This window comes from Alosa alosa, chromosome 7, assembly GCF_017589495.1.
Source record: "Alosa alosa isolate M-15738 ecotype Scorff River chromosome 7, AALO_Geno_1.1, whole genome shotgun sequence".
In the NCBI taxonomy this organism is placed as follows: domain Eukaryota; kingdom Metazoa; phylum Chordata; class Actinopteri; order Clupeiformes; family Clupeidae; genus Alosa; species Alosa alosa.
In genome coordinates this window covers 12,395,015-12,467,103 of record NC_063195.1, presented here as the reverse complement: position 1 = coordinate 12,467,103, position 72,089 = coordinate 12,395,015, and the positions used below count along the sequence as shown (strand labels likewise).

The 72,089-nt window shown below is 42.0% G+C and overlaps 2 protein-coding genes across 2 annotated transcripts; one reads left to right on the top strand and one right to left on the bottom strand.

The window, feature by feature from the left end:
• Nucleotides 1–32,466: 32,466 nt before the first annotated feature.
• LOC125298458 lies at nt 32,467–33,910 on the bottom strand. Its single transcript, XM_048249207.1, has 2 exons — nt 33,594–33,910; nt 32,467–33,429 (listed from the first exon to the last, which is right to left on the bottom strand). Exons 1-2 carry the CDS (start codon nt 33,785–33,787, stop codon nt 32,562–32,564), a joined length of 1,062 nt encoding a protein of 353 aa, XP_048105164.1. The 5' UTR covers nt 33,788–33,910; the 3' UTR covers nt 32,467–32,561.
• Nucleotides 33,911–54,648: 20,738 nt separating this feature from the next.
• Nucleotides 54,649–56,831, top strand: LOC125298457 (B-cell receptor CD22-like). Its single transcript, XM_048249206.1, has 6 exons — nt 54,649–55,016; nt 55,114–55,350; nt 55,473–55,739; nt 55,821–55,911; nt 56,045–56,105; nt 56,374–56,831. The coding sequence occupies exons 1-6, from the start codon at nt 54,755–54,757 to the stop codon at nt 56,518–56,520; spliced, it is 1,065 nt and encodes a 354-aa protein (XP_048105163.1). The 5' UTR covers nt 54,649–54,754; the 3' UTR covers nt 56,521–56,831.
• Nucleotides 56,832–72,089: the final 15,258 nt, after the last annotated feature.

The following is a 72,089-nucleotide window of genomic DNA, read 5'->3' as shown; positions in this document are numbered from 1 at the left end:
ACACTCAATTCTGACAGTTAATCCTTACCCAGTCTGTCTTACTCTACAAAATGAAATGACAGAAACACAACAAAAACTTTCTCATAGAGTTCAACACAACACAATGTGCATATGTGTGCTTTCTACTACAATTGATGCTAACAGCTAACCCTTTACCCTGCATGTGTTTGCCTACAACAAATTTAGATCTACAACCTGCTATTAGAGTTCAACCCAACTCGTTGCATGTGTGCATGGGTGTCTTACCTATGGCCAGGTAGCAGGCGGTGGCGAGGACCAGGTGGTGCTTCATTCCAAAACTCCCACGTCTCTTTGTTCTAGTTGGTCAGTCTGGTACTATTGTTCCTCAATCAGGGTCTTTAGCTCGTGGTGCCGACCAGATGCTGTTGACCAGGCATGCAGTGTCTCACTGTGGGAAATGCCCCTCTGAGCTGGTCTCTCTTTAAGAAACATCGAGGTGTAATGTGGCCCAGCCTATATTTGTGTACTTCTGCTTTCAGGCTGGCCATCCTGTCGGCTAGTTGTGAAATGTGTTTTATAAAACCGTCTGACCCTCTTTCACTTCCTCGGGCTCTGTGACTCTTTGTCTCTGTGTCTTTCTAATGTTATCAATGCTATTTATCACTCTGCCACAATGCTGCTGCTACTACTACTCTGTCAGAAGGTTACGCTAGGACTATGTAAATATACAACACAACTACCTCTATTTTTTACTATTTTTACATATGTTCTATATTTCTATATTTTGATATATGTTCTATATTTCAGTCTCGCACTTTAATGTCTGTATGTGGTATGTCTGTATATTTTTATTTTTGTATTGTCTATGGCTATGTCTATGTCTAAAGTATGTATATGTCTGTATTTAAAGTATGTCTATGTCTGCATGGGAAAGTAAGAAACAAAATGCATGTAAAGAAGTGCATGTAAAGAAATTGACAATAAAGCCGACTTGACTTGACTAATGTGCTGAGGTAGAAGAGGGAAAGGAGAGACATGACATAGCCAATGGATTGGCGCGTCGGGGGCCTGTTTGCCCTGTCGGGGGGTGACCATGCATCAGACCTTTGACGAGTAGGGAGTGAGACTGGGTTGGTCTATCTGACGGACCCCCACGTCGGAAAACAACGCAGAAGGTACACCTTTCTCGTTGGAATTTGACACCAAGGACCCTTGACCATGCGTCAGACCTTTGACGAGTAGAGAGTGAGACTGGGTTGTGTCGGGGCTTATTTTCCGATAATGACCGGCATTCTATACATTATCCCCTACATACTGATGTTGTCATGTTGTGTCAAGCAGATAATCATCCACAACACCTCAATCCTGGGCATTAGGGACTTAAAGTATTGATTGTGCTGGAGGCAGGAACAGATGTCCACACATTTAGCTATGCAGTGTTGACATTGTGAATATAAACTTCCTTCTTACAACTATTGGTCCAGTTGATACAGCTTTTATACCCATTTAAAGTAAACTTATAAGGTCCAATAACCTTCACCTTATAAGGTGAAGATCAAATCCATCCCAGGAAGAAATACACATAATGCAAGTAAGCATTGAGTGCCCAACTTTGTGGGCAGGTTAATTCTAACAGAAAGTAATCAATGGTGCATTGAACGCAGCATGGGGGTACAGTATATCTATAAATTGTCCTTTACGTAAGGGATAACGGCCGCCGAGGTGTCCTGTTATACAGAATTAATGGACGAGGGCGAGAGGCAAAGAACTCCCCGACGCGCAGCGGTCAGGACACCTCGAAGACCCTTATCACCCAGTTGCCACTATAGGCAATAGTCATGCCTTTAACATGCAAACAAGCGATCAATATTACACAGAGTGCACCCCTATGATTTCTAAATTTGTGCTATTCCAAAAGACCTTTTTCACAGGAGCGATTTGAGGTGAAATAGTAGGGAAAGCACAGGTGTTACCAAATACCTGAACACTCTGATATAACAACAGAAATGAGTCACAGGCAACACTAGCAGTCACTATGTGATGTAAAAAAAAAAAAAACACTCTCTATTCAACACCATCCCTAAAATGTCAACATTCATCTATTTACTGTGCAGGCCCAATAAGAGTGTGAAACGAATGCTTGCATTATAAACTTGCTCAGCTCATCATCTGTCATGGGATCATTGATTCACATTTTAAATGAGCAGATCAGTAACACAGTAAAAGAGAACACAACTCTTCTACAGAGCTCTTGATGAGACAAGGACACATAGAACAGCAACGTGTAGCTGACCTACTCCCTTTGCTGCCACTAGGGGGCAGCAGCGGAAATAGTGGGGAGTGGAAAAGCACTCAACTACATGCTGTCTGCATGGAGACCTCTGGAGCAGACTGATGACTTAGCTATTGCTCACCTCTGAGCACTTGTGTACACATTTGGCATGCGTCATTATATATTCTCTACTAACTAGACATTGCTAAAATAAAACTTTAAATAGTCCCACCACACCTCAGATTATCAGGGGCAGCCGTGGCCCACTGGTTAGCACTCTGGACTTGTAACCGGAGGGTTGCCGGTTCGAGCCCCGACCAGTGGGCCGCGGCTGAAGTGCCCTTGAGCAAGGCACCTAACCCCTCACTGCTCCCCGAGCGCCGCTGTTGATGCAGGCAGCTCACTGCACCGGGATTAGTGTGTGCTTCACCTCACTGTGTGCTGAGTGTGTTTCCCTAATTCACTGATTGGGTTAAATGCAGAGACCAAATTTCCCTCACGGGATCAAAAAAGTATATATACTTATCATATACTGTTATTATACAGGGTAGATTAATCTGGAATCTTTTTTTCATGACCAGAGGCAATACTTTAATATAAAAGACAATAAAGTTGTGTAAGATACTAAAATATTTTTGATAGTTTAAATCTTATTAAAATGTATGTGATCTTTACTACATGCTACCTTACTACCTTTTCTTCATGACCAGAGGCATTACTGTAAGACAATGAAGTTGTGCAAGAAGATACAATATTTAATATAATGTGAGAGATTTTCTTATTCCAAATTAGGTGACCATTACTAAATGCTACTGGGCAATTCCATGGAAAATTACATTTTTTGTAACATCCATAACGCCAATAAAATGTGATGGTATGGTATGATGTGAATGATTACATGAAATTTGAGCATTTGCTATTTTTGGCTGAAGAATGTACATGAGAAAAAATGCACAAAAAAATAAATGTCATCATTCACATCATACAAATGTCAAGGCATTTCACTGGCATTATGGATGTGACAAAAAGTCAATTTTCCGTGGAATTGCCCTACTGCATAGCCATGAGGTACTCTTCAGAACATACATGAAAGGGCTTTTAATGAGTATAAAACACAAAGATATTTATTTCAGCAAACATGCAATATAATTGACAGAGCGGCTCTGAGGAGGATGTTCAGCTGTTTACACCAGAACAAAGAGACAGACTCAATAATATCAGCAAATTGAGCCATCTGGTAGCACAAAGCAGAATAAAGTCAGGATGGTTGATGCAAAAACAACAAAAGTTTCCCAGTGACCTCTCTGAAGCCTCACTTCATGTTAGGCTTTCAAAATCTAATTTAGGCAAACATTAGACATTAGGAATGACAACTGTGTCCAGTTGAAGAGTGCTGTACACAGTGTCGCCAGAGGAAGTCGTGATCGTGCGTGATTGAACAGTACTGTAACCAGGGTCATCAACCAGGAAGTCCCTTGGCTCCCCAGCACTGCATGCAGAATCATCAGGAGTCATTTTGGGTGATTGAAGGAGGCTGTACGCGGGGTCATCGCAAGGGATTGTGGGTAACTGACCTTTACGGTCAGCCAGCTCATCAGATGGGAAGGCGTGTATTTGAATTACACTGTAGGAGGCATGTTGTACGAGGGGTCGACGACAAGCAGGGGCCGAGCAGGTAACGTGGCGGTGTGTGTGGTCATCCGTCTGGTGTGGGGTATAGAGGCAGCCAGGCCTGGTCAGTCGTGAGGGGCGGCCATTTTCCTTGACCTCCTCGTAAACGCCATCGGCTGGGGCCACCTGGAGGGGACAGACAGAGGAGGAAACACAAAATAAACACAAAAACTCTAAATGAAAATATGGGGGTTGTTTTTTTCTGTCAAGCCATCCAGGGAAGGAGGGAGAGAGATAGAGATAGAGAGAGAGAGAGAAAAAGAGAGAGAGATCAATATAATAAATAGCATGGACAAAACACATTAACAAACCAATAGATAACAGCCCATATTGGGAGACTGTGCTAAACCACTTCACTAAACACCTAAAGCATTAAATGCAGGGTGGCCTTATCAAATAGCTGAGTCTGCACTGAGTGTGAGTGTCTATTTTTACTCGGGGGATTTATTATACCTCAGTGTGGTTTCCTGCACGAGTGCTCATCCTGCTCTGTGTGCGTCCATACCCTGAGACCAATCAGAGAGAGAGATGAAGAGAGAGATAGATAGAGAGAAAAAGAGTGAGAGAGAGGGAGAGAAGAGGGGAGGGGGGGGCTTCACATTTTGTGCTCTGTCAAGAAAAAAAACATTTGTGTGTTCCTTTCTGAGGGTTATAAATGTGTCTGTCAAAAGCACAGTAGACCATGCAGCTCTGGGAGCATTTGTAAATAATTGACATGCAAAACACATGCACATGTGTTTATCATGTGCGTGTGTGTGTACGGATGAGTGTGTGTGTGTGTGTGTGTGTGTGTGTGTGTGTGTGTGTGTGTGCGTGTGTGTGTGTGTGTGTGTGTGTGTGTGCGCCTGTGTGTTTTCGTGTGTGTGTGTGTGTGTGTGTGTGTGTGTGTGTGTGTGTGTGTGTGCGTGTGCGCACCTGTATGTTTTCGTGTGTGTGTGTGCGCCTGTGTGTTTTCACGCGTGTGTGTGTGTGTGTGTGTGTGTGTGTGGGAGAGATAGTCCTACCTCTGTGACATTTCTTCCTGACCAGGAAAAGAATCAAGAGAACAACGCCAAACAGCAGCACAGCCAGAGAAGCTGAAATGCTCCCAACAGTGCCTGTCAAACACAAACACAAACAAACAAAAACAAAACAAAAACAAACAAAAACAAGCACAAGAAAAAATCCACACATAAACATCAAGATAATAACCACATTCACAAACTGAAACACAAATTCATACAAACATCAACAAAACAACCACAATAAAAAATCATCATAGACACACCACACTCCCAAAAGGAAAACAAAATAAATGAACAATTTTCAGCCAATTAAAAATAAAAAGTCAAACAAAACAGACACAGACCTGAATAGGGGCAAAACTGAACAGGTGATGATAGTAATAATATTAGTTATTGGTAATTAGTAATTGATGTAAACTATTTTTGCTGTGTGATTTTTACCATTTTCAGAAGTTTTTGGGGGAGGGATTTCCTCTCCAGTCACTGCTCCTATTCCTGCTGTTGTTGATTTTTTTATGAATGTGGGAAGTTGAACTCGGAGACCAGCTATAAATGATAACAAATACATGTTACCCTCATACACACGTACACACACACACACACACCTTCTCTCTCTCTCACACACACACACACACACACACACATAGAGAGAGAGAAACTGCAAACTCCAATCACTCATCACATTTCAATGATTGAATGAGAAACTTACTGATGTTAGAAGGTGGCTGGATATTTCCACCTGCCTTGCTCTGCTGAACCTCAGATGGATGTTGTGTGTTGTTCTTACTGTCTTGCTCTCCAGCCATGTTTTCTCTATGCCACGTCCAGACCCTTTCAGAATAGCTGCGTTTGAGCCCTACCGACCAAATGTTGCCTCTACAGCTGTCAGGAACTCAGTCATAGGTTTGACGTGACTTGGTCAGGACACTTTTTTTTTCCATTTCAGACATCTTTGAGACACCAACAAGACCAACCCCCCCATCCCATCACCACCACCACCACCACTACACACACATACACAAACACACACACACACAAACACCCTCTCCCTCACTCTAGGCCTCACCTATCTGACACAGAGATCTGTGGTGAACAGTTTGCTCCAGGGCGTCTATGCATGAAATCAAGAGTGCTTTGGTAAGGCATCATGAACAGTGCACTATTATTACGCAAAGCTGTAACATCTATGGAACGATGGACACCCATATTTTCTAGCTGAAGAATGCAAATTGAAACAGTGTTATTTTCAGCTATTTTAATGTTCTGAAGTCTAAAAGCTGCTAGGTGATTTACAAAATCATCTCAATAGAATACCTGTTTATAGAACAGCAGGAGTACAAACAGGGTATAAAACTACGTTTTTGGCTTGTCTGCCATTGGCAGGTAAACCAACTGCCACCAACCCCAACCAAAATTTTACTCGCCAATGCAGTGGACAAAGTGCTTAAGTCTTGACAGAACTGCAACTCCCGTGACACCTCGTGGCCTCATAGTGAAACTGTCACCCTTGCACACTCCTCTGCTGTCACCCTTGCACACTCCCCTGCTGTCACCCTTGCACACTCCTCTGCTGTCACCCTTGCACACTCCTCTGCTGTACCTGCTTGGGAGGCCGTATGCAAATAGAGATTTGATAAGATTTGAGGCCTGTGTCACAGAGGCAGGACTGGCCTCTTGAGAAATTCCCCTGAGTGACGTCTGAAGGCTCTGCAGTCACTAGCAGAGACCATGAGTCACAGAGGGGAACTGCCTATCTGCCACCAGCGCACAGACTACACCTTCTCTTTATATCTCAGTGAAAAATAACGGAGGAAGGAATGTCCGCTTGATTGGTGTTAGTGGCAATATGTGAACAATAGAGTATGTAGGCCACCAGACACATTTATAGCAGCAGTATGTACTATGTAGCATGTTAACTGGCAATGTTGTGCAATAAGTCACTTTGGATAATAGTGCTAAATTAATAAATGTAAATGTAAATAAATGTAAATTTAGGTCTGGGAAGTCAGGGAAGATATGTAGGTCTAGTTATGAAATACTGTTTTCCAGATGTGCAAAATTATGAAAAGTCTGGAGGTTTTGCTCAATGTAATACATTTGCAGAAAAGTCTTTAACACTAAAAATAGATACTTGTTTTATAAAACCATGGAACTATTTACCATTAAAAATTAGACCTTAAATGTGGTTATTTGTAACATGCTATTGTTTTTAAAGCCAAATCGCTATAATTTAAAGACAGGTTGTAAGCTAAGTGGGCATTTATACTCGAAAGGCAAATGTTACTGAAGACGTCATTACAGGAATGCATCATGGTCTAAAACATTCATTAACAATGTTACCATCCAAAGATACAGTTAGTAACAATAACATATTAACAACAAGAACATTATTTAACAATTGTTTAGTTAAAGGGACACCAGGCAAGCCTGATGCTTTTTCTCTACGAAACTCCCCCTCGCTCGGTCTGAAGCTCTTTTCCTTTTCTTTGCGTCTTCCGTCAAGGGTTTTCGCTGCTTCTTCGCCGGCTCTGCCATTATACACACTTTTGCAACAATCTCTAGCGTTTCGTTAGCCTGCCTCTGTGCTGTAAACTGATCCTGCTTTGGTCGGCGGGTAGGATACGCCGAACTTGCAAGTGGGATATTCTTCCTACAGGCAGTAGGGGCAGGCGAGAGAGCCTTCATTCGCCCCGTAATGAGTCATTTAACCATATACCGACTTACGAAGATGATTAATTAACACAAAAACGTTGCCTGGTGTCCCTTTAAGGCATAACTTGGATGATTATAACAACGCATAACTATCCAAAAATGTTTTATCACCAAATGAACTGTCCACGTTTGTAACAGGCCAGCAGCTGTAGGCTATAGCTGATTGTTTTCTGTGCTAACATTACCAGTTAGCCATTTGTCATACTATATAGCATTCAGTAGCCTACACCATAGACATAACATACATAGACGCCGCATTGGCTGCTGGAAACAAGAAATCCGGCCGCCATCTTGGACCGGTCATACTCCTCGTTGCGTTGCAGCCATAGACAGTAAAAGAAATGGACGAACAGACTCCGTCGTTTTCAATGGGAGGGCACTGAGTCAAATAGAACGATTTTTCAGTTGGTCCCCCCAGTACTGCGCAGACTCACACTTAACTTTGTGACGTTAGCCATCGAACTGAATCTTGTAACTCATATGATAGATACACAGAAATTCTTCTCACACTTCCTTCGCCTTCAAAGTCATCAAAGTTAAACATTTATTTATGTATTATTATTAATATCATCCTCACCAAAATTAAATTAATGTTGAAGCTACCATACATGATCATCTTCAAAAACAGTCAACAAAACAAAAAGGTTATAGCCTTGAAGCTAATCTTCTTTCCACTTTTCCGACCTACGGTCAATCCATCAAAAACCTCTGCTATGATTAGTGCCGTTTTTAAAAAAATTAGGTTTACTTTTTTATTATTATTAGGTTGCCTCTGTGTAATGCTTTACCTTAACATACGGTCGTGTATGCTAGGTTTTGCTTATGAGTTACCGTCATAGACAGTAAGGTGGACTGAGCTTCTTATCCAAATAATACGGTTATCTCCCTCACGGCGCCGAAAAGAGAGATTACGTCAAAGCTAGCTTCCCTCCAACCGAACAAGCTTACCATTCTTCTTACGGGTAACCAACGTTACGGACGAGGTAGTGGAGTCTGTTTTGCCTTTGTAGTGTTTATGTGGATTACACAGAAGCTACAATATCGGCACAGGATATATGTTATATGAAGTTATGGTATTTCAAAAAAATCCTAGAATGAATGGACTTCTATGGGAGTTAGCAGAGAGGTGGTCCCTCCAGCCTACGTCGATTCTTCTACTTCCGGGAATTCGCCTGCCCCCTTGGTTGCAGCAGAAGACAGAAGATGACAGCACTGTGCAGCATGTTCCTTCTCAAATCGGCGGACCATACTCGGGGGATTTACTTTTCACAAGTAAGATTTAACATAACCGTACTATTGGTTGTATTTTGTGAATAGAATATTACCAGAGAGCTGAGAAGGAGCAATCTTTGATATTACTGTATGAAAATCGTACCCATCTAGCTAGGCTATGTTTACTCGGTGTTCACCCGGCTATGGGTGAACCGTTAGATTATTATGACCGCCGCGCAGCGAAGCGGCGGTCATATAGGTTTAGTCAGATTTTTTTTTTTTTTTTTTTTTTTTTTTTTTTTTTGCCCAAATTTCCGTCAATGATTCCCGGGACACTGAAAGACCGGGGTACACGAAACTTGGTGGGCATGTAACCCCACATGGATAGCATGGAACCATCGTTTTTCGTTTTGATCTGTAGCCTCCCCGCTGGACTGGACCCTCCGAAAGGAGGGAAGGGCAGACACAGTTTTCTGTGAATATCTTGAAAACCGTAGGGTTTAGGAGGACCATTTTTTTTTTGTATGTTGATCTCAAGGGGCCATGTCAACCCATTCCATAACCACTCATTTCATATATAGCGCCACCTAGTTAAACACAAAAAAGTAAAAACTGAGGTGTTGTAATTGAAGGTATCTGTGACCTAACATAGTCAAAACTGCACGAAATTGGAATTGTAGGATCATTATGACACCCTCTGTATGCACGCCAAGTTTTGTGGAATTCCGTTCATGGGGGGCCAGAAAATAAATTAATTTATGTTACTATACACCAACTGGCCTGTAGGTGGCCGGAGACAGTATTCTGTGAATATCTCGATAACCGTAGGGCCTAGGAGGTCCACCTTTTTTATGTATGTTGGTCTTAAGGGGGCATGTCAACCCATCCCATTACCACTTATTTCATGTATAGCGCCACCTAGTTAAAAAATTAAAAAAGCAAAAATTAGGTGTTTTCATCACAATATCTCTGGCTGACAAGGTCAAAACTGCACGAAATTAAAAGTGTAGGATCATTATGACACCCTCCGAATGCATGCCAAGTTTTGTGTACTTTCGTTCATGGGGGGCCTTACAATAAAATAATTTATGTGTACATTTAGTGACGCATACACCAACAAGGATTCCCGACACTGAAAGACCGGGTACACAAAAACGTGGTGGGCATGTACCCCCACATGGATAGCATGGAACCGTCATTCTTCGCTTTTGATCTGTAGCCCCCCCGCTGGACTGGACCCCCCGAAAGGAGGGTAGGGCAGACACAGTTCTCTGTGAATATCTTGAGGGGCCTAGGGTGACCAATTTTTGTAGGGCCTAGGATGACCAATTTTTTCTGTATGTTTGCCTCCAGGGGTCATGTTAACCCATTCCATGTGCACACATGTGCATAAACAGATACACACGCACACACATACATTTACAGTAATCATAATTGATGACACATACTCACACAGTAGACATATGTACGCATGCATGCACATGCACAAACACACATACGCAGGCAAACACACAAGCACGCACATACACACACACACACACACACACACACATAAACATAAATTTGTACACGCACACATGCACATAATTCAAGAATTTTTCCCGTCATCTAATCCCTGAATTTTTGGTCATTGATACCCGGGACACCGAACCAGCGGGGTACATGAAATTTGGTGAGTATGTAGCCCCACTAGACTTTTACGGAAAAATTTAATTTCGTCCCCGGGGACCAACACCAGCCCCCCCCCCCCCCCCCCCCCGGGCTGGGCCCCCGAACCGCAAAAAAAAAAACAGTTTTTCCTAAATAACTACCTGAACCGTGGCACTGAGGATGAAGAATCTTTTATGGTATGTTGGTCTCAAGGGCCCACATCAACCTGGCTCATAATCACTCATTTGTGATTTGCACCCCACCCCCGTAAAAAAAAAATGAAAATGCAATATTATTCTGCTTTAATTGCCCCTATCTTCAGTTAAGATGTTCAGAACTGCACCAAATTGTATGTGTATGATTGACCTGGCATTCTCTGGGGTATGCCAAGTTTCGTAGAATTTCATCCATGGGGGTCTAAAAAAAATAGGTTATGTGTACATTTAGTGACTGTACACTCATTGGCCTGTAAATGGCGGTGCACACATATACACATGCACACACACAGGCACCCACATACTATCGGTATTAGAACGGCCGATACATAATTACAAATTCAGTAGGATTAAAAAGAAAGCCAAAATAAATATTCATCATCATCATCATGGCTGCATTTTCAGTATTGGCGATAAGTAGTCGCTTTGTCCACTAGATGGCGATCGTTGCAGTGAGACGTAATTTTGTTGGAAGTTAAAAAAAGTGGGTTGGAAAAAACAATGGACGCTTCCTACAAGGACTGTAATTTACCGCAGCGGACATCTAATAAGGATAGGACGATGTTCACATGAAGTGTAATTCCCATTTCTTCTTGAAGCGAAATAAATCTGAGGATGTTTATCGGACATGCTTGTTTTTTTTACTGCAGGTACGCTTAATCTTGTAATATCAATAAGGACCTAGGTAATGTTACCGTTAGCGTTAGTTGAGTGATGGAGGCATTTGATTGATTGGATTTGTAGAAAACTATAAATGCGGTTATACCAAGCAAATTGATAGCAGCACTGTTTGTATCTTTCGACTGTCATTTATTGCACGTGCTACAAAATCATTCTGTGCAATGGAAGATTTACCAATGTTACACCGGTCTGATACAGTTTTGCCTATACATGCGTGAGACTGAGATGCCTGTTTATTTTGTTTTAAGTGCGTGCAGGGTGTGAGAGGGGAATCGATGTGCTTTGATTCCAGCTTGGTAGTTGTAGTCTTGTGAAATTAAAAAGCACGTGTGTGTGAAGTATCCAAACAATGACACCTTCATTTCATTATGGCTGCTTTAGCAACACACCTTAAGCTACTGTGTAGTGGGTCCCATCTAGAAGTGGCTACTTCATTCGCGCTTTCCTTGACTCATGGAGCTGCTTGAATGTTATTACAATTTTTCGCCACAATATGGCAGTTTAAGTCCGCTTGATACTGTAAGGCGTAAGCCATTGATTTCCAAAGGAGATTTTATTTGTGTCGCCAGCATAGCCTATTGACAATTTATGTTGTAAATAGGCCTACCTTATAATCCTCCCTGTAGCTTAGGGAAGCTAACAGCTTTCTATTAGGATCTAGTTTGTTAGTTACCGTTTTGTCATAACTCCCTGATGCATTTTTGCATTTAGAATAGCCAGAGCGTGTATATCTCAATCGAAAATTAAACAATATCGGTGCCTATGGACTAGGCTGGGTGAACCCAGCCTGATCTGCCCGCTATTTATTTTTTGATTTCTTAAAAGATTGAGCTTGGTCTGATGAAAGCCAGACTAGCCATGGACCTCAGTTACACAATGCAAGGGAACATGAATCAGCCTATATTTGCACGAACAATAACGGACAAAAGCTCTTCAAATTTGGCCCGTTAAAATGTGTATGAACAGTCTAGCGACGCATTTCATCAAGGCCCATTTGGACATGTCAGTTATTTGCACCACTGGTTAGATGTAAAACAGTATTTCGTTTCAGACTAGGCTACTGTTACTTAATTTGTGCATTAACAATAACGTTTCAGACTACTGTTACTTAATTTGTGCATTGACAATAAAGTATTACATGAACTAAAGATGACTAAAATCTTATGTAGAAGAAGAAACATTCACAAAAAATCCATCCATCCAAAATGACCTTTGTTTTTGATAGCTGTTGAAAACGGCATGGAACTGATAGAGATGTTTTGTTTATAAATACACAAAAAATAAATAAATAAATAAATAACATTATGCTGATACCTTTTGCTTTTCCCAAATACAATGTAGCCTACAGGTGTAAGTGACCTTTCATCAATCCAGTTGCAATGGATGAACTGTGATGAACTGCCCTACTTGTGATTGTTTAGAGATTTTAAAGGTTTTATAACAATGCTACATCTTCTTTGGCTATTCTACAATCTATTCACCTTTTCAGCACCAGTAGGCTACTTTCTGTGCAGCCGCACACACACACTCAGGCATGCCAAACAAGCATACACAAAAGTTTCAAGAGTGGGGGATGGAGTAAAATATGGAGACAAAATGAAGTGTGATTTATTTTCGCGGAACGGATGTACAGGACTGAGCGGCGGTCATATTTTGTACCGCTATGCGGTACAACTAGTTAGATTACAACTGACACAAGAAGGCTATTGTAGAAATAAATCATACTAGATTTGGCCGGCGAATTTTACACAAGTGGCACAGACTAGCCTATTGGGCAATCGCTAGCTGCTACTTGTAGCCTAAGTGTGTTGGTGGTAGCCCTCACTATTTCCTGAATAAAGTAACTTTTCAATAGCTCAACTTCTTTATTTATCAAGTAGCTTAGCCAGACAAGCTACACTGTTCTTGTCATGTGAAATTAGCACAATTTAAAGTAGCTTCCTATGTAGTGAACTAGCCTACTGCTGTGTTTGTGTTAGGCTACTAATACATTTGACTGGGTGGTAGTTTTGTGTAGTGTTTTATTCATGGCAGAGTAACTGATAGTTTAGCTCACTAAAATTTCGAAGTAGCTTGCCCCACACTGTATTATTCACATGTCATTTACCCTAACAAGAATAAGATGCCTCTCAAATTCCTTTTCATTCATTTATTTATTATTTTGTATCTCTCCAGAACAACTGCCTTGTTCAAGAAGACTGTGAATGAACTGAACGGTCTCCTCACACCCCTGGAACTGAGGAAGGTGCAGCTCTTCATTGCAGTACTGCAGGGCATCTGCTACACTGTGACTGAATGTTTGATTTATGAGCTCCACCTTCATCACCTGCATTCGCCACTCTGTGTCCCATTTTCCCATCGTCTGGTTGACTCAGTCCTCTTTTATGGAGTTTACCCAGTTTACTATGCCATCTTATTTGCCCACCTGCTGTCTGAAGCACTTTTTGTTCTCAGCCAAAGTGTACCCAAGCAATTTTAGCAAGGTGGGAACATACAAAATGACATGCACCAGTTGTCGAAATCATAGAACCAACTGCATGACGGTAACTCTGTCTCACTGAGCCTGTGAAGACACTCCCCGGTTCTTTACTGATTGCAATGAACGGGTTGATCTTAGAAGTTTCTAAAATGTTTCTTAATTCCTTTTTATTTAATCTCTTCATTGGGGCTGGAACCTTTCTGTGAACTGTAAATAACAGATGCTGTTGATGAACCCATTGACACTGTACAAGTGACAAGTCACCTTTTTGTCTTGAATTGATGAACTGTTACACTTACTATGCCAAACCAATGTCTGTTTTTTAAGGATCAGAAACAAACCTACAAACTTGCACTTTACAATATTTATGGAACTTGTCTAACAAATGCTGTTGATATTGAACCCAGTTACTCCATTTCCTTTATGCCACACCAATGTCTGTTCATCACTTTATTTTTGATGGCACTGAACTGAAAATGTTAATGGATTTTTTTCTGTAAATTTAACTCATTAAAACTTGTATCAAACCAGTTTTTGTCTATGCTGTCAAAAGTGGATTAGTTATGTTCCCAGTTTTTTATATTGGATGTCATCACTTTATAATATATCATATATCAGAATATTCTATTACTGTTAAGCCCACTATGAATATTAAAATACACACAACCATGTTTCCTGTATCATACAGCTTTTCTACTGGGAGGTTTACAACTTATTCTGAGTCAATTTACCCAAGTTTGTCACTAAACCACATAGGCCTACTTGGAATACCCCTCAGATGTCTGAATGGCACTGATCTCACTTAAATGTTTATGGAACCTTTCTGTGGACTGTGAATAATGCTGTTGATGGAACTTTTCTGTCAACTGTGAACTATATTTAACTCATTAAACTTGTATCAAACTAGTTTTGTCTATGCTGTCAAACATGGATTATGTTCCCAGTTTTAATATCGGACGTCAGGTCACTTTATATCATATATCAGAATATTCTATTACTGTTAAACCCACTATGAATATGAAAATACGCTAAATCATGTGTCCTGTATCATAGCTACATGTATGACCTTTGCAGTAAAAAAAAACTGGAGAATCTGTTCGGTATTCAGTGAGATATGATTAATTAAGCGCTGACAGCTCATCTCACCGCCAAACAGATTACAGTAGAGTGGAGTGGATGACCGGGTCCAAGATGGCGGCTCCAAATCTCGCCAGCTAGTAAGGAGGTAGCGGTCGATGATCTTTGCCTATGTATATTATGTCTATGGCCTACACTAGCCTTACCATCTTTTTTTGGAATAGGAATTTTTGGAACTGGTCTTCCTGCTTTGATCCCAACCTTCGCACTGTATTTGAACGTATAAAAGATGGACATTGTCCTCTGATCCCATTGTACTGTTTATTTCACGAGCAAAAAACAAGCTTTCCGTTCAACACAAGATTCTTAGCTGTATGACTGCAGATAACGTTCTTGCACCGTTGCCGCTAAAAACAGCACCCCCTATCGCAATTGAAAATTCCGCTGGGGTCAGAGCTGTTTATAATGGACTTCAATGAGGGGCTTGAGGAGGAAGCTCCTCCATACAGTAATTTAATTGCCGTATCCAATAGCGATAGGCAAATTGCTTTTGGCATTTTGACCTAGGGGAACAATTTTGTTCATTCAAAATGTTAAAAATAGTAATATTAACAGTAATTTATCAGATTAGTAATTCACTTTATATATTCTTTATTTTTCTCTAAAATTTTAGGGAGGGTGTTCCTCCCTTTTCTCAATGAAGGAGCCGATGAGGACATGTCCCTATATGGAGGTAGAGTTGTCTAAAAATATTTGAACATACTCGAAAATATATGCACAAATAGACGTGTATTTGTAAATACACAAACACAAATACACAAATACAAATGTGACATACAGAATATATAAAGTAATTTGTACAAATATGCATGTATTTGTAAATATATTTTTGACTTTGCAAATAAATGTGCTTGGCTTTGTGTGTGGGAGGCGTTGGATCCACGCCTCCCACACACAAAGCCAAACATATTTATTTGCAAATGTCAACAATATATACTGCTCAAAAATATTAAGGGAACACTTCAGTCATACACTGGATACTCTCATACTGTTTGGTTCTGAGCACAAGTAAAATTTGAGGCGAGTGTTTTATTTTGCAAGAACTGTCAGACATTCTCTATTTGAGAATGGAGAAAAGGGTGGAAGGTTTCAAAAAATGTGTTTTAACAATTGTGGATGTAAAAACAACTATAAATGTTCCATTCATTTTTTTGAGCAGTGTATTTACACATTTCCCGTTTTTACTCGCATTTTACAAGTGGCAAAGTCTGATCTGTATATTCTTAATATGCATCCTGTCTGATCTGGGGGAGACTGGGGACAGTTGCAACGCTTTTTGCATTTGGCTCTGTTACTCAGAGACGGTTTGGATTAGACAAACCAATTTTTTATACAATACACTTACATATGTCTGTTAATAGTCTAAACCATTTAAAGATAATTACAGAATCTACATTTTTCACAATTTGCATTTGAATGTAAGGAGTCAGATGTTGCAACTGACCCCGGGCCCGGGGACAGTTGCAACATTGTTTGGGGATGGTTGCAACATGTTAAAAATACAATATATTACAATATATGTCAGTGCAGCAAAATGATTATTTTTGTATGTAAATACAAGTTATGTAAGTTATAATAATATTACAGTGTTATTTATTCACCAGCTTTGATTAGATGACAATTATAGATTTGTCTAGATGAGTAGGCCTTATGTGCAGATGTCAAATATTGAAATTGATATAAAATACAGTAGGACTTTAGTGACATAGGAAGAATGGAACAATTTGGGAGGCAATTCACTTTTATTTAGACTATTGCCATGTAAAACATGTTTTTAAAAATATATATTTTATATGATCATATTTATGCATTGTACAGGACTGTACGGGGACAGTTGCAACAGTTGTTGCAACTGTCCCCTTTCCTGTCAGCCATGATAAAACCTCATGTGCTAGCTAAACAAGGGGACCTTGACACATGCTAACCATAGTAGCTTAAAGTTAACATTTCACTAATTTAAATCATATAAGTTTGAGCTGAATCACAAAAACAGTGACAGCAGTTTAACAGAAACAAAGCTCAAGAAAATAAATACTTTCATACCTAAAAAACAGTTTTTTTACAATAAATCCTGGAGCAGTTCAGGAATCTCCTTGCTTTTTCTCTGCTAAGGGGGGCATCCAACTGAGCATATGCAGTGTGAGTGTCATCACTCTACCTTGTTTCTGATTGGAAAAAAAAATTGACATGTTGCAACCATCCCCTGTTGCAACTGTCCCCGGTCTCCCTATATTCTCAATATTAAACCAAGAATCGGTACTTACTGCAAAATACATACTTTGAAAGACCAGAAGTAATACATAACGAGTAGAAACTGAGTAAGCATCTATAAAGGGTTTGCTATCAGTTAAAGGGACACCAGGCAAGCCTGATGCTTTTTCTCTACGAAACTCCCCCTCGCTCGGTCTGAAGCTCTTTTCCTTTTCTTTGCATCTTCTGTCAAGGGTTTTCGTTGCTTCTTCGCCGGCTCTGACATTATACACACGTTTGCAACAATCTCTAGCATTTCGTTAGCCTGCCTGCTCGGTCGGCGGGTAGGATACACTGAACTTGCAAGCGGGATATTCTTCCTACAGGCAGTAGGGGCGGGCGAGAGAGTCTTCATTTGCCCTGTAACGAGTCATTTAACCATATAACGACTTACAAAGATGAGTAATTAACACGAAAACGTTGCCTGGTGTCCCTTTAAGTGAGAGGCTGCAGATTCACCTTATTACAGTAGTTAATGTGTGGAACATACTGCCACCTAGTGGCTAGAACATTTGTCAGTGTTCAATACCAGATTGGCATTTGATTCTCCACCATTACTTTCTATTGTATTGTTCCTGCCACGTGTAGTTGATTGTGCGGTTTGAAATGCAAAACTTTTAAACACATTATGGCATTTTATTGCAGTTTAAAGACAAAACTAGATGTACCGCAGAGCGGTACAAAATATGACCGCCGCCCAATCCAGCACATTTTTTCCAGAAAAATAAATCACACTGAAATGATTCTAACGGTCTCACTTCACTAGTTCGCCCTTCTATATGATTGCTTCAGCTAGACTAGAATGTATGGGAGAAGTGCGTGTTTGGCAAGGTAGCTGTCCGTGGTCCTGGAATGCCTGGAGCGGATATCGCGATAGAGCGATGACCGCTTGCACCCCCCTGTGTAAGGAGGATGAGTAAAAGGGCAATTGGTGAAATGGAGGAGTAGGGGTCCGCTTGCACCCCAAAAGATCACAGAGAAAGGCCGCTACCAACTACATAAGTGCTTGCTGAGCGAGTCGTAAATCCGCTAGATTGGAGCGGATGTAAGACTGGTAGGCATCCGGTGGACCAACGCCCAGTATTTTTAATTTGTTGTCTCGATAAGCCGTTGAGCAGCTGTTGTGGCAGCTCCTATCCTGAAGGAGTGTGCGGAGTAGCGATCCGCGGGAAAACCAGATTTGACTATAATGGTTTTTAAGAGTGTCTGGAATCTGTGGCGAGTGATGGGTAGCCCTTCGTCTGACACGAAGAGCGGGCTAGTAGACGAAGCTTGAGCTGACCGATATGAGATGTAGTGAGATAGGTATTGGAAAGGCTGAAGATCTGAGGCGGAGTTAAATATGAATATGGAGTGTCCTTTTCGGGACTGATCGGTTTTACTCTGTTTGATGGTAAATCGAATGGTGTCTTGGTCTAGCTGCTCTAGATCTGCGATGCACGGGTGGACATCGGGAATGAAGAGAGACGAAGGGCATGTAAACTCGCTACATCTCAGCAGCCCAAAAAAGGCCAGTAGAAACATAACGGAGATGGTGGAATCGGAATGCGGTGACATGAACCCTTTATGGCTGGGTAGCGAGGCAGGTGGCGAGAATGCTTGAGGTAATGGGAAGGCGGGAGTCTTGGGGGACTGGATGTTGCCTACGGATACCTTTAATTAACAAGCCTATCCTGGTGTCGGAGAAGGGGCATTCGGAGCCGTGGGGGCGTTTGTAGAAGAAATGAATGCCAGCTAGGTAGACTCTAATGGAAGAGACTTTGATCCCGAGTGAAGTGTGGGCGTAGGTGATAAATGATGATATGGTGACTGCATCGAAACTGGGAAATGGTAGTGAGTGCTTTGGCGTGGAACTGTTTGAAAGACGCACCAAGCAGTCCAGTAGGACTGCATGGTCCTGGGTGCGAGGGGCTTGAAGGGCTAGGTCGGCCGTGATGGGCTGAAGATAGCTGAGGGGTGGTTTATGGGAAGATGGTCCCGAAAAGCTGGGGAGTGGAGTAGGGTAATGGGTCCGCCTCTGGAGCCAAGCTTCTGAATCTCTGGAATTTAAGACGAGAGAGAGAGTCAGCAATTCCATTGTGGCAACCGGGGACGTGCGCGGCTCTTATAATAAGCTGGTAGCTGGCTGCTATCCAGATTAGACGCCTAATAAGAGGGGAAAGCGCAGGCGATTTTGAGCTCGAGTTATTAATGACGTGCACTACGGCTTCGTTGTCGCTGTGGATTAGCACACTCTTGGAGGTCCACTCCTTCCCCCAGGTAGGGCCGCGATGGCTACGGGGTAGAGCTCGAACATGGCTGACGATTCGTTTCCAGTTGTTAGCTCTCTGAACTCTAGTGGCCACGGGGATGCAAACCAGCGCCCTTTGAAAAAGCCTCCGAAGCCTGTTGAGGGGGCTGCGTCGGTGTACAACTGGAGCTCTTCTGGAGATGATTGGCAGTCGTCGTAGAACATGCACAGACCATTCCATTCGCCCTAAAACATCCTCCAGAGTTTGATATCGGCCAGACACTGGGCATCTAGAGATAATGACGCCTTCGAGATGGGGTTGCTGGAGCCGAGTTTAGGAGATGCGAGATGAAAGGGCTGCCCTGGGGAATGAGTTTACTAGTGGACACCGACCGCCCGTGACTGGGGCTATTGCAGAGGGGACAAGATGGCTTAAGTCCTAGGGAAAACGCGGTTATGGAGCTCCATATCGAGCGCGCCCCAGTAGGGGTTTTGGTTCCAGAGGCCGACTCTGGCAGCGCATTTTGCTGAAAACAGCCGGTGGTAGCCTACGTATGAAAATGAGCTCCCCCGTAGGATACGGCTAGGCCGGCGATGATGGCCAGGTAGTCATTTAGCTCTTTGGCGCGACTGGGGAACCGCGAAACAAACGACTTCTGTGTAGTTGGTAAAAGCTACGGTGAACTCGGGGAATGACAGCATTTTTGATGCTGGGCCAGAATGTTTTAAAGACAAAACCAGTTCGCCGCAAACTAAATCCCGGTTATGAGAGGGAATAGGAAGGGAGGGAAGAATGGTAGAAAGGTCTACGTCTGCACCTGAAAAAATGAGGTTCCTGGTGGACACTGTGACGGGTGGTGGTTCGAATGCTGCAGCGTGGGGAGGCGGTGGCAGGGCCTTTGCTGTGGCTAATGAATAGCTTGGAAGCCGGAATGGGACGTCGTGATCCAAAGCACTCGCTGAATGCTGATGACCCGCTGCGGCGGGCTGGTCTAGCGCGGAGCCGGGGAAGAGATGGGAAGGGAGAAAAGGGGGGAGGGAGGGAGCGGTCGCTGACGCGACCGGAAGGGGAGCAACCTGGGACAGGGTTGCGGGAAGTGGGACGGGGAGGGAGAGAGGGTTAGGGGGGAGTAGCGACGCTGTCGCTATCGGCGCCGGCTGAGACCAGGTTCCGGCTCTGACTCATAAGAGAGATGAGGAGCTAGCGAGGTGACTCTTCTAACTGACGCTTCGTGAGTTGAGGCGTGCTGTACAGACTTGGCTCCCGGAATGGAAAGGGGAGGGGGAAAGGGGGGAGGGAGGGAGCAGTCGTCGGAACGACTGGAGGTGGGGCAGCCCTGGACCGGGTCCTGGCTAGGGGAGGTGGATGGGGGAGGGAAAGAAGGGTTGGGGGGAGTAGCGACGCTGTCGCTACCGGGGCCGTCTGGAGAAGTGGGGTTGGACCCGGAAATCGGGGAGGAGATCTTGCGGGAAGAAAGTCGGCGAGAATGGGCCTGAGCAGCTGGCGGCAGTGGCTGTGGCTGAAGCAGCGGAATGATGCGCTCTGGCGTGTGGTGCGGAAGGTTCTGTCGGCGTGCCGGCCCCGCGGGGTGGCTGGTGGTGTGTGCCGGCCCAGCTGAATGGCGGGCGGAAGGAACCGCTGTCGGGATGCCAGAAGGAGCAGCTTGCTTCCTGGTCTGGGGAGGAAAACAAAGTGAGGGAGCGGGAGGGCGAAAAGACCGGGCTATCCGACTGCGTTAGCAGGCGGAGGAGATGGAACTTCCTGTCCGACCTACAGAACGCCGATGCGCCGCTGGAATGGAGAGTGCTGCGGATCACGAGCCACTGTCCAGTGGGTAGGGTCAACGCCTTGCTGGCGCTGGGTCCTGGTGCTGCCGCGAGTTGAGGCTGCTGAGCGGGAAATGCTGCCCCGCACGGGGGCAGGAGAGGAGCACCTTCTGCGACCATGTGTCCTGGATTCCCTACACTGGCGGCGAGGGGAACGAATAAGATTATTTTCGCCCGGCGGAGGGCCCTGGGTGTCGGGTGTTGGCGGGACGAAGTTGTCCTCCAGATCGCTGGAAGAGGCGTGGATTTCCAGTTCCATGAGAGCTGTCTTGTCAATGCAACAATCACGCAGACTGAATGATTTCCGCTAACGCCGGAGCCGTGTGGACGTATGGAAAAGGAGGTCGGCTTAAATAGGCCTACCCTGCGGCGGCAGTGGGTGAGTTAATTGCTGTCAATCATCCCGAAGGCTCCACCCGAACTTTGTTTAGAAAACATCATTAAATTGCATTATCCACACTGAATTCTCACTGGTATCTGCTAGACAACAAGTACCAAAACATGATTAGTTCATAGATTTCACATGTAAAATTAATTTTATACAACCCCACCCCCATCTTGCCTGTTCATAATTCTGAGAAATTCGTGTGTGCATGTGTGCATGTTGCATGTGTGCGTGTACATGTTTATGTTTATGTGTGTGTGTGTGTGTGTGTGTGTGTGTGTGTGTGCGTGCCTGTGTTTGTGCATATGCATGTGCATGCATACATATGTCTACTGTGTGAGTATGTGTCATACGTATGATTACTGTGAATGTATGTGTGTGCGTGTGTATCTGTTTATGCACATGTGTGCACATGGAATGGGTTAAGATGATCCCTGGAGGCAAACATACGGAAACAATTGGTCATCCTAGGCCCTACGGTTCTCAAGATATTCACAGAAAACTGTGTCTGCCCTACCCTCCTTTCGGGGGGGCCAGTCCAGCGGGGGGGCTACAGATCAAAAACGAAAAATGATGGTTCCATGCTATCCATGTGGGGTTACATGCCCACCAAGTTCCGTGTACCCCGGTCTTACAGTGTCCCGGGAATCCTTGACAGAAATTTGGCTGACTAAACCTATATGAACGCCGCTTCGCTGCACAGCGGTCATAATAATACTGAAATGTACTTTATCAAAAACCTTAAAAGACTTCATCATATTAAAAGTGGGATTTTTCACTTTTTACTCTAACTTTAAGAAATTATTCTTATATGGCAATTGCCAGGTGGGAGTAAGTCACACATGTGCAAGTCACAAGCAAGTCTCAAGTCTTAACCTTCAAGTCTCAAGCAAGTCCAAGTCATTTTTTGTGACAGTCAAGCAAGTCAAGTCAAGTCATAGCTTGGGTCTAGCAAGTCAAGTCATAGCCAAATCATTGAAATTCATGATGATTTACCCATGTTTTCATTTTAAAATAAGTTACAATAGGCTAGTTATGAACTGCTGGAGTTTTATTTGTAACAAACAAATAGACATTGCATTCATTCAAGCCACATAGCCTACATCTGAACGGTTTATAGATAAGATGAAATGTATACAAATAAAAATAAATGTATTTCAAGACCTATTATAAAATAGCCTATTATGGTTTCAATATGCCTCGAATATTAGGTAGCCTAAGCTACATCAAATCATGAAAATATATTCAAACAGTTCAAGTTACACCTGTCCTGACCTGTCACATCTCCAGGGAACCAATAATGTTAAAAAAGTGAACTAATCAATCAATCAAAAGCTGCCGCCGACGTCACTGCCAAACTTTGACAAGCGCGACAGCGCAATGGGTTTTAGAAGGGTTTAGGACCGTCAATGCTTTATCATATAATACATTAGCCTAACATGTGAAATAAGCTACTTTTCTATGCTGATTGCTGGCAGTTAGCTAGGCCTACTTACTGTTGTTAGCCTACTACTAGGCTGTAACGTTTGGAACAGGGATGTGTTTAGGGAGGGAGAAAGAGAGGCGCTTACTTTAGGTTACATTGGCAACATTTTCGCTATATATCAAGATTAAACTTAGACAAGAAAATGTTTCACTTTGCCATTTCACACATTTTAACCTAATATGGCGTTAACTAAAAAGCATAATATATTCAAAGCCAACTCTTAACATGCCTCAAATTTGATGTTAGGTTTCTAACATGACTAACTTCAGATGAAAATCAACGTGGTGGTGGTTATGTCGCTATTTTGCACACTTGCAGACTGCTGTTCATTTCTCCTTTGACTTGTCCGATACATCATCTGTGAAGCCAAACATTATTATGTTTTGGTATAAACGTAGAGCCTTCCATATTTGCAAGTTAGCCTACCTCAGTCTGTCTCATTTGATCTGGCACTTGCTGTTGGTCTGTCGCATCGCGTCACTGGTACAATGACAGGTTCACTCGCGTGACGCATGCAACAGCAAATTTTCTAAAATCGTAAAGTTAACTCCTTAATATCTATGAAAAAAATAAAAAGTTAAGTCATTTCAAGTAATTTGTCTCAAGTCTAAGTCAAGTCTCAAGTCTAAGTCAAGTCTCAAGTCACGAATAGCAAGTCAAAGTCAAGTCGAGTCTTTTATACATGTTGATCAAGCAAGTCTCAAGTCTTAAAAAATGTGACTCGAGTCTGACTCGAGTCAAGTCATGTGACTCGAGTCCCCCATGTCTGGCAATTGCTAAGTATCTATCTACCTATCTATCTATAGGCCTATATGTTTTCTATCCATCTACATGTCTTCATTAACGGATAGATTGCTCTTCCATACTTAACGTCATGATCTTCATGAACACTTTTTCCGACTATGACTTAGAGACTGACTTCTCTCTCTCCCTCTCTCCCCACCTCCTCCTCTCCTCCTGCTGTCTTCTCTCCTCCTCTTCAGCCTGTATCTCTCTCTCCCTCTCTCCCCACCTCCTCCTCTCGTATGACCAGTTCGGCCTCCTCTATTTCTCTCTTTGCCTCCCTCTGGACTTTGTCATGCATCTCGTAGGTGCATGAGACTCCCTTATTCTCGCTGAGAAGGGCGTCCATCTTCTCCAGCAGCTCTGTGACCTGACTCTCATTGTTGGCAGTTGGCAGTGTTTTCCTCGCTGCTTAAGCACACGTAGCACCTCATGTGTTGTGCACCTGCTACGCCTCACATTTTTGCAAAAGGCATGTTGAGCCCCTCATATTGACCCGTTTTTAGTACACCTCACATTTTACTTACTGTAAAATAAACACAAACTTTGAAAGACCAGAAGCAATAAATAACTAGTAGAAACTGAGTAAGCATCTATAAAGATTTGTTATCAGTGGCTGCACGCCTCCCTCTGAATTGCTATTAACAAACAATTGAGCCTGTGCCAACCTGTCTACTTTTACAAATATTTTTTTAAACCCCTTAATATGTGGCTATTTTAACAGCTTGTAATGCATCTTTGATTAGCCTGAAAAAATAATTCTATGGATTACCTCTCTGTTTTCCTCTCTCCAACCTGTAACATACTGTAATTGCTTAATTAATTAATTTATTTAATAAATTAATGTAATTAATTTATCATTAGACATAACTGGCAGCTCGTAGCACACAATATGTAGGCCCTTCCCATGAGTTCCTGATGGGCTGTTTTCTTCATAGAGGCTGTGATTTACACTTTTACTCTTTTGATATGGCAGTTTAAATTGTAATTATAGTGGGATCCAGATGATCTGTTTAGGGGCCACTGTTCATAACCACTGACTGCAGTAGCAGGGTCAGGCCTCAATCAGACAGGATGCTGTTTTTGCAGAGAGATATGTCTTTTTTTCTGTTGTTTTGTATCAGCAGTAAACAGTGGTGCTCTTCACATTTTACAAGCAGCAAAGCACATCCCGTCTGATTGAGACCTTACAGAACTCAAACCAGTGTGGTTACCGGTACATCAAACCCAAAGAATCCTAGCATTCTCAGGGCCAGATGTACGTACATTTGCGAACGTAGCGTTATCAGCGTCATGGACAAACCGCAGATTGCGAACGCTGTCAGACCCAAGTTTCCGTCGCATTTATCAAACTAGTGTAAACTACGCCTTTCTCTGCCTTTCTCCGCCCATAAACACAATTTACGAACGTCCACAACTGAATGGCAGCGCCTACATACAAGCGCAGTTGATCTTGTTATCTGATGACAACATTAAAAAGAATCAAATGTTTAGCGATCATGAAATAATACCATACATGATAAGCTTGTTGACTTACATGATAAGTCAACAAGCAGGGAGATAATGAAGATCAGTAGTTTTACTCAAACTACTTGTGCACGTAGGCTATGGAAAATTGATCAAATCTAGCAAGTAGGAAAGTTTAAGTGAATGACGTGAAAGTGAAAGTAAGACATTCGAAAGGCCAACGAAAGTTAAGGTTGCTTTTGATGGTACAAATACTTACAAAACTGGTGCTCTAAATAGCGATTCTGTTGTCTTTGAAATGTTCTCTTATTGACGGGCATTGAACTGCAATTTGAATTAACACCTAGTTTTACAAGGCGGAAATATTTAGGCGCAGAATAGACGTGCGCTTTCAGGAGCAGTCTTTGTACATACCGCGGAATACATAATTAGGCGCTCTTTACTCTTCCCCTCCCATCTTTTTACACTAAACTCCCACTTTCCCCTGGATCCTCCCATGAATGCATATGCATGACACGAATAACGCAATTAGCCATTACAGCTCCTGCGACAGGCAGTTTGCGCTTTTACATCATTGCGGCCTGTTTGTACATACCTCGCAATGATTTTACACGCACGTTGCAAAACAAATACGCTTGAAGTGGGCGCAAAAGTGTTCATCTGGCCCTCAGAGTGTATATTCTTACTATTAATTCAGCTATTGTACTTACAATAAAATACACATGTGTTAAAAGACCATAAGACAGCGGTTGGCAAACATTTTTCCCCACGTACCACCACCTACATCCCGACTCAGCTCACGTACCCCCACCATCCAACACATAAAAAAAAGTAACACATTCTATTGACGCATTCCAGGCATCATGTTTAATTAGCCGCCCTACATGATAACAAATAACAAAATGAAAATGTACAACTGGAGAACAACATTATGAAACACACAAGAACATTGGCTTAAGATTTGTAAAAAAATATTTTGAACACCTTTCTGACATTGCCCTTTTCATCTCGAGTAGCCTACCCCCGCGTACCACCGGTGGTACAGTACACGTATGACAGTTTGGGAATCCCTGCCATAAGGTATGTAAGAGTATGCAACTATAAAGGGCTGGCTATCAGTTTAGTGAGAGGCTCTTGGAGTGGCGCAAAAAGTGGGTATGTGCTATGGACCGTTTCAACAAGGTAAACAAAAACAATGCTTGAACGTTCTATTTGGGCCCCAATCTACTTCCTCTGCATTAAGATAACATATGGAATGTTAAAAAGGAAGTCTTGTGGGGCCAACTATGATGCTGATAATGGAACTCTCTTGAAAGGGTCCATATGCGGCGCATAGGGGCGCAGCACCATGGGGGCGCCAAAGCGATGGTAAAAAAACTATATATATATTTGGTATTTTCTATATGTAGCTACTGCTACATTTCTAAATCATTTCAACATTTCCTCAATGTTCTATAACATTTTAGAGGACTAACAGGCTAGAGTAGGCATCCTATCTCATAAGATTCCATCATAGAATTTTGACATAGAAGAGGGAGTGGGGGCGCCGTGAGCGCTGAGCGAGCAGGTAGGCCTACGAGTAGTGAGTTGCCGTCTATGGAAAAAGATGGATACAGCAAAAAAAGCTGTTGGCGGCTAAAAATAGAAAAAGAAAGAGGGAAAAGGAGATGGCACGTCAATGCAACAGCAGTTAAATAAGTGGACGGTGAACGGCAACAGGTAGGATTTAAAGTGATGACGTCTGTGCTTGGAGGCTTGCAAATATTCATGTTAACAGACTAACTATCGTGTGTTAAGCATAATGCCGATTGAAACATAGCCTAGGCTATTCCATTTAGATAGCTAGCTGGCTATCATGCTCATACTGCACTTTTAATGGCAAACTGCAAACAGAAATGTCACACTAGCAGCAACTCATTACATGTTTCCATATCCTAACAATGAAGGCTCATTGTAATAACTTAATATTGTGTTGTCAATGTGGCGCAAACAAACAAGGCTAGAGTAGGCATATCAGCCTTATCCTTTGTGAGCAATAGCTGGCGAAAGGACATTATGAGAACCGTTTAGACTCTCTTAAAGTGACAATGCACCATTTATTAATATTTCATCAAATTCAACATCAAATTGGCAGCATTTTTTTTTAAATATATAGATATATATATTTATACACACTAATGCACATAAATAGTGTAAATTATTGCCATTTTGTTTTGCTTTAGTTGGTCTGTAGTGTTTTTTTTTTTTTTTTTTTTATTGTTGTTGCATACCCTTCAAAAAATGTGTAGCTGCGCCCCTGGGCTCTGGATTCACCTTATCAGTTAATGTATGGAACATACTGCCACCTAGTGGCTAGAACGTTTGTCAGTGTCTATACCAGAGTGACATTGCTCCACCATTTATCAGTTTTTATTACCTTCACCTATAAAAAACTGTAAGATTTTTACTGCTGTTTAAAAACAAAAATAATCTCTTTATCACTTCATGCACTTCATTAAAAAGCTTACAAGACTTCTTCATATTAAAAGTGAGGATATTCAGTTTTTAAGCTAACTTAATGAAATTAATAAAAATATCTATCTACAATTCTTCATTAACAGATACAGTAGGTTACTCTTCTTAAACTCTTAACCCCATAAAATGTATCTGATGCAAATTAACCTTTCCAACTTTGACTTAGAGAATAATTTGCTAATAGAAAAAGGCCAAACTAGACTCTCTTCCTTCTTCCTCTTCTCCCTCCTTATTCTCCTTTCCATGTTCCCTCTCTTCCACTCCTCTTCATCTTTCAGGTCTCTCACCCTCATCTTCCTCCTCTTCTTCTCGATCTCTCTAACCTTCTTCCCCCCTTTACATCTCTCCTCCTCTTCAGCATGTATCTCTCTCTCCCTCTCTCCCCACCTCCTCCTCTCCTCCTCTCGTATGACCAGTTCGGCCTCCTCTATTTCTCTCTGTGCCTCCCTCTGGATTTTGGCATGCATTTCGTAGGTGCATGAGACTCCCTTATTCTCGCTGAGAAGGGCGTCCATCTTCTCCAGCAGCTCTGTGACCTGACTCTCAGCTCGTCTGGCTCTGCTGTGGAAAATGTGGTACCCGCCTGCACAGCTTCTCACAAGGCACTGGAGGTCAGAGCTCTCTCTAAGAAAAGCCTCCACAGTTTTACCTTCAAGCTGATCCTCTCCAGTTAACAAGATTATGCTGGACTTCAGACCTTCCTCTCCTAAGTTGGTTTGTGCCCATCTCGTTTTGTGTCCATGTCGTTTGCACTGATGCCATTTTGGATCTCACAATGTTTAGGGATAGCCACTGGGTAGGCCTCTTATAATAATAATAATAAAGCTTTATTTGTATAGCACCTTTCATACACAGAATGCAGCTCAAAGTGCTTTACATTTGAAGCATGTAACACAATAATAGTCAGTCAGTCATTATCAATCACTTTTCTTCGCTGTTTATGATATACTCAGCAACATATCAAAAATATAGAAAATGACGTCATAAGACTGGCAGCCTTAACCCTCTTACCCCCCCCACAAGCACGCATATATGGCAACTGTGGCAAGGAAAAACTCCCATATTCCAGGAAGAAACCTTGAGCAGAACCTGACTTAATAGGGGAGCCCATCTGCTTCTGGCTGGCTGCGCCCTCAATAGTAGCAGATGTAGAATAATCTGAAAATGTAGTCTACAGGATAAGATGAGTTAACTAAAAGCTTTCCTGTACAGGTATGTTTTCAGATCTTTTTTTAAAATATTTACTGAACTCGCCTGCTTGATGTACAGAGGCAGGGTGTTCCATAGTTTGGGGGCATAATGGATAAACGCCTCTTCTCCACTTTGTTTGTGGAGCACTTTGGGTACGATTAAAAGATTAGAATTGGATGATCTAAGTTTCCTTTGTGGTTGATAAGATATTAAAAGCTCAGAGATATATGAAGGTGCTATGCCATTCAGAGCTTTGTAAGTAATTAACATAACCTTAAAATCAATTCTATAGGAAATAGGGAGCCAGTGCAGTTCAGCCAACACAGGGGTGATGTGTTCTCTCTTCTTAGTCTTAGTCTTCTCTGAAGGCGTCTTTTCTCAAGATGGTCTTACCAGAGGCACTGTTGCCAGAGCCAGTTTTGCCTATACTGGTTTCTAAATAAAGAATGCATGTGAAAAGCTAACTTAAAAATGTACTCAAATGTATTTTACCTGATGGTGTAAGGCTTGCAAAGAGATACACAAGCCCGATGATGCATATATGCTTTTGATGGACCAATGCTTAGATGAGGACCTTGACTGAAATAGCAAGATGAAAACATTAGATTCCAAAGCAAGGCAGTTTTATTTGGACAACACATCTCAGTCACAAGGACACTCAATGTGCTTTACAATGGTAAAGCAAAAAATAACAGACAATAAACAAACAAACAATAAATAAATACATGTATTTAAGTGCAAGTGATTAAAATTAAATACATTTGATCAGATTAGGAGGAAGTCACTGATAACAGTTTCTTAAGTCTTGCTTTAAGACTTGTCAAGTCACTATGCCTCGAGTCCGAGTCCAGGTTCGAGTCGCCAATATTCAAGTCCGAATCGAGTCACTATTACATGCAAAACTGACAACCTTCTGGGTATTCATGTCTCCAGGCATTTAGCGCCATTAAAGTTAACGTCTGTTATTGTAGGAACATGGCGTGACGTGTGATGTATGACATAAAGCAGTAACATTCCATTGCACTAATATTAATACTAAAAATAATTTAGATATTAAAATCATATACAGTACCAATTAATATTCTAGTGACATATTACGATTATAGCCTAATGACATTACAAAAAAAGTCGAGTCCTTGTCTCAATTTCCGAGCCTGCATGGTCTAAATGTACAAGTCCGAGTCCAAGTTCGAGTCATTCAGTGCTCAAGTCCAAGTCAAGTCACGAGTCCTGGACTTGAGTACTACAACAACAGTTTTGGATCAGTTTATTAGGAATAAACCGAATATGTGTGTTTCTTGTAAACCGTTGGCACACCCTAGCATATGCCTGTGTTAAACAGAATATTGGGTCAAGGAAAGGAAACCCCTTAAATGGAATGTGCTCCCAGAAGGAAGAGTGTTGTAGGCCTGCACATGCTCACACATGCAGTTCCTTAACACATGCTGAAAGTCTATTATTCTACACCACTGGCACCACTGGCACACATTAGCACCTGTTCCTGGGCCAGCCATCAACATTCCAGAGTGTATGGCAGCAGTTATCAATAGTGTCCTCATGTGCACCTGACTGTCTATACCGCCCAGCACTACTTGGTGGGCATGAAACCCCACATGGATAGCATGGAACCATCGTTTTTCGTTTTGATCTGTAGCCCCTTCTTACCGCTGGACTGGACCCCCCGAAAGGAGGGTAGGGCAGACACAGTTTTCTGTGATTATCTTGAGAACCGTAGGGCCTAGGATGACCAATTTTTTGCGTATGTTTGCCTCCAGGGGTCATGTAAACCCATTCCATGGAGACCATGGAGCAAATTTTCGCCTGAGATAGGGAACCAATCACAGAACTGTAAATAGCCTATTCATTCAGTCGAACGCCACTAGGCCTATTTATCTTGGGGAGTGGGCGTGGATTTTTACCTGCCACCCCACACACACACACACACACACCCTGCCCCGCCCCAGAGGTGGAGAGTAACTAATTACACTTACTCAAGTAAATGTATTGAGTAGATTTTTTGGTATTTTGTATTTTTTCAGTAGTTTTAAAAAATATATATTTTACTTAAGTTCGTTTTGGTTGAAGTATTGTATTTAGTTACATATTAAACCACACTAGTTACTGAGTAAAAATTGGAGGAGTGTTAATATCACTGCCCCAGCCCCCTTGTGCTATCCAATGCACAATATTAAACAATGTAAAACATCATATGTACAGCCTCTAATGTCTTCGCAATATTTCTGTTTTACAGACTGCAGTTAAACGTCCGCCAGCATCATCTTTGCAGCAAGGCACAGCAAAGAGTCTCGTCCAAAACAAGTCGCCAAGACTCTCTTCCCACACAACGAAAACTCACTGGGAGCCGTGGTGATTTTTTTACATTTGTGAAAATTACATTTTTAATTTTAGTAGCCTAAATGTTATTAGGCCCTATAGGATCAGATGTTACTTTGTGCTGTCCATTAATGCAATAGATTAAACCATGGCACCCTGGCAAGGAGAGGTTGCCTGAACTGATCCGATCTTGTGTTGAATACTGTAATACAGTTGTAATAAAATTGATTTCTACTGGTACCCTTGTGTCTTTCATTTCTTACATATCATTAGACATTCAGTTAAGGTTATTTTACCAGGATGTCTCTCATTGTACAGCATTGCACAGTCTATTAATCTACAATATTACTCTACACCACTGGCACACCTAGCACACATTAGCACCTGTTCCTGGGTCAGCCATCAACATTCCAGAGTGTATGGCAGCAGTTATCATATGAATAGTGTCTTCATGTGCATCTAACTGTCTATTATTCTACACCACTGGCACACATTAGCACCTGTTCCTGTGAAAATGCATGTACAGTATTTCTTAACAGGTGAGCGTCTTGACACTTTCTATGAATGTATCAAACTAGATTCAAAGGCAGTCCATAATACAAATGAAATTGGAGAGAATGTGCAACGTATTTGGCTTGCCTGCATGTAATGGCTCTCTGCAACATCAGGACTAAGTGGATTTCTCACAAGGACTAATGGAAGTGCTAATGTGGCCATATTAAACTTCTTTTGCTAATTGAAGCGCTAATGTGTCTTCAGCATTTTACTTTCAATACTGTATAATAAAATACATGTAGCCTATATGTAGGCCTACCATTTGCCTATTAACCATTCACCATTAGCCTGCAGGCAGCAAAAACGAGGTTGCCGTTTTGTTATTTTCTGGTAATATTAGATAGGCCTACTGTTACAATGTCAGATATGCTACATGTTAACAGACATATATTTGTGCTTTCTACTCCTTATATTTCAATAACCGGTCTAAAGATGAAGTCAGAAAAGTACTTCTGAGAAAGGTTTTTTTTTAATTAAAATAATGAACTGTATTGTTACAGTCATACATACAGTGCAGTAAGCTACATTACAGTGTTCTGCAGCATTTAGAGCAGAGTGAGTACTTGGGGATTCTTGCGTGTTGTACGCAGGAATTCATTGATCTTGTTAACACACTCTTTCAGTCCCCCCCTGTCCATGTCAGGAAAGTGTCGCTTCAGTGTAGCAACCACGAAGGTCTTCACATTTTGAGGCAGTGCTCGTTTACCTTTAGAACCATCCCAGTTTGTGGTTTTGCTCCATGCCTGGTAGTTCTCCTCCGAGATGATGTGTCTGAAGAGCAGGCATCCATATCTGCCCACTTGGCCGAAGCTCTGTTGGTGCAGTCTAGCATGGTCTTCTGGTCCAAAATCACGCAAGCACACGTCTGCCCATTGACGGGGAATTTGGATGCTGTCGTTTAAGGAAGAGGAAAGGGCCAATGGGGACATCTGACAATCTGGCAACACTGATGAATCGAATTCTGGTGCAGGTGTTGAGGCACGTCTGGGCATTGGTCTCACAGGCGTAGAGTGAACCATACGTAGAGCCGAATGCAGTTCTCCTATCCCATCTCTCATCTCTTGCATGAGCAGACTCCTCTGACTGGTCTCTCTCAGCTCCTGCATCTCTTGTCGGAGGTTGTCTGTCTCCGCTCTGCTGGCCGACAGGTCAGCTTTCAAGCTTGCATTCTCAGCAAGCAGTTGAGCAACTCGAGCTCGTTCTGATGTAAGATCCGCTGTCCTCTCGGCTAGACAGCTTTCCATATTAGCCATCCAGCCCTTCCCAAAGTTCCAGCCAAGATCCCGGACTGCCTTTCTCACAGAGTTTAAACAGATTCTTAGGTTGTGGTTTCTTTGGAGAAGCTCTTTTATTTTTCTAGCTGGTAGTTCATCCTCTTTTCTCAGGATGGAGTCTATTATTTCCATCACCTGACTGAAAGAGACGCATTGTGTCAATACATAGTTTGGTAAAGCCTGTTGTTATTTTTGGTAACATGTCAAACTTTCAAACTTTTTAGAGTTTATATTTAAAGAATATAATAGTTAGATATATAAGAGTTTTAGAGTTTATATTTAAATAATACAAAGTAAATTTACCTTGTCACTTTACGCGGCTTTCGTTTCTTCTTCTCCACAACAGCAAGTCGACAGTGACGCCGGATAGTCCCCATGGAAGGTCTTATTCCAGTCATGGCCAGATGTTTGGCGATAGCCCTCGTCGGGCAGCCTTTCTTCCGCAAGGTCCTGATGAGCTCACTGACTTGCTCGTTGATCACAGCCATCCCTGGCATCTACTGTAGGGTGTAAAAAGTAACTGATACGTATCGGTATCCGTTTTTAACGTGTAAGATACGGCTACATCGATACGTGAGTTAAATAGGACTAGCCCCGTATCGGAATAAAACTGAAATGAACCGGTCGTTATATCGATTTACTTGTAAGGAATCAGTTCACAACCTTTTCTGCTCGCTCAGACTCGCTTATTTACGTTGCAAGCAGCGCGTTCATCCCACTTCCGGCTTTGAAACGACACGTGGCACGGATTTGTGGGTAATGCAGTTCGTTTTTGGTTACATTCATTTACCAAAGTTGTCAAAGGACCACATTACCCATATATCTACTGCAATTTAAGCACGTGACCACTCGCACTCGATGTTTTTTTTGACAGTTTTTACTCTTTTGTTTTTCAAAATCCAGCGCGAAATTAAACACTTACTATAGCATTCCTAAACAGCAACAGATAGTCTGTAGAGTAGCCTTACGTTTGATGAAGGGATATCCCTAATGTTAAAGAATCATTTGGGCCTTGCTGCTAAAACGATGCACAAATTATTATTATTGGGTTCATATTCACTCAGACTTGTGACATGCATAGGTCTAACGTTGGAACAAAATAAGCCGAGAGTTCACTGATATGTAGGCCTATTTTATTATTGTAGTGTACAGTGTCCTAAGAGAGGGGATAATCCATAATTACAGCATGGAGAGGATTACTTACTCAAAAGCCCCGTGGGTTTTCATAGGTCTACCGTTGGAACAAAATAAGCCGAGAGTTCACTGATATGTAGGCCTGTTTTATTATTGTTATTGTTTGCTATATGAGAAAAGGCCAAGAGTGTCTTCACTGTTTTGTTTTATTTTATTTCAGTATTGTCTTACCTCAATAATAGGCTACAGCTCCGTGAAAATAATCAGATCTATAATAATCTATAAAGTCAATAAAAATGTATTTTTATGTTGTATTTGGCTGCTGTGTTTGACTGAAATGTAGACTATTCTTTTTTCATTGCAATACAGTATATGATACAAACCTCAGTTTAGATAGCCTAATCATATTCACACTTTTTTTGCCTAATTGACAGCCATGACCACGATAATTGATAATATAAAATTAATGTGCACCTTGAGCAAATTATAAAATCTTTCAGAATGCTTTTCATTCTTGAACTGCATCGAATCGCATTGAATCGTACTGAATCCTTTTTTTATGAACATGTATCTTTTCTTGTATCAAATCGTATTGTTTGTATAGATGCGAATCGTATCGTCTTTTGAGATTCACCCCCAGTAAATAGGCTATTCATTCAGTCGAACGCCACTAGTCCTATTTATCTTGGGGAGTGGGCGTGGATTTTTACCTGCCCCCACCCCCCGCCCCAGAGGTGGAGAAAAACTAATTACATTTAATCAAGTAAATGTATTGAGTAGATTTTTTTGGTATTTTGTATTTTTTAAGTAGTTTTTAAAAATTGTTCTTTTACTTATAATATAGTTATTGAGTTTTGAAAATCAAATGTAACACTCAAATGTGTGGGTAGACTGAGTACAGTTGAGACACTTTTTGCGTTTTGATTTTTAAATTAAAAAATAGATACTGAAAGGAAGTGCATTTCCACATGACATGCCACATGACATTTCATTAGCTTGTAGACTAAGATATTATCAATCAATAATGCTCATAAGTAGTTTATATTTTCCACAATTAGCTCATAAAAATAAAGTGTTTTTTGTCTCAACTGTACTTATGGGTGGTACAGTTGAGACACCCATTTTAAATGACGTCAAGGTAACTAACCATTCACTACAAATATAATAAATAAAGACAAATAAAGAAAATAACAATTGGGCAACATGTTTTATGTTCAGATTCATTCATTTTATTTAAATTAGCACTGGTTAAAAAGTATACAACAGGAACAAATATTTAACACTGATATTGGAAGAGATATTGGAAACATTTCAATAACACCAAAAATAACAATGTAAACAGTAACAGTAAACAAACAACAAAGAAAAAAGTGACTCAGGTGTCACTTTCACAGTGATGGCATGTGTAGCTGTCTCCACCAGGGGGGATACACTGTACGTGTCACCACATGCTACACTTGGAGCAGGCCACCCATTTCTCTCCCGACCGTGACCTTGAGAACCATTCGTCACTCACCAGGCATTGGGTGTCTTCTATGCTTTTCTTCTTTCTTTTTTTCTCTGTCACAATCTTCCTCTTCACCTTCATGGAGGATCTTATTTTCTCCTCTTCAAGGGTATTCTTTACAGGGGTGTCAGTGAGTATTTCCGTGGTCCTTTTTCTCCGACGGTGACCATTGGCCTTTCTGGGGCCAGCTTTTGGATGAGGCCTGATTAGTTCAGGACTAAACTTTGGAACATGCTGAACCTGGTAAACATAAACACAAACACACACACACATTCAAAGGAATGAATAATTCCAGAATTGTATGTATTAGCCTAGTCCTTACCGCCTGTGACTACGTTTGTCTTCGTCATACAGTCTGGAACAAAATAATAATAATCTGTCTCCGTAATGGGCGGATGCTTATTTTGAGGTTTAAAATCATTGGAGTTCCCTTAACCAATCAGCAACGTTTGGTAATGACGTATGCTGTGCGCCGGAGTTCAGGCTTTTACGCTTCCCACTTCTGCTCTCAGTAGCAGGGACGGATTAAACAAATATGGGCCCCTGTGCACAATATCAAAAAAGCCACCCACCCTCCCCCACCCTGACCGCGACGCGTGTGAGCACGTTTGCGCGTGCAAGTGACGTGCGTGTGCAGCCAGCGCTTCTCTCTTTGCTGTCGCTGTGCAGGCTGGTGCACAATTGCACACAATGAAAATGTAGTACATTATGTCATATATTATAACTCAGGCCCACACAGAAATGAATTCCAGCAGCTGTTTTTATTATTAGGCTGTAACCTCCCTTTGCTGGCCAAACAGTGTACAGCAATATTTTTCACTAAACGGACCGGACAACAGTTGTCATATTTCTGACGGACCGGTAGCAGGGACGTTGATAGTATTTTGTGAGAGGTGGTGCTGAACATATTACGGGGGGTTAGGGGGTGTCTCCCCCGGGAAAATTGTGAAATTCTGGCTGTTAAATATACCCTTTTAACGCAGTTTGGAAGGGGCATACAAACTTTAACAGAGCAAGCAGGGCCCGTTTTCTGTCTGACTCAGGTGACGTGAACATTGGCTACCTGCATGATAAGGTTTTCACTTCACTGCTGCTTGACACTACCTTGCATGGAGACATATTTCACCTTAACAGTGGAGATGTTAGCAAAACTATAGCGTTTGGTAAATGGAGATGCAGATCATCTCCCTAATTAATTTCTTTGCGCAACAGCCCACATTATCTCACTCCAGCGAGACGAGTGAAATAAGTGTAGGCCTATCTGTCATCGGCATCGCCATAGGCTATTTGCTACGATATAAGATACTGTTAGGCCTACAACAAGTCACGATTTATTAGGCTATCCAATCACTATGCTGTTTTCATGAACATTGCAGGTATCCACTTCATTCACCTACCCACGAGTGGGTCAGTTTCACTTTCGCAAACACGCATACACATTGAATGAGCACTCATAGCCAACCACTTCCACCTAATGTTATGCCTCTATATTGATCAGGAAAACATTTAATTTATTTTTCTTTCGGTCCGCGATTCCATAACACCATTCAGTTGTGCCGCAAATTAACAGACAGAAGCACCGGGCATAATCTAGCCTAAATTCATGGCAATTTTTTTTTTTTTTTTTTTTTTTAAATCCGAGGGCCCCCATTGGCTGAGGGCCCCTGTGCACGTGCACACTTGGCACAAGCCATGATCCGAACCTGCTCAGTACTAAACAGACCGCTGGCTAGCAGTGGTGGAGGAAGTACTGAACCTCAGTACTTAAGTAAAAGTACAAATACACAGAGAAATATTTACTTTAGTAAAAGTAAAAGTACCACAATGACAACCCTACTTAAGTAAAAGTAAAAAGTACCTGCTTTTAAATGTACTTTAAGTATTAAAAGTAAAAGTATTTGCATAATGATTTATTCTCTTAATATCTATATTCTAAAAGGAAAAATCAGTATGGGCTGTGGCATTTTAATTAAGCTAGTTTTAGGTTATACTCGACTAGATAGTTTTAAGTTAATGCAATTGTGCTTACCATCTGTGGCCCAGTTTACATTCTGACCTACAATTCTAGAGACTGTAATTCTGGTTATCTACTAGGGTGATCTGCTGAGTAATATCATTCAGCAAAACACGAGAGCCTGAAGTTTAACGGGTAGACAAGGGAAACATCGGGTGGATCGTAATGCCAATTATGCTGATTGAACAGAAAAGTTGCTGAGAAAGGTGTCTTTATGATTAAGTTCAGTTTCACTTGCGCAGACGCATAGACATTGAATGAGCGCCACTTTACTACCCCCAATTGTAGGCTATGGATCTTTATTTAATCACACACAATTAAGGAATATTTCCTAATCTGGAAAATGTTACGTTTTTTCCGGCCACCGGTTCATTAATAGTCTACCATTCATTTGTGCCGCAAATGATCAGACGTGTGACAGAAGCATGGGCATAGCCTGTAACCGCTGATCCGCGGATAGCAATCTCATCGGAGAGGAGGCCCTAACGCTGCAGATAACAGACAGAGAAAGGCACAGAACACAGTTGCATGTACAGTGTAGCCATGGGTCTGGTGAATATAGCCTACCGAATGCAGATGGCTACAAGCTCACGCTTTGACTGGTCTAGACTAGAAGCTTATGTTTCTAAGAATGCACGAAGCTCAGAATCTTTGGTAGCAACCCCGGTAAAACAAACGTGTTTGTCAGAGAGAAAAAAAAAAACTGATCATAAAATGTATCGTAAAAAAGGAACGATGGTGTTGTAGAAATGTAGCGGAGTAAAAGTACAGATAATTGCTGTAAAATGTAACGAAGTAAAAGTCAAAAGTATGCACTATAAATTTTACTTAAGTAAAGTACAAATACGTGGGAAATTTACTTAAGTACAGTAACGAAGTATTTGTACTTTGTTACATTCCACCACTGCTGGCTAGTATGCAGGCTACCTGACCGCCAGGGCAGTCTCTTCGTAGTGGATATATCTCTAACTTGCGCCAGCCACAGACAGAGAGTTGTATACCAAAAGCGTCACGTCGCCGAGATTATATCAGCTCTTGTCACACGCCAGTTTTCCCTATCTCTTCTCGCCGCTTATCAGATGATTGTTGTTCTACTCAACCCGGTGACTTCGTCGGAGCTTACTTCGTTCTCCACGGGCTGTTCAGACTCACTCTCGGATAAGTTGGATTGTACTGACGAACTACGTGTTATTTAACCTGGAGCTTGCTCAGTTAAACTAACAGTTGTTCGGCATAAAACAACGCACCCTGAGCCACGCTTGGTGACTGGCTAACGTTACTGTCCACACGCAAGGTAGCCTCGCCTGGAGCCCAGCTCGGCCACAGGCTAGCCTCTGTCAAACACAAACACGGAGCGGTTTACCTTGAGCCCAGCTCGGTAACCTCTAGTCCCAGTGAACTACCCAGAACTACAAGCTTCGCTGGACTACAAGCAACTCGGCAGGCAAGTTCCGCGTCATCACTCAACTGTTCGCTGATTGGCGCGGTCGTACGCGAACCGCATACTGTGGGTTGGGCCAGACTACGTTCGAGGCTGAAATCAAATTTTGGCTGGAAGTACGTAGGATGGTAACACCAGACTATGTATGTATAACTTGAAATTAAATAAATTTCTCTTACTTCTGTGATGATTTCCTCCTCTTGTAAAGACAGGGGAAATAAGATCAGGGTTACTTCACTAACACCCTCTGAATTTACAGTCACTGTTGGCCCTGTAAAAGCAACAAAAGAATCGGGGGCGGACGGCCCAGGTGGTGTGAGGGCGGTGTACGCCCCAGGTGGTGTGAGGGTGGTGTATGGCCCAGGTGGCGTGAGGGTGGTGTATGCCCCAGGTGGTGTGAGGGTGGTGTACGCCCCAGGTGGTGTGAGGGTGGTGGACGGCCCAGGTGGTGTGAGAGTGGTGGAGAGAGACTCATCTGGAGGGGGCCTGTCAGTCACTGACGGCGGGAGAAAATCCTCTTCCTCAAAGACAGAAGGATTGAGCGGCCAGATCCCAGTACTCTTAAAGAGGCCCTATGCAACAATTTTAGCAAAAATTACCTTAATTATGTAGGTTGAGAGTCGTTCTGATGGTTCTACAACACTTTTTGGGTCGTTTGGTGGGTGCTTCGTCTCCTCCTAGTGCTTCTCCGCAGAAAAACCGAATATGCAACTTTCTGGTCGCGGTCCAAACACATCTGGATGTAACTCGGCGGAAATACTTGAAAATGTAGTCAGATTGTAGTTTCTAAGAAGACTGCAAAATGGACTCCGACTTGGCTTTGTTGCTGTTGAAATTGTAAGTAGCCTACCCTTGGGTGAACTTCGTTTTTGTAATGTGATTTGATAGTCTCTTGAACAATGTGTTTGCTCGACCATTTCATTGTGAGCCCTATGTGTTTAGCTTGGTTTATTGATGGCTAGCTCGCTAGCTAGTGGGGGTTTAGCGTAGCAGTCACTTGCTACCGAAGCTGCAGGGGGAGCTATGTCGTTAAAAAATGCGAGCCCAAATCAGGCGAAAACCCAGAAACAGCGAAGGAATAACCAGACCTGCATAGGGCTTCTTTAAACCCCTTCTTCACATTCAGGGGTGACGCTGCCAGCAGTAAGATGTTGTTGAGCAACTGTGGCAGGTCATAAATGGTGACTGTTTGCCCAGGATTCTCCCGGTGCCACTTGTCCATCTCCTCATTGAAGAGCCTCTTTACCGGACCGTAGACAGACTTGTCAAGCGGCTGCAGATGGTGAGTGTGGTGGAAATGAAAGCATAATCACCCCATTGGCCCTACAGAAGTTTATAGCTTCAATTGAGATGTGAGAGCTATGGTTATCCAGGAGCAGCAACACTTTGTTCTTCTCTGATGCCCGGGTGTGGTTCACAAAATGTTGCAAGTAGACAACAAAGTCCTTCTCCATCATCCAGCCACTGCCATTGGCTGTGCCGATTGACCCCTCTGGCCCACCACGAATAAAATGTGGAAGGAATTTCTTCCGGGGAACGACGAAATGGTGGGGGGGGTTAATGTTACCAAGAGCATTCCCTGCAGTGCCATGGTAACAAGAACCCCCCTCTCCGCTGATGTAACGCTCCCCTCTCGTCTTTCCCCCTTTGTTGCAACAAGGAAGCCAGGTTTTTGGACAGTGACGAGCCCTGTCTCATCCATTCCAAATGTCTTTAGGGTGAAAGCTAGAAGATGTTAGAAGATCTTAATATGTAGAGAAAGTGATGAATATAGGGCTGTGATCAATGTGTAATATGTTTCCCATGTGTTGTCATGATGAATGTCTGATTGATTTCCCGCTAATGTAACATCGTAGATTTCCTTGTAAAAGCAATGCTGTGTGCTGTGCATCTCAGGTGTGTCTGGTCAGACATGGGACGTGACGATGCCTCATTACCGTATCTGTGCTGTGATTGGATCGTCAGTGGTCATGCCCTGCTCCTTCACTCACCCTCCTGGTCTCACAGTCACTCAAGTCTTCTGGGTGACGAATGTGAAACAAGGAGTGCTTCCTCCTGACCTCTTAAACATCCCACAGTATGACTTTGGCGGAAAGCTGAAGGTGACTGCTGATAGGCTGTCCCAATCAGTGGCGCCTGCACAATCCAATCACGTTTGAGAGGGAAACAACAAATTGAGGGTTTCCGAGATTTTTTCTTTTTTTTTTTTTTTTTTTAGAAGAAGTAACGGGTACTCACGGTTATAGATAGAAATGTAGTGGAGTAAAGAGTACAATATTTGCCTCTCAAATGTACTTGAGTAAAGTCATGAGTACTCCCCAAAAATGATACTCGAGTAAAGTACAGATCCCTCAAAATTGTACTCAAGTACTGTACTCAAGTAAATGTACTCCGTTACTGTCCGGCTCTGAACATCCCACAGTATGAGGGTCGAGTGCAGTACAGTACAGATAATGAAAGAAACTGCACACTGACTCTGAGTGATGTGAGAGTCACAGATACAGCTCAATATTATGTCAGGATTGAAACAAACAAACAAGGAGAGAGCTACCTGTCATCTAAAGTCAGCCTCACTGCCAAAGGTAAAGGCAACATGTGTAGAAATGTCACTAAACCATTTGGTTGCTTGGACACCTTAAATGGTTAGCCAATGCTAATGAGAACCATAGAGCACTAAAATACTTTTAAAGCTTCATCACATTATGATTTAATTCTTCCAAGATATTGCAGACCTTCTTGTCCAGACATCTGGATCAGCTATAGAGGGACGTACAGTTAAGCTAAGTTGTGAGAGCCGCTGTGTTTTGGGCCAAAACTCAAGATAATGTGGAAAAAGGATGAAATGATTTTACCTCATTCACAAACAAGCGACAATGAGCTGATACTCCACAACATCAGCACTGCGGATGAGGGCGACTATTCCTGAGCATTAGAAGGCCTCGAGGATCATCCATCTCCAACATTGAAGCTTGATGTCATGTGTGAGTAAAAAGTATTAAACAATGTTTTAATAACACAAAATAACACAAAAATGTCTTTATATATGTGAATTCTGAAGTGTTTTATCTTCCTTTAAGTCCCCCCAAAGAACACCGTTGTTGCATTCAACCCTTCTGCTGACGTTCCAGAAGGCAGTTCAGTGACTCTGACCTGCAGCAGCGATGCCAACCCCAGAGTAGATATCTACATCTAGTTAAGGAGGAGGGGCAAAGGCTCGTCAGTGGTGGGATCAAAGCAGACTTACAGAATCACCAGGATCACCTTCGGACATATTGACCTTTACTACTGTAGGGTAAAGAACCAACATGGTGCAAGTGAATCTGCAAAAATGAGCTCATCCTTCTCACTACAAATGCTGTTAAATGTGGCTAAATGTTCCTGTGGAATAAAGGCCCAATCTCTCCATCAATGAGTCTTTAATTAATTCTGCTGTATTGAAGGGTAAAGATGGACAACCATCCAAACCAATAAGTCCTCTTGTCATTCCACTTCTCATGTCTAGTTATGTTTTCGCAGGTGGAGGACAATAAATTCCAGCTGGACTTTTTGAGATTCACACAAGAACACAAAGGTAAATGTGTTTCTGTATGTGTGTGTGGACGGTGGGAGAGTTAAGAAGTGTTACATCATTTGTGGTCATTTAACACTATGAGTTTGAACTGTGCTGTTTGCAATATAAGCTAGTGCTTCAGACTAGCCTGGCTAACGTCAGACCTCATCTCATTGAGATGGGGTCTGGGAACTAGACATTAATTTTCTCGTCTTTGAAACGTGGTTTACGAATGCCCAGAGCTGTTTTTTGGGCGCTAAAAATGTCTATCAAATGCGTCTGTACGTTGCTCGTAACGGCTTCGGTTTGTCATCGTCGTCTTGCTGCCCTCCCTCTGTTCTGTGATTGGTTCCTTCGTTGAGGTGAAAACGAAGTGCATAGAATCCAGGCTGCCTAGCAGCGTGAATAAAATCGCGCGCGTAAGGCAGCATGGGAAAACCCAGGCTAGTTTCAGACTGAAAATTCTTTGAATTCAAAACTTAAGTGTAAACAAGTGTAAACAACATTTCTGTTTTGTATTTGTTTTAGGATGGTATGGACCAGGAGAATTATTCTCAAAGAGGAAAGCCTAGTGCCATCCAGAATAATTCAATTTTACAGAGCCTGAACCCCAACACCACTAGCCTGGGTGCCATTCCGAACTTAGTCCCGCCCACAACATTTGAGGTCGGGAAGTTCGGTCTGGCATTGCTTCATTGTGGTGGAAGTATGCTCGCCCTATATCAGGCGGACCAATCAAATCAGGCTTTATGATGATGTACAGGTGAGCAACAGTGCCTGGTCTATCACGTCATCTGAGCACGCTTAGATGTTTGAAACAAAAACGCTGTGGCTAGAAGGATACACGGCTTTTAAGACCCAATATGGAAAATTCATATTATTTAATGAGGTGCATAATGCACGGTCGAGGTTGTAATACGGCCCGACGCGCAGCGGCGTGAGCTCACTACGAGCACACCCACACCCCCCGAGCAGTGGGAAGCCCTTGATCCGGTGCCTGGGGAGCAGTTGGGGGTTAGGTGACTTGCTCATAGGCACCTCATCCGTGGAGAGCGCTGTTCAATCTTCCAGTCAGGAATTGAACCGGCCACCCTTCAAAATGAATTCCCTAACCAGTAGGCCACGAATGCACAAGCAGTGTGGCTTTCAGCGCTGCTCTCACGGCCCTGCTGCCACAAGACTGGGCATCGTCCCAGGATCGGACAGCTTCGCCCACACACAGTGGACCGAATTTCACCACTGCTGAAGGCTCATGCTGGACCGATGCCGTCATCACCGCCGCTGACGATGGCTTTCAAAAGACGGGTGCCTCTGTGACCCCCGTCGCCGCAGGACCATCCACCTCTTGCTACCAGCTACTAAAGGAGGCAGATGTTCAGGTGGCCTCCCTAAACCAATTCCAGCTAACGGCCACGGAGGTCTCTCCCGTTCTGAAATAGCTGTGGGCCGGCCTGGAGATCTCATTCACCCAGTGCCTGCAGCGGGAAGCTCCCTACCTTTGGCCACTCCTCCGTGCCTCAACGCCTACCTGTCAGCCACAGCAGAGTTCCCAATCATCCCCCGGTGAAGAGGCAGACAGACTATGCAGAGAAGTCTATCTCTCCTCTTCCCTTAAGTGAAGAGTTCCCAATCATCCCCCGTAGCTGGGAATCCTCTGCTGCCTGGTGCTACCGGTGGTGCTCAGAGTTCCCAATCATCCCCCGTAGCTGTGAATCCTCTGCTGCCTGGTGCTACCGGTGGTGCTCAGAGTTCCCAATCATCCCCCGTAGCTGTGAATCCTCTGCTGCCTGGTGCTACCGGTGGTGCTCAGAGTTCCCAATCATCCCCCGTAGCTGTGAATCCTCTGCTGCCTGGTGCTACCGGTGGTGCTCAGAGTTCCCAATCATCCCCCGTAGCTGTGAATCCTCTGCTGCCTGGTGCTACCGGCATTATTATTGTTTTCTTTTTATCCCTTTTGTCCCCTTGTTAGTTTGTTTTCCAACTGGATCTCCTTTTGTTTTTGTTTTGTTTGAGTCATCCCCCGGTGAAGAGGCAGACAGACTATGCAGAGAAGTCTATCTCTCCTCTTCCCTTAAGTGAAGCATTGAACACTTCAATGGCCCTGGGGACAAATGACTTTCTCAGTCTGTCTGTTGTGCAAGGCAGTTTTACTTCGGGACTGATTCCTATATAGTTTTAAGTATAGATACTCTTTTGATCCTGTGAGGGAAATTTGGTCTCTGCATTTAACCCAATCCGTGAATTAGTGAAACACAGCACACAGTGAGGTGAAGCACACACTAATCCCGGCGCAGTGAGCTGCCTGCAACAACAGCAGCGCCCGTGGAGCAGTGAGGGGTTAGGTGGCTTGCTCAAGGGCACTTCAGCCGTGCCTACTGGTCGGGGCTCGAACCAGCAACCCTCCGGTTACAAGTCCAGAGTGCTAACCAGTGGGCCACAGTTGCCCCAATCAGTAGGGTTTATGGCCTTAATTCATGGCTTCTGTCTGCATCTAGAGCCAGCGTCCTGCATTTTTCTTGACAACTCTGACTTGTTCTGGAATAATGCAGCATGTTTTATGGGTGATAGATTTCCCCCAAATTTACTGGGCTCACAAAGGCTAGCTTCTAACCTTCAACGTGTAGTGCCATTGTTCCCTTGGGACTGACAATTTACATCTCGTGTTCTGGAACTTCCATTGCGCCTCTAGTTCCGGCAATAACCTGGGAACTACTGTAACTCTCCCTGCTGTCGCCGGCAACGACCATCCCTGTGGTGATCAGATATAGAACGACTCATGTGCACTCAGCCTGCGGGGTAAACCACCTAACTTTGTTGCCTGTATCTCAGCAGCCTCAAAACAGAGCATAGACCATACTGTAAAAGGTCTTAAAAGATTGAGCTTGGGTCTGGTGAAAGCCAGACTAACCGTACATAGCACCTTTTAAAAATAAGACAATCACAGATAAACAGAAAGCTCCATGGAAATTAGATGATGCAAAAGCTTGATGAGAACACCTCAGTTTCTGTCAGGCCTTCTGGTGAGATACTAGAGGACACTTCAGTGACTCTGACCTGCAGCAGTGATGCCAACCCACCAGTGGAGAGCTACAGGTGGTATAAGAGGAGTGAAACAGCGCCATCTCTGGTGGGATCAGAGCAGATTTACAGAATTAATAAGATCACCTCTGGACACACTGACTATTATTACTTGTGTGGCGGAGAACCAACATGGTGGCCGTAATTCTACTGCAGTTTACCTGAATGTTCAGTGTGAGTAGAAAACACTAAAATGCTGAATATCATCACAATGTTAGAGATCATCACAGCCATTTGCTATGACTTTCAGACTCTCACTTTCAGAATGCTCCAGTGGTGGAGGAAGTACTGAAACTCAGTACTTAAGTAAAAGTACAAATACACAGAGAAATATTTACTTTAGTAAAAGTAAAAGTACCACAATGACAACCCTACTTAAGTAAAAGTAAAAAGTACCTGCTTTTAAATGTACTTTAAGTATTAAAAGTAAAAGTATTTGCATAATTTATTTTTTGCATATTATTTATTCTCTTAATATCTATATTCTAAAAGGCATTTTTATCTAGTTAGTTTCTAAGCTAGTTTTAGGTTATACTCGACTAGATAGTTTTAAGTTAATGCAATTGTGCTTACCATCTGTGGCCCATTACATTCTGACCTACAATTCTAGAGACTGTAATTCTGGTTATCTACTAGGGTGATCTGCTGAGTAATATCATTCAGCAAAACACGAGAGCCTGAAGTTTAACGGGGTAGACAAGGGAAACGTCGGGTGGATCGTAATGCCAATTATGCTGATTGAACAGAAAAGTTGCTGAGAAAGGTGTCTTTATGATTAAGTTCAGTTTCACTTGCGCAGACGCATAGACATTGAATGAGCGCTGATGTTACGCCACACTTGTAGGCTATGAATCTTTATTTAATCACACACAATTAAGGAATATTTCCTAATCTGGAAAATGTTACGTCTTTTCCGGCCACCGGTTCATTAATAGTCTACCATTCATTTGTGCCGCAAATGATCAGACGTGTGACAGAAGCATGGGCATAGCCTGTAACTTCGCTGATCCGCGGATAGCAATCTCATCGGAGAGGAGGCCCTAACGCTGCAGATAACAGACAGAGAAAGGCACAGAACACAGTTGCATGTACAGTGTAGCCATGGGTCTGGTGAATATAGCCTACCGAATGCAGATGGTTACAAGCTCACGCTTTGCCTGGTCTAGACTAGAAGCTTATGTTTCTAAGAATGCCCGTAGCGCTCCAGAATCTTTGGTAGCAACCCCCCTGGTAAAACAAACGTGTTTGTCAGAGAGAAAAAAAAAAACTGATCATAAAATGTATCGTAAAAGGAACGATGGTGTTGTAGAAATGTAGCGGAGTAAAAGTACAGATAATTGCTGTAAAATGTAACGAAGTAAAAGTCAAAAGTATGCACTATAAATTTTACTTAAGTAAAGTACAAATACGTGGAAAATGTACTTAAGTACAGTAACGAAGTATTTGTACTCCGTTACATTCCACCACTGGAATGCTCGAGTTATATATTCTCATGTAATGTTTCCATTTTGACTGTGGTTGAAGTCATAAGAAGATTTAAAAAATGTGTTTGTTTATCAGATGCCCCAAAGACCTTGGCATCATTCAGTCCCTCTGGTGAAATAGAAGAGGGCAGTTCAGTGATTCTGACCTGCAGCAGTGATGCCAACCCACCAGTCGAGAGCTACTCCTGGTAAAAAAAGGAGAAGAGTAAATGAGTGATGTTATCAACACAGCAGGTTTACAGCATCAGTGAAGTCCACTCTGAACACACTGGATATTACTACTGTGAAGTTAAAAACAAACATGGACACACTTACTCTAAAGACATTCATGAGAATGTTCTTTGTGAGTACAATGTGATCTAAATAAATTTGTTAACAAGTAACTAAACATTTAAGTAACTTCTAAAATAAAGACTTTAAATTAATTAATTTTGTTTCATTTAGACCCTCCTAAAGGGACATTAGCATCACTCAACTACACTGATCATTTAGTGGAAGAAAGTTCAGTGACACTGAGCTGCAGCAGTGATGCCAACCCACCAGTGGAGAACTACACCTGGTACAGGAAGACTGGAGATGAAACTACTAAAGTAGACTCAGGGGAGACCATCACGTTCACTCTGACCATTACCACTGCTGGACTTTACCACTGTGAGGCTAAAAACAAAATTGGCTCCCAGAAAGTTGATGTCTCTTTGGCAGGTACATGTTGATGTGGTCCCACTGCTGGTTTGTCACATATTCTTGCCTTCTTTATTATTGCTGTCACAGTGTGTTATTTATTTAAGTCGTTTTCAATGTCGTTTTCAATTCATGTTAATGCTAATGCTTTTCACAATAAAAAAAATAGGTCCCTTTATATTGTGTTGCCTATAGCTTCATGTTGTGTGTGTATGTGTTTTCTATTAATCAGGCTCAGTGAGGAAGCTTGTAGCTCTGATTGCAGGAGGGGCTGTTGTTCTCCTCACAATTGGCCTCATGGTGGTCCTTGTTGTTGTGATGTCCCGGTGAGTGTTCAAACAAACTCCCTGTTCTACAGTCATGATACAGCTCTGATAAAAACCTTTTATATATACTACCTGTGTGTTTATTTTATTTTTTCAAAGGAGGAAGAAGAAGATAATCAGATCAGCTTGTGACTCAAGGAACACACAGGTGTGTCATCAAGTCACCACTATCTTTGATAAAAACCATATCACAAAGGAATTGTACTAAAGGGAACATTTTTGCCTCTATCACTTAACTTATACCCATGAGTCAAGGCTTTGTGTAGCCTCGACATGCCTGGATAGCCTAGATATGTCTAACATGCTTCGTAGTATACCCCACAAGTCTCTACTGAGCAACTGTGTTGATCTGGGTTACCCATCATGCATTGCTTTACAGTAGACTCACCGACTCATCTGAATGTCTCGCCTCCACTTCCTGCAGGGTTCTACTGATGACGATTATGCCAGCATCAACCCGGCGACCTCTGACCCTGCCCAGAGAGTGGACCCTGGTGATCCAGATGTCCAGTACACCAGCGTGCAGTTCAAGAGTTCCAGAGAGCAGCAGGTGCGCCTGCACTCCACAGTCCAGCTGCAGCAGCAGGAGGTGGAGTATGCAACAGTCCACTTCTAGACCCACTACTGCCACCAGGAGGGTAGAATGGAACAAACGGGACAGATGCACCCTGTAGCGTGACTTTACAATGTGAAGATGTGATAATAATTAATAAGCAGACTCATGATTTACTATTAAAAGATTTTTAGTCATATAACTGCTTAAATCCAGCTTGCTCTAAAACAAATAAAAATGTGCAAATGCCGCAAGATAATGATAGACAACCAGTGTGAAACAAGTTAGACTTATAATGTTTAAAAACTTAGAAGCTTAGAATTGAAGTGTGTTTTTTTCTTAATTAAAAACATAAATTGTTTTTGCTAGAATAACCTGTTATGATTTTGCTTACATTTACAGAGTGTTTTTCTTAAACATATAAGAAAGTTTGATTATAAAACTTCAAATGTGTTGCTACATAAAATGTGTTTGCTTAGATATATAAAGGTTGTGTTAGAATTAAAGTGTGTTATACTAAATGAGATGTGCTTTAAACAAAATGTAAAGACAGAATCTAAGAACATAATGTACCAACTGTAAGAAACTGTTTGTCAGCAAAACAAAAAGCTGACTGGCAACTAAGCAAAAAAAAAAGAAAAAGCAGAACCAATATTTCATGGCAAGACATAATACCAAACTTGGACATGTTCTGCCTGACCGAGAGGGGTCTAAAAAGAGAACAGCCCCTTGTTCAGGGTTCTTTTTTCTTCTTTTTCATTTTTCTTCGGGTCGAGCCGCAGAGACTTGAACGCATTTTTCTTTCTTTGTATTTTTTATTTGTATTTAATAAAAGTCAAAATCCTAACCTTTGGTTAGGGGCTTGTAAAAAGACCGTCTAGCGTTTTCTCGTATTTTTCTGCCTCTCCTGTGTTGCTGAGAACCCCGGACGCTTTGCAACAGGGGCTCTGCCCCAAAAACCTTCGCTCCGTGAGTAAGCGTCCGTTTGAGGGCTACTTTCTAAGACACTGTATATGGGCAAAAATATACTGCGCACGCACTGACACACACAGGAGTAGTAAACTCAGCCAGGCATTTAGGAAGGGAAGTCCTATGCTCCAGGGCAGACAAAAAACCAAATAGGCTTTGTTAGCAAATTTATTTGTTGTCAAAAATTGTTTCTGAAACTAAGGTCTAGGACCCGTTGTTGTCTAAACGCACATCAGACACCCAAGCGAGGATACGGAAATCTGTCTGATAAATACATGTGTATTTAGAGATATGACTTAAATGGTTATAGATCCGTTGTGGTCAATTGAAGTGCTTATATGTTACAAGAATTGTCATAAAAAGGAGCTTTAATTTAATTTTGACAAGAATCCCCAAATAATAGGGTAGTTGATTTTCTCTCAAATCTGGACGGCCAGACGAAAGTCCGTAGTGAGTTTCTGACCTCTCTCAGATTTTGATGACAAACAACTCTTGCAAATACAGCTCTGAATTTCTTCCTCTTTTAGTGAAGTTGAACATTTTGAAGTACGAACCAAGGGAATAGGGAACAGCGACTAAGAGATAGAAAGTGACTCTGAAGTAGTCCACCTTCCTTAGCCCCCAAACCCCAAATTAGGGAATTTGATTCAGATAGAGAAAACCTCTCAACCTATCGTACATCCTAAACCCGTTGAAAAGGGACCCTCGCATGAGACACATACACTGAAAGATACTTCCTCTTTTACCCTGTGATATTATCACAGTCCGAAGACAATTACACACAGGAGTAGCGATCTCAATTGTGTTAAGGGGAATCCCTTTAGACACCAGAGTAGTCACAAAACGCATACCTCCTCTTTCACCCTGTGAAATCCTCACAGTCCGAAGACGAGCGCACCCACACCTACAGGAGTAGCGATCTCTACAGTGTTACGGGAGCCCCGTAGACACCAGAGTGGACACAAAACGCAACAACTCTTTAGTTTTTATTTCTGACTTTTATTTTCTCATGTCCACTGGCACCACATGGAGGCTGGAATGACAAAAGTCTGCAGGCAAAATCATCAATCCAACTTTTCTTGTCTAATCGCTTTATTCACACGGCCGCCCGACATTGTGTAAAGCAAAATGAAGCTACAGGGTACACTGACTATATCATTAATGCATTTTCGCCACCTAGAAAACACAACATTCCTGTGGTTTGTGTACCATGTAGCCTCGTTTCGGTTTACAATGGCCATGGCGTGAATGAGGCGAATATAGGATGTACAGTTAACTATGCTTGGGTGATGCAACCACTGGAGAAAAGAGGACACGGAGAGGGCGTAGCACTATTATTAAGGCATTACTCACCATTTACACTACAGAATCAGAATTCCATAGTGTAAATGGATAACTGTAAGACATGATAATTTTACTCATAGAAGTACATGTTGTAAAATGTGTAAAAATGGCTGTAATTCCAAAATGCTTAATGTGATAACTAACCAAGCACATTTGGATTGCTTTGCTTCAGATACATTGCTGTTGTGTGAAGGCAAATGTTCAAAAAAGGTTTCACTGTCCAATTATGGATCTTTCTGTGTAGTATCTAACAGTGTGATAACACCCCCTACTGGTGGTTAATGGTGATTGCACCTGAAATACAACATGGGTTCATCAGGCAGGGGACTGCAGGGGAGGGCCCACACACACACACACACAATAACACACTGACAAACACTGATGTGCAAGCACACACACACACAGACTGACAAACACAAACTGATGTGCATGCAAAAACACACACAGAGACACACACACAGACACACACACACACACACACACACACACACACTCACACAGAAGCACACACTCACACACACACACACACACTTTACGTATGTTGTGATCAGAAAGACTGACCACAGGAGAAAAAAAACTGGCATGAGCACTCTTCCTGTTCTCAGTAACAAACACAAGACATCATTAGAACTCAAGCTACAGTCTGCAGGGCACTGTGTCTGTGATGGTGGAAATGGCGCCTTGTTGGTCTCTGTCTGTTCTTCTCATCCTGTCCAGAACCCTGGGTAAGTACACATGTTCCATGGCTAATACGAGAGAATGCAGTGAATACAATAGAGATATGAGAGATGTTTTATATGCTGATATAGATAATAGAGTGTAATTTCTGCATCTTTGTACATCTCATGGTTTAGTGATATACAGAGACCAGAGTCTAACAGTTTGAGTGAAATAATCATTTGATGCAGAAAGAGGAATAAATGTGATGTAATAATCACAGCTCAATGAAACAATGTAGTTCAGTGTGAATAGTACAGTGGTTCTCAACGTGTGGGCTGAGTCCCACTGTGGGATGGGAATGAACAGGAGGACATTGGTTTTGTTTTTATCTCTATCTTCATAATGCCTTTTTTGACAAGGAAGTTTATTAAAATAGCCACACACAAAAGTAGGAGTCCTAAACAGAGCGACATATGAATTAAAATAACATCAGATCCAGTGGACCGAGACAGGAAATGTAACGTGGAACCAAAATGCGAAACTAATATTTTAACGTTCCCATTTTGCCGGGGTGATGGGGTCAGTTGGGGCTTGGAAATTCCCCACCTCCAAAGGGGGAATGAAAAAAATAGTTTGTGAACCACTGGAATTTTACAAGATATATTGCCTAAATGTAGAGCAAGAGTCTTGAATTTCCACTTGGGGATCAATAAAGTATCTATCTATCTATCTATCTATCTATCTATCTAGCAAGGAAGGGATTAAGACTAAAAGAGTTCTTCCTAGAATAAAAGATGATCCCCACGCCTCCTTTGCCCATAATGTTAAAGTAACACAAACACTAACGATCCAGGAAGAAAGCCCTTCCTGGTAGCCTCTTGCCCTTCCAGACCAACCCAGCTGCAAAACAGAGCGCGTGTGCAGCGTCTGCAGCGTGGGCAGCTGTGGGTAAGGTGTGACCAGCTCGGCTAAACCACAGAAGCAGCAAAGGACATTAGCCAGACTACTGCTGTTAGGGGAACACACATCAGCCCTGAGATGGGCTATTACAACAAGGGGCCTGTTTATAGGCCTTTGCAGACAACTTTTCAGGTAACACTTTATTTTAATGTGTCGCTGCTACAGTGTACCTACCTAATTAGGTACAGTGGTACAACCTGTGTAACAACATGTACGATCAGGTACTATCATTGTACTTGCATTATGTATTTGTGGGTACCTACATATAGTTGTTACATTGTAATACTGAGTGCTTTTACAAAACTTTGCCAATTTGCCTAAATTTTCATCAGAGGCAAAGAGCTGACCTGAGACCTGCTGGATGGGGTAAATCTGCCCATTAAAATAAAGTGTTACCAATTTTCACTTAAATTTCAGTGAGACCAGCCAAGTCTGTATCTTCCCAGCATGTTGATGCAGGTGAGCAGCTTGAGTTTAAATGTTCACAGCTTTTCATACAGGACACCTTTACTTACAGTTGTGTGAGGGAAGTAGTTATATGATGTGTGGTTTGAATTGCAGGTGCAGGTGTTTCTGCTCTGAATGTCTGTCAGCCTCACAGATCCCCCAGCAGCTTTTCTATAAATAGAGAGTGCATGTGCAGCTCAGGGTGAACTGTGAACCACGTGGCAGAACATGCAGGGCATTAGCATAAATGACAGTTAATGAAATGGAGAGTTTAGTCTATGGCTAAGTTTAATTGATTATCCATAATGATATTAAAGATATTAAAGAAGCCCTATGCAATAATTTTAGCAAAATGACCTTAATTATGCAGGTTCAGAGTTGTTCTGATGGTTGTAAAAACACAAAGTTGTGCTTCGTCTCCCTCTATCGCTTCTCCGCGGAAAAAACAAACATGCAACTTTCTGAACCCGGACCGGGTAAATCCGGATGTGAGTAAGCGGAGTATCTAATCGCGCCTCGAAAATGTAGGGGGAGCTATGTCATGAAAAATGCGAGCCCAAATCCGGCGAAAACCCAGAAACAGTGAAGGAATAACCAGACCTGCATAGGGCTTCTTTAACAATTCTGGAAAGAAAACCCATCCTGATAGTCTCTTGCTCTTGCAGACAAATCCAGCCACAAAAAAATAGTGCATGGGTAAAGAGTGACCTGCTCAGCTAAATCACCGAAGCAGCAAAACAGGAAGACTGCTGCTGTTAGGGACAATAACTTTTGTTTGTATCATGAGACTGTATAGTTGCTTTACAACATGGCAGCTGTTTGCAAAGCAGGCAGCAAAGTGGCCTACTGGTTAGCGCTTCGGCCTTGTAACCGGAGGGTTGCCGGTTCGAACCCCGACCAGTAGGCACGGCTGAAGTGCCCTTGAGCAAGGCACCTAACCCCTCACTGCTCCCTGAGCGCCGCTGTTGTTGCAGGCAGCTCACTGTGCCGGGATTAGTTTGTGCTTCACCTCACTGTGTGTTTACTGTGTGCTGAGTGTTTCACTAATTCACGGATTGGGATAAATGCAGAGACCAAATTTCCCTCAAGGGATCAAAAGAGTATATATACTTATACTTATAAACTCACTTTATCCTCAGAGCAGAAGGTATAGCAAGCGCAAGTGCAAGAGTGCAACTTGAGTTTTGACTCTTTTCCTACAGGACACCTTTATTATATTATGATGTGTGGTTTGAATTGCAGGTTTTTCTGGTCAAGAATGGGAGGTGACTAGGAGTCATAACAGTATCTGTGCTGTGAGTGGATCATCAGTGGTCATGCCATGCTCATTCACTCCCCCTGCTGGTCAAACTGTTACTAAAGTCTACTGGGTGATCAACTATGTATTGGGGCTCCTACCCCCTGATATTTTCTATACCCCACAATATGTGGGTCGAGTGCAGTACAGTAGAGATAAGGAAACTGATTGCACACTGACTCTGAGTAATGTGAGAGTCACAGATACAGCTCAATATTATGCCCGGATTGAAACAAATTCAAGGAACACAATATCACATTCTGTCAACCTCACTGTCAAAGGTAAAGTCAACAGGTAGAATACAATATCTTCTAATGAGTCGTTTAGTTGTTGTCTAATGTTGAATTCCTCATCTTGATTTCTTCTACAACATTACAGATCTTGCAGTCCAGATTTCTGGACCAGCAATTGAGGGACATGAAGTAAAACTGAGCTGCAAGCATTGCATTTTGGGACATTTAATGTGGAGAAAGAATGGGGACATTTTCTCTGATGCACAAACAAGCGACAAAGAGCTGATACTCCACATCAGCACTGATGATGAGGGCAACTATTCCTGTGCATTAAAAGGCCTCGAGGATCATCCATCTCCTCCAGTGAAGCTTAATATCATGTGTGAGTAAACATGGAACATGCTTGGACCATGTATTGCTTATTGGAACAAACCATTATGTTATCTACATTGATGGTTAATTAGTGAAAAATGTGAATTCTTATGTGAAATATAACTCTTGAAGACCCTCCAAAGAACACCTCAGTTTCTGTCAGTCCTGCTGGTGATGTACTTGAGGGCGCTTCAGTGACTCTGACCTGCAGCAGTGTTGCCAACCCACCTGTGAAGAGCTACACCTGGTACAGGCAGACTGGAGATGAAACTACTGAAGTAGGCTCAGGGGAGACCATCACCTTCACTCTGAACACCACCACTGCTGGACCTTACCACTGTGAGGCTACAAATCAAATTGCCTCTCAGAACTCCTCTGCAGTTAATGTCTCTTTGGCAGGTAAATATTTATTTAATTGCACTGCTAGTTGCACTGCTATTGCCCATGACTCCATAATGTGTGTGTGTGTTTATGAACCAGGTTCATGGAGGCAGCATGTAGCTCTGATTGCAGGAGGGGCTGTTCTCCTCACTATTGCCCTCATAGTGGTCCTTGCTGTTGTTATGTCTCGGTGAGTGTTCAAACAAACTCCCTGTTCTACAATCCAGCTCTGATACATATCAGTAAATCATAGTATATCACATATGTTGTCTTATATCATATTTTATATATGTTGCCTGTGTGTTTATTTTATTTTCTCAAAGGAGGGAGAGGAACATGCTCAGCTCAACTAGTGACTCAAGGACCAGAGACATAAACACACAGGTGCGTCATCAGGTGATTACACAATCACCACTACTACCTTTGGGAACACAAATGAATTGTACTAAAGGGAACACTTTTGCCCTTTTCACTAGCTGGGAGGTACCACTTTCAAAACCATGCACGCAGTTGTTGTCCATTTGTACACTGCCAAGTGCACCATCCTCATATGTTCAGCTGATGCTGTATTGGTCTCTACTGAACATCTGTGCTGATATGGATTACCCATCATGCATTACATTACTGAAATAAAAACCTTGCTTCCCTGCAGGGTTCTGCTGATGCCCAGAGGGTGGACTCAGGTGACCCAGCTGATGCCCAGTACGCCAGCGTGCAGTTCAAGAGTTCCAGAAAGCAGCAGGACTCCACAGTCCAGCTGCAGCAGGAGGAATTGGTGTACACAACAGTCCACTTCTGAAACTACTTGAATTTCGGGTTTTTAATGAAAATCCATGTATCTTCAAAAATGAAAAAGCAACCAAAAAATGGTCACAGTTCTCACTGCTTCATTTCCACTTTAAGATGGCCTTTCACATAGTTTTTTTTTTCCACAGGCGGTCAGATTGTTGAATAGCTGATGCACTTTCTTGCACTATGCACTTTATGTCTGTTGTTTTTTTTTGTCTGTTGTATGTTTCCTTGTCTGTTATACTGCATGTGAGTGATGGAGCAAAATGCATTTCATTGTATTGTAGGCTCACTATACATATGACAATAAACCCAACTTGAACTTGAACTTGAACACAGTACACAGCACACTTCTTACTATACATATGACAATAAACTTGAACTTGAACTTGAACTTGAACACAGTACACAGCACACTTCTTACTATACATATGACAATAAACCCAACTTGAACTTGAACTTGAACACAGTACACAGCACACTTCTTACTATACATATGACAATAAACCCAACTTGAACTTGAACACAGTACACAGCACACTTCTTACTATACATATGACAATAAACCCAACTTGAACTTGAACTTGAACTTGAACTTGAACACAGTACACAGCACACTTCTCATTACATTATGCATCCCCGTCAATGTCAGTCGCAAATCACAATATTAACTAACACAATTATCTAATTGCAAAAGCTACAAATAATTCTGCTCAGTCAATCTTGTCATATTTGGACTTTTATATTGATGTGATCCTCCTTGACTATGCCACTTCTGATTGGCTAGCAAAGCAAGGAAGAAGTAACCCCACGACCAGTGTCATGTAAATAGGACAATTTTGGAGTTCTTTGACACTTTTGGGAGATGGATCTGCCGACCTCAGTGAGCTACCGAGTTACTCCACGCACAGAGACGAGAGGCATGTAACATCCTATCCAACTCTGTTGTGAATTCCTTTAATGTTCACGTTGGACATTGAGAGCAGGGGAATTCTTGGAATACTAAGCCTCACAGTGGTCCAGTAGTGGTCATGGTCAGAGTGAAGGTGTTGTTCTATCCTGCACTTGCTTCAATAGTTTCACTTCTCTAATCACTGATGGGTAACCATAATCCACATGAGCAATCAGTACAGACACACGGGTCCCCTGATTTTCACACCTGTGAATTCCTGACTGTGCTGCCAGAGACGATGGTTGAGTTGGACGCATTCTTCTTCCTTCTTTAAAAACAAAAACAAAAACACTCAGGTAGAACATACGTATCAGAGCTCTATCAGGCTAGAAAAATAGAGCAGTGCTTTCCTGAGTATTCGTAATACAGATGTGTTTGTTACTCACCGGGACATGAGAACAGCCAGGACCACGATGAGAACTATGAGGAAAGCAACAGCTCCTCCTGCTATCGCAGCCATACCTTGCCATCCTGAGCCTGAATTATAAACAAACACAATCCTGCATGAGATCATGAGTATTGAAACGTTTTAGAAATGAAAACACATCAGACACACTGATGCTATAAGGCTGATTTATAATGATAAACAGCCTAGCATAACTCCATGGATATTAAATCCAAATATAAATAAATGACCAAAGATGCAGGAGAAGGTGAGTATCTCATAAAGGATCTCTATTGGGACAAAGTTGTGAGGAATTAATAATGTTTACCTGCCAGTGAGACCTTAAGAGCATTGGAATCCTCTGAGGAAATCCTATTTTTGGCCTCACAGTGGTAAAGTCCAGCATTGGTGGAGTTCAGAGTGAAGGTGATTGTCTCCGCTGATCCTACTTCAGTAGTTTCATCTCCAGTCTTCCTGTTCCAGGTGTACTGTAGCTCTCCACTGGTGGGTTGGCATCACTGCTGCAGATCAGAGTCACTGAAGTGCCCTCTAGTATCTCATCAGCAGGACTGACAGAAACTGAGGTTTTCTTTGGAGGATCTAGAACATACATATTTGACATAAGAATACACAAACAATGGATGTAGGTTTGCCCACATTATGTATTGCTTTGTTAGGTGAGGAATGTAATACTTTTGTTTTACAAACTGTTTGTTAAAGTCAGTCGTTCACAGATGTACTCTTGTACTCACACAGGACATCAAGCTTCACTGGAGGAGATGGACTTTCCACTTGGTGATTTAATACACATGAGTAGCTGCCTGCATCCTCAATCCTGACGTTGTAGAATATCAGCTCGTTGTTGTTTGTTGATGTGCCAGGTAAGACCTTTGAAACCCTGGACCATCATAGCAGTAAAGTACAACAGAGGCACCTGTATGCTAACCTCTGACATAATAACTGATTATGTCTGTTATGTCCCTCCACTACCCTTTGGTGGTGCCATTTGTTTGTGTTACTTGGTAGCTTGCTCTCTAATTGGGGTGTACGGGCATACTTCATGCTACATACTTCATTGTAAAATAACTTCATAAAAAGTGTGTGTGCGTGTGTGTGTTATGTCCCTTCTCTACCCTTTGGTGGTGCTGTTTCCCCGTTTGTTTGTTTGTGTTGCATAGTAGCATGCTCTGTAATTTTGTACGGGTGAGACCTGTTGCGGGTGGGTGGAGCCAGCCCTTTAAAAACACACCAGCCCTTGACTTCAGGAGAGAGTTGTGTTCTGGCTAACACACCTTCTTACTTTGGTGTCCTATTTTCCCTTTTGTTCATGTACTTATTGTTAAATAAATACCCCTAGAAAACTAGCCCATTTGGTCCTCTATGTTGTAGCCAGTGTGCCAGGCTATAACTGTTTGAGTGTGAGTGTGTGACTGCAAACTCATTATCTGATGCAGATTCAAAGCATAACTTAATATCCGACTCAACTCGACAGAGACTTTGTGTTGTACTTTCCTCTGAACCTTTCTCCTTCTTTTAGTCTCTCAGACACACACACACACACACACACACACACGCACAGGCTCTCATTCTCACACACACACACAGGGCCGTCACAATGGGGGTTATGTCCCAGGACATAGTGCACTGACCTCTTCCAGGAGCTGAGGCTATAGGCTATTCGAGATGTAATTCCAAGATGTGTTACGCTACTGCACTTATAACTTAAAAAGATTGAACGAACCTTCCTAAATTTTGAAAATGGGATTAGTGATTGGCATCGGGTGAACGTAGCTTTTCGAAGTTGAAACGACGCGACGGCCCTGCACACACACGCGCGCACTCTTACTTAGCCCGTGCCTAACGCTGCCTTGAGGACAACGTTGGGGGCATAAAACACCAAGAAACACGGCCCTGCACACACACACACACCCACACACACACACACACACACACACACACACACACACACACACACACACACAAAGACGCGTACACAGACACGCACACACTATTTCACCAAAGCAAAAGCTGGCACAGAACAACCACAACCACAGTTTCTTCAGCCTGAATGGCTTGTTTTCTCAGACATGACTAATACACACATACAAGGAAATTAAACTACACATGTAAATAACACTCTTAATATATCCTGTCACTGAACATGTCTACATGTTAATTCCTATTTGATGTACTATGTACCGATCATGACTCATGACACACCATGATTTGGTTTCTCAAGTCTTCAACATCAGCAATTATGGCACCCATTGTTTATTTTACTATTACAGCTACTATTACTATTAACACCTCGAATGTGTATAAAAGTAATGCAAGAGATTACTAATAAGGCAGCTCACAAATGTAGATTAGGAAGATGGCTTACTGAACTTACTCTAAGTCTTGACAAACGATAATTTCCCTTATGTTGTTAGCAGAGTTAATAAACACAGTGCAGTTTTACTGCTTAGATTATGAGACTCAGAGACAGTAATTTACCTTAGCATTGACATTATGTTGAAATGTGAAATATCATTTTGCCGCAAATTCTCACCATAGAAGGTTGCAGATGGGTCGTAGTCCTGGTCGTGTGTGCAGAACAAGTTGTTCTCTACTCAATACGGAATACTTTGAGGTTGAACTGACAAACAAAACGCTGCCAATGAACAGCAAGTGTGCAGTGGTTGACAAGTTGACACAGTACGATAAAAAAAAAGCTTCCTGACAAGTTAATGACTTTTGTTGACCGTTATGTTTCATGGTCATTTTTATGCGTTGCTTGGCTTGTATTTTTTTTTTGCATTTATGTAACACTACTGCACAAGCATGTTCAGCTTACAGTATCTCTGAATCTCTGATCACCATACAGAGTGGAACACGTAGTCAATCTCTCTCTCTCTATCTTTCTTTATTTCTCTATCTCTCTCTCTCTCATTGTGTAAAAGTACAAGTCCCCCCTGATATGGGATGATACATGCTTCAGAAACATGTCTAAAATTAAAATTATTCATATGTTGATGAGTTCATATGTTGAGGTACCATAATTCAAAATCCCCTTGTTATTGTCCCATAGGAAAAATCACATTGTGTAAAAGTACAAGTGCTTTCCCCCTGATATGGGATGATCACTATACAGAGTGGACACATACATGTAGTCAATCTCTCTCTCTCTCTTCTCTCTCTCTCTCTCTCTCTCTCTCTCTCTCTCTCTCTCTTTCTCTCTCAATGTGTAAAAGTACAAGTGATTGATTCCCCCCTGATATGGGATGATACATGCTTCAGAAACATGTCTAAAATTTAAATGAGCCCAAGCAGCTCTGCACTTTAGTAGAGAGCAACCCTTGTGGTGGACTGATATACAGGAACTAACAGCGATGACACTGTTTTTTTTAGCACCTCTTCTTTGTGTGTACTTCGGAGGACAGTAACATAGAACAGAACCTTTATGAATCTCTGGGAGGTGTATGAAGGATGCCTTATGAATATATATATACATATATATATATATATATATATATATATATATATATATATATATATATATATATACTGTATATTCATAATTATATGTAAAAATATCTACTTGTGTGCACACACAAAAAAAGGCAAATACATACACACACACACACACACACACACACTCACATGCACTCCATGGCACATGCCTGTTCTTTGCTGTCCTTGACAAGTCCCTCCTGATATTGGATGATACATGCTTCAGAAAAATGTCTAAAATTAAAGTTATTCATATGTTGATGAGTTCATATGTTGAGGTGCCATAATTCAAAATCCCCTTGTTATTTTCCCATAGGAAAAATCACCAGATACCGGATCTCAAAGATGTCAGCTTTTTTGCAGGCGAACTTAGGTCTATTATTATCTACTTACTCTAAAATTCCTGCTCTATCTCTGTCTGTTTGCATGAATAGACTAGGTGCACAAAAGGTTCTTTCTGTACGCTCATGTATTTCTGATGGAGCGTTAACTGTGTTGTAACAGCATGGTCTGTTGTATTCTGCTTCTTACATCGTCACTCAGACACTGAATATTTTATTTGCTCAATAATAACAATTTTAACACAAGCATACATACATACTTCTTTATCGTTAAGTGCTGATTCACTACTCACCCAAACGGGTCCGTGTAGACACTAATTGCATTAACAATAGCAGCAGGTTCAGAAACACCTGGCTGCACCGGACACAAACAAACGCACAGAGAGCCTTTCGTGCACAGAGCTTATTTTACCTCTGTATAGCACCCATGCAGTGTTACATTGACACCTCGACCAAAAACCAAAACAGTTGATTGTAACAGTTGAAAACAGTAAACAGTTTTATTTACAAAATAGTGGGAAATACTTTTGCATGGGAAATGAGCAAAGTAATATCTAATATCTGTATAAAAATCACAATACTAAAAACAAGAAGTGTACAACTCTCTCATGCAGAATGGCTTACATTAAGAAACAATAGAACTGGCTCAGGAGTACAACAGTGTCAACTCCTGAATTCAAATGTACTGATAAAATCAGTAAAATATCAGTAATGAAAAGCTTGAACAGCTTTATAGTTCTATGGCCACAAGGGGTCCCCTGTCATGTGTCTCATTTGCACCGGCAACCAGCTTAAAATCTTATTTTAAAAGATTCCCCCTCTAGACGGTCTCTACATGCCAGGGAGTTTTCAGAGGTGTCTGTGTTCATGTAGTTAGATGATGATAAAAGGGAGAGAGAAAGAGAAGAACATGGAATAGTACACAAGCGGCATTCAAAGGAAAGCAAGGAAATTGGAAACGACTGAAATGCAGTTAGAATATAACTTGATGTGTACAGAAATAAGCTTGATTATATAAACATTCTCCTAAGGACAGCTTATCAGAAAAAAAAAGACACTTTGTTATAATCTCTAATAAAGATGGACTTCTTGAATGATTATTCCTGTTCTACTGTTCCCCAAGACTAGTTGGGTCTTGCTCCAACACTGCTGTAGATCACAGAGAGCTCCCCCTCTGGTTTGTTAGGAGAACTGCAGGGAGACATCAAGGACGATTTTCCCACGACACTCCCCCTCTGGTTGGTTGGGAGAACTGCAGGGTGACATCAATGACAGAGAGCTCAGCTCGCCCTCAATATGCTAACGACAAAAAAATAAAAAAAATTACTAAATTGAGAGGTTTCTGGTCTTTGAATGTCACATCTTACCCCTGTGCTGCTCTGGCCTTTTTGATCTGGACACTGGCGTACTGGACGTCGTCCTCCTGGGCTCCTGCAGACTCTCTGAAACACTTGGGCAGGACACAGGCATACAGACCGTCATCCTCTGCTGCTCCTCCTGCCGTCTGTCTGGAGCGTTTGGGCTGGACATTGGAGTACTGGACATCCTCCTCTGGGGCTCCTGCAGACTCTCTGGAACACTTGGGTAGGACACGGGCATACTGGACGTCCTCCTCTGGGGCTCCTGCAGACTCAGCACTGGGGGGACCAGCAGCTCTGCTGCGGCTGGTTCTCTGGATGTCAGCGTTGGGAAACTGAACATCATCTCCATCCTGATGAGAGGATTAGAGTCATGACATCATTTAGCATGCTAACCCTCCTTATTTTCCCCTTTTCTTTGTATTTGGTCTCTGGAACCCTGTGTGGCATGAAATACTGCACCTAATAATTTAGATTGGGAAAACAATGCATATCATTTATACACTGATAACCAAAAAAACAACTCACCTTCTTCCTGGTTCCACCAGCATTCGTCCTTTGGCGCCTGTTAATATGTGATGACTCATATTAATGAATCAAATGTCAATGTGAAAGTGACTGTAGCAGAGAAGATCAGTACTGACCTGATCCAGACCAGCACACAGATCAGACCTGCAGCTCCACAGACTGAGACTCCTGCTACCACATACAGCACAGGACTATGGGCTCCTGTGAGGGACACAAAAGGGATCAGGGAAAGAATTTTGAAAGGTACAAGCACAATAAGCACAAGCACATGGACAGACACACACACACACACACACACACACACACACACACACACACACACACACACACACACACACATGCAAGAAGACGCTAAAACACACAAACAAACAAAAAGACAAGTGTTTAAGAGAGACAGAATAGCATACCCACCTGTAACTCTAATGGACACAGCAGTTGAGGTCTCAGCTCCATATTTATTCCTGGCCACACAGTAGTACTGTCCTCCATCCTCAGAGCTGATGTTAGTGATGCTGTACTGCTGTCCTGATCCTACTGGAGTGGACTCATTCACCTTAAACCAGGTGTAGCTCTCCACTGGTGGGTTGGCATCACTGCTGCAGGTCAGAGTCACTGAAGCGCCCTTGGTTACATTCACATCAGGACTGACAGACACTGAGGTGCTTGTTGGAGGGACTGGAGAAACGGGATTAGTATAATAGTATAATAAATCAATGAATGAAAAATAAAAGCACCAAATGAACAATATCATTTTGTGTTTACACAAATACACACTTGTAAGCTGTAAGCAGTTCTATGACTACTAACAAGTAATACTCACATATGACATTGAGCTTCACTGGTTTAGATGGATGTCCCTTATGGCCTTTTAGAGCACAGGAATAATCTCCCTCATCTTCAGTACTGACTCTCTGGAGGAGAAGCTCAGAGTTGCCTGTTTGTTCACCAGGTAAATCTTCTCCATTCTTTCTCCATATCCCTGTGGGTTTGCTATCCAATCCACAGTCATTATTGCAGCTCAGCTTCACCTGACGACCTTTCATCACAGGTGTGGGGATCGAAACGGTTAGGCCTAAGAGAGGAGAAGTGGAGTTTAGTGAGAAGTGAGATTCTGGATATGCAGGTTGTCATGTCTTGTCAATAGTTGTGAACAGACAATATATTTATAACGTTGAATCAGGACAAAACTCACCTGTGACTGACAATTGCACTGAAGAGCAGCTCTGAAAAGCACACACACTCTTTAAAGACTGACCACAGGAGAAAAAAAACTGGAGTGAGCACTCTTCCTGTTCTCAGTAGCAAACACAAGACATCATTAGAACTCAAGCTACAGTCTGCAGGGCACTGTGTCTGTGATGGTGGAAATGGCGCCTTGTTGGTCTCTGTCTGTTCTTCTCATCCTGTCCAGAACCCTGGGTAAGTACACATGTTCCATGGCTAATATGAGAGAATGCAGTGAATACAACAGAGTTATGAGAGATATTTTGTATGCTGATACAGATAATAGAGTGTCATTTCTGCACCTTTGTACATCTCATGGTTTAGTGATATACAGACACCAGAGTCTAACAGTTTGAGTGAAATAAATGCAGAAAGTGGAATAAATGTGATGTAATAATCACAGCTCAATGAAACAATGTAGTTCAGTGTGAATAGTACAGTGGTTCTCAGATAGATAGATTGATAGATAGATAGATAGATAGATACTTTATTGATCCCCAGGGGAAATTCAAGACAATTCTCAACGTGTGGGGTGGCTTCAGTGGGAAAAAGAAAACATCAGATCCAGTGAACCAAGACAGGAAATGTAACGTGGAACCAAAATACGAAACTAATATTTTAACGTTCCCATTTTGCTGGGGTGATGGGGTCAGTTGGGACTTGAAAATTCCCCACCTCCAAAGTAGGAATGAGAAAATAGTAGTTGAAATATTACAAGATATATTGCCTAAATGTAGAGCAAGAGTCATTTCCCTTTGGGGATCAATAAAGTATCTCTCTGTCTATCTATCTATCTATCTATCTATCTATCTATCTATCTATCTATCTATCTAGTAAGAAAGGGATTAAGACTAAAAGAGTTCTTCCTAGAATAAAAGATGATCCCCACACCTCCTTTGCCCATAATGTTTAAGTACACAAACACTAACAATCCAGGAAGAAAGCCCTTCCTGGTAGCCTCTTGCCCTTCCAGACCAACCCAGCTGCAAAACAGAGCACGTGTGCAGTGTCTGCAGCGTGGGCAGCTGTGGGTAAGGTGTGACCCATAGACTTGTCTATGGTGTGACCAGCTCGGCTAAACCACAGAAGCAGCAAAGGACATTAGCCAGACTACTGCTGTTAGGGGAACACACATCAGCACTTAGATGGGCTATTACAACAAGGGGCCTGTTTATAGGCCTTTGCAGACAAACATTCACTTAAATTTCAGTGAGACCCATATATGTCCACATGTTATGTGTCAGTCTATGTGATGCTGCTCACAAGCTGTTCATATGATGTGACTCAAAACTGCCACATCCTCTGTCTTGTTCAGAAAGACTAACGACGGAAAATAAAAAAAGAAACGTGGTCAGCACTCTTCCTGTTCGCAGTAACAAAATCAAGCTGTCTGTGCAACTCAAACTACAGTCTTCAGGTCACAGCATTGTTGATGGAAATGGGATAAGAGACATACAGAGATTTTACTTAATCTCACATCACATGTTCCATGACTGATACGAGAACCCAGAAAAAGCAGTGAATACATTAGAGATGTGAGAGACGTTTTGTATGATGATGCAGATGGCAGATTGTGTTAGACCAGAGTCTAACAAAGTTTGAGTGATATTAATGGATATGATGCAGACAATGGAATGACTGTGGCATACAATCAAAGCTCACATACTGTATATACTGTAGATCAGTATATCTATATTACAAGATATATTGCTATTGTCAAAATGTATGGGAGATAAGGGACATACAGAGATTTTACTAAATTAAGAGATAATTTAAATGATAATGATCTCTACCCTTGTCTTACCCATAATGTTTAAATAACACTGATATTAACGATTAGTGAAATAAAACCCTCCCTGATAGGCTCTGGAAAAGAGAGTGAAGTTGTGGGTAAAATGTGACCAGCTCGGCTAAACCACAGAAGCAGCAAAGGACATTAGCTAAACGGACTGCATGCTGTCAGTGGGGTCACTTTTGTTTGTTAACTCGTAGGATAGATCAGGAGTCGGCAAGTATTTTTCTTAGCCAATAGTTGGTGGGCCAGAGTATAGGCTACTATTAAATGCAGCTCCGGTGGATGGTCTATTAATCCACACACGCATCAACCAGCCAACCGGAGAATTAATACAAATAACTTGTGAGAAAAAGAAACCATGTAGCCTATGGGTCCATTGATGGTATACTTGAGTGATTCATTTCTCTTGATGAACTCTGTTTTATCTCCCCTTTCAATATTGTGAATAGTAAATGTGGGCACTACTATTAGGTACAATAACTTTGTCTATCTTTTACTTTTACTCTTATATTGTTGACCCCAGTGATGTAGTAGTTAGCTGTAGTGGGTATACTGTGATGTACCAGTTAGCTGAAGGGAGTATACTGTGATCAACCCAAAATGTTAAAATATGTATCCTTGCCTATTTTAAGAGGGTATACTGAGATGGTGATGCTTTTTAAGTGGGTATACTGCATTGTCCTGCGTATTACGTAGACTACACCACTGGTTGACCCATTTCCTGAACCGCCGTCTCGCTATCCAGACAAATAATCTTTACCTTATCACTACCGATTTCCGGCTCCCAGTGACTTCCATTCAAAATATGTCAACAAAACGTCAATGTTGTTAAACTAACGCTGCTTACTTCCATTACAAACAAACATGCAATGTGAACGTCTGGGATTGGGGAGAGCACTAAATGCTCTACTGAATAAGCACGAAGTCAAACCTTTAAATGAAAAACACTCTTTAATAATAAAAAAAATAAACCGCTAATGAAGTAAACTTGTGACCATCAAAAATCGTTTATCGCTTGTAACTCCGTGATACCAGGACGTAACAGTAAGGCATTTGGCTGAGCAACGGAGGTTAATATGCTCTATATTTTGTCCAAATGATGTCTGTCTATCATCGCTGCACTCAGAAAAACCCGGAATGTTTAATTTGTCCTGCGTTTCTTCTATGGCTGCAAAGGGATTCACTCGCAGTTAACCAAATATTTCTTTATTAGGGCAGGGCAGGCATATTTCTGGCTATAAAATGATTTCTAACAGTCTCCTAAAGTCTGTAGTGAAGTCTGTGTGGGTTTTCCAGGCTCCATTTCTTTTTACGAGACACCCTGCTCACAAGAGACATCTGCCGGTTGTTTGGGTTGTTGCAGCGTCGTTGCAGTGTCACTGGAAAAATACAAAATAAAGTCGCGTGATCCCGCGAGGGAAGCTGGAGAAATTTTATGCAAAGTGTCAGCCCCTAAAACTGTGCCCATTGCCTAGATTTGTGGTCGTTTAATGTCGAATGTCAGAGTAATTACATTCCAAAACATACCTTAAAGAGAAACTTGGCAGGATTTCCCCCTCTGCTGGAGAAATTGTGCATTATGCTATTTCAAACTGTGGGAAAAGGTAACGATAAAGCACATGGATTTGTTTACAAGCTAGCGAACGGTTAGCATAAGTTTGGCAGAACTATGTGGATGTTACAAGGTAAGAAACACGATTTAAAATTAGTTTCTTGTTTCTCACTTCTCTTTCCGGGACGGTAGTCTCAATGTTGCAAGGTTGGTTTTCCGCCTGAGCATGCTAGGCGCAGCGGGGAAATCACCATTTTCACCGGAATAGGTCATTTAACCATCCAAATGATTTCTAAACTGGTTTATTACGTTGAAATAGTTGCCAAGTACCCCTTTAATGATACTCCACAATTTATAAAGCAACAAAGTTTAAAAAGAAAAACACAATATATCAGATGGATTACACAAATAATTGACAAAGAAGTACAAGATTATTCGACGGTTACTTCTTTTCTAATAAATATAATGAGCTACATCACATATTTCAGGCCACTAGAGGGTGGCATTTCACTGCACGTCGGGCCTTTTTTTGGATGTAAAAGCAAGCAGTGAAATGGCATCATCAGGTGGCCGTGCAGCACAATAACGCCAAGAAATATTTAATTTAACAGGAAATTATGGTAGAAATCTTGTTTTTCTCACTAATTATTTGTGTAATCCCTCTGATATATTGTGTTTTTCTTTTTAAACGTCGTTCCTTTATAAATTGTGATGTAATGAAGGTATGTTTTTGAATGTAATTACTCTGACCAGTAAGGGATAAAGGCCGCCAAGGTAACCTGTTATACGTGACACATGGACAAGGGGAAAGCACTCCCCAAATGGCAATTTTCTTCCTCCTGAGATTTCTCCACGTTGCTTGATCCAAATTCTGTAATTTTTGCTGTGTATATGTTGTAAGAAAATGTAGTTTGTTATCAAAGTGAAATGGTTGCTGGCATAAGTCAGTGGCGTTAGTACATAATTGATGTTTCGTTTACATGCGTTCAATGGAAGTCAATGAGAGCCGCAAATCGGTAAATAAGTATAAGTATATATACTTTTTTTGATCCCGTGAGGGAAATTTGGTCTCTGCATTTAACCCAATCAGTGAATTAGTGAAACACAAACAGCACACAGTGAACACACAGTGAGGTGAAGCACACACTAATCCCGGTGCAGTGAGCTGCCTGCTACAATGGCGGCGCTCGGGGAGCAGTGAGAGGTTAGGTGCCTTGCTCAAGAGCACTTCAGCCGCAGCCCACTGGTCGGGGCTCGAACCGGCAACCCTCCGGTTACAAGTCCAGAGTGCTAACCAGTGGGCCACGGCTGCCAAATAGCAGTGACCAAAGAATATTTCTCCAGATAGCGTGACAGCGGTATCTCCTGACAATATTACGATGTGTATTGTTTGCCTACAAGAAATATTAGCAACATGCAGAGTAAGAAGCGAACTACAGGAGTTAGCTGGAAGAAAAATAGCTGGGCCTTATCAAGAGGAATGGAAAGAAAATGTTGTGTTCATCTTACCCTGTTTCACAAATGCAAAGCCTGTGTATCTGGCATGCAACAACACTGACGCTGTTTGAAAAGCCACCTTCAAAGTGGCTTATTTGCTCCAAACAGAGGCACAAATAGGGGAATTGGGTATTTGTAAATCGATATTGTAAAATAGAATAATTTGGCTGGGCCAAATCATTTTGGTGGTGGACCAGCTTTGGCCACCTGTTGCCGACCGATGTCGTACATTGTAGCTTAAAATGTAGGTGTTTCGGTGATATTTTAATTCCATGTCGACTGAGCCGTCAGGGAGGTTTTTAAAACGCCCATTCAGCCGACTGGGAGTTTAGAACTGCTTTGGTGTTTATTATCTTAATGACTACAGGAGGATGGCAGACGCCTAAGTGAATGTGGACAAGAAACGGTGCATCAAATGGTCAAAATAGTAGCAGCCAAAGAGAATTGATAGATGGATAGATAGATAGATAGATAGATAGATAGATAGATAGATAGATAGATAGATAGATAGATAGATAGATACTTTATTGATCCCCAAGGGGAAATTCAAGGGTCTCAGTAGCATACAGACATCAGACATGCACTTATAGCAGAAATGGTAAACATAAGTATAAACATATAACTAAAATCCACTGTACAATAAAGACAGTAGAAGATAAAACAGATAGGAAAACTAACAAAACTAAATACTAAATACACTATATAAATTCAATTTAAAAAGTCCAATGTGCTTGAGGTTGATCAAGCATAAGACGCTTGTAGTGACAGAGCCGGAACTGGTAAGGTGCTCAAGAGAGTGAGTGTCATGGTGAAGGTGCAAAAAGTAGTCCAACCATAGTCCTTTAGTTATGTGTGCATGGCAAGGTGCTCAAGAGAGTGAGTGTCATGGTGAAGGTGCAAAAAGTAGTCCAACCATAGTCCTTTAGTTATGTGTGCATGGCAAGGTGCTCAAGAGAGTGAGTGTCATGGTGAAGGTGCAAAAAGTAGTCCAACATTAGTCCAACAGTGCAAGAATAAGGTCTAGAGACCAGCATAAATAATATGGACAAATAGGAGATTAAAGTATAATGTAGACAAGGTAATATAAAAAACTATGTCAGTGCAAGAACAGGTTGAGGTAATAGGTTTATAGCCATTCATTCATTCAGTATTGTAGCAGAAGCCTGACCGCAGCCATTGATCATGTGTGCAAATATAGCATGAAAAACAGTGTAGCAGTAAAACAGTAGTGAAAACATTAGGCTGTGGACATTAGTAAAACAGTATTAAAACAGTAGTAAAGCAGTAGTGGGCAGTCAGTACTCAAACATGGAGAGGGTAAAGAGGCAGACAGACTAAGCAGAGAAGTCTATCTCTCCTCTTCCCTTTAGTGAGGCATTGAACAGTTCAATCGAAACAGTTCAAAGAATCGTTGATAACAGAACAAAATTGAATGAAGGTATAAAATTAAAAATCTTTGGCGGCATGTGATTAAAAAAAAATACATGTTACGCGTTAGCGGTGACAGCCCTTATTTACTTATATTGTAGCTTTGTGAAAGAGGTTATATAATGTGTGGTTTGAATTTCAGGTGTTTCTGCCGAGAGATGGTGGGTGACTATGAGTCAAAGCAGTGTCTGTGCTGTGGCTGGATCATCAGTGGTCATACCCTGCTCTTTCACTCATCCCTCTAATCTCACAGTCAATAAAGTCTACTGGGTGCTCAATGCCATACCGAAATCGCCAACTCGTGATCTCTTAGATCTCCCACAGTATGCAGGTCGGGTGCAGTACAGTTCAGATAAGGAGAGAAACTGCACACTGACTCTGAGTGATGTGAGTGTCACAGATACAGCTCAGTATCATGTCAGGATTGAAATAAACGCATGGAACAAGCTATCACGTCGTGTCAATCTCACTGTCAAAGGTAAACAGGGCAATAGGGGTACAACTGTTATGGAGTAATTTTTAATTGATTTTAAGGTGATTTTTTAGTCAAATTCCTTAATACAATTTCTTATATGACATTGTAGACCTTGCTGTCCAGGTTGCCGGAGCAGCAACTGAGGGACATGTAGTAAAACTCAGCTGTAATAGCCACTGCATTTTAGAACAAAACTCCAAGATAATATGGAAAAAGAATGGGGATATTTTACCTGATTCACAAACAAGCAAAAAAGAGCTGATACTCCACAACATCAGCACTGAGGATGAGGGTAACTATTCCTGTGCATTACAAGGCAGAGAGGATCATCCATCTCCACCAGTGAAGCTTAATGTCTTGTGTGAGTAAACATGGAACATGCTTGGACCAAGTAGTGCTTATTGGAACAAAGAATTATGTTACATACCTTGAATGGTTAATAACTGACAACATGTCATTGTGAATTCTTATGTGAAATATAACTCTTGAAGACACTCCAAAGAACAACTCAGTTTCTGTCAGTCCTGCTGGTGATAAACATGAGGGCACTTC

What these genes read in the sequence shown, in the direction of transcription:
- LOC125298458 (XM_048249207.1), bottom strand. Translation starts at nt 33,787, where the DNA reads ATGCCAGGGATGGCTGTGATCAACGAGCAAGTCAGTGAGCTCATCAGG. An exon ending in AAGCCGCGTAAAGTGACAAG is followed by an intron (nt 33,430 to 33,593) that starts GTAAATTTACTT and finishes CGTCTCTTTCAG; the next exon opens with TCAGGTGATGGAAATAATAG.
- LOC125298457 (XM_048249206.1), top strand. Translation starts at nt 54,755, where the DNA reads ATGCCATGCTCATTCACTCCCCCTGCTGGTCAAACTGTTACTAAAGTC. An exon ending in CTTGCTGTTGTTATGTCTCG is followed by an intron (nt 55,912 to 56,044) that starts GTGAGTGTTCAA and finishes ATTTTCTCAAAG; the next exon opens with GAGGGAGAGGAACATGCTCA. An exon ending in CCAGAGACATAAACACACAG is followed by an intron (nt 56,106 to 56,373) that starts GTGCGTCATCAG and finishes GCTTCCCTGCAG; the next exon opens with GGTTCTGCTGATGCCCAGAG.